Source organism: Vulpes vulpes, chromosome 3 (assembly GCF_048418805.1).
Source record: "Vulpes vulpes isolate BD-2025 chromosome 3, VulVul3, whole genome shotgun sequence".
NCBI classification, from domain to species: domain Eukaryota; kingdom Metazoa; phylum Chordata; class Mammalia; order Carnivora; family Canidae; genus Vulpes; species Vulpes vulpes.
In genome coordinates, this window is record NC_132782.1 from 68,199,072 (window position 1) to 68,257,971 (window position 58,900).

General features: G+C 40.5%; 1 pseudogene; it reads left to right on the forward strand.

Moving 5' to 3' along the window:
* The first annotated feature begins 9,599 nt into the window (after positions 1-9,599).
* Positions 9,600-29,457, forward strand: LOC112934272 (synaptosomal-associated protein 29-like; annotated as a pseudogene).
* The last annotated feature ends 29,443 nt before the right edge of the window (positions 29,458-58,900 follow it).

Consider the following 58,900-nt stretch of genomic DNA (forward strand, 5'->3'; position numbering starts at 1 on the left):
AAAAATATTAATTAATAAAAAGAAAAGGCAAAACTATAGGGAGGGTGAAAAAAACTAGTGTTTGCCAGGAGTGGGGGAGGGCTCAATGAACAGGCAAAACACTGAGGAGTTTCAAGGCAGGGAAACATATAATTATAATAATATAAATGTCACTGGCCATTATACATGTCCAAACACATAGAATGTACAGCCCCAAGAGTGATCCCTGATATGAACTATGAACTTTGAGTGACATGACAATTTAGATTCATAGATAATAAAGAATGCATCCCTTTTGTGGGGGATGTTGCTAGTGAGGGAGGCTGCATTTGTGTGGGAAGAAGCCATATGGGGACTCTCTGTATTCAGCTTTGCTGCTCTAAGAAATAAAATCTACTTTTTAAAAAAAAGTTAATTGCACAAGCTTATAAATGATAAGTTCAGTCCTCATAAAGTCTAGATCAGTCCCTGATTATTTTAGGAAAATACTAATGTAACATATGTTTCATAATTTACTAGGTGAGTAAATGCATGACAATGTTCTACTTTCTGTTGCGTTTCAAATGACTCCTTAGCTGCACACCCCAACTCCCAGGACTTCAGGTAGTTACCTTATGATCCTGTTGACACAAGCCCTTCTCACTCAGTGTCTCTCTAATAATGTGCTAACGTAGTGGTAATTAGTGGTTTGATGTAATCAATTTTGACTTTTACCCTTTCTGTTTTTAAATAGTTGTAATGACAGCATACATACAATTCTATCTTATTTTCCTCAATTAATGTTATGAGTATTTCTTCGTAATCATCATTCAATGGCATCAAAATAATCCATTGTGTGTCATTATCCTGTTATTATTGAAAACTCAAGTTGAGAACACTGGTTATTACTCAGCTCTGGCTTTAGAAACAACTTGGACATGAATATTAGGCCAGTTGATTGGTTTTGAGTCTACTCCAGATTCTGACTATAATGATAAATGTATTTTAATGATAAATAAATGTAAAATTTTATTTTAATGATAAATGTAAAGTGAAATCTCAGTTAATGCCAAGTCCCTTTAGCTCATATACACAACAGGTATTAAGGAAATTTTACTTATGCCATAATTTCACATTAAACTTTCAGCCCCAAGAAAGGAGGGTCAGAGCTGCCTCCTCCATCACCATACACCCAGGACCTGGCTCAGTGCTTGGCACATACTATGTTCAATAAATATGTGATGAATGAATTAACTAAAGAAAGGCCACAGTCTGTAGAGGCTAAACCAAAGCCAATGCAAACAAAAGCTCGACATTGAGATTTGGAAAACATGAAATTCATTTTGAAGGGAGAAGGTGTATTTTGTAACATGGATTCATGCCAAAATACCCTTCTGGGTCTTTATGTGTTCCACACTGAATGACTAATGATGTGTTGCTGGGGTGATGAAGGACTTTGTAAGGATCCTGCAATTTCTCTCCAAACATGGAAACATCAGTGTGTTTCTCCCATCAGGCAGATGCTGTCTTTAGAGAATATTTAATTAATAGAAGTGCCAACCTCTTAACTCCACCTTTTGAAACTTTGCCCTTTTAAGCAATAATTGCTCCGCAGTTACCTAATTTCCATACTAATTTTCTTAATGAGGTGTTAATCTTGTGGTCTAAATGACACTACCAGAGGCTAACTGGATTAATGGTGTCCAGATACCAGCTTACACAAATGCAGGAAAAGTAATTTGTTTCACGGTACCATTTTTTCCATACCAGATTTATAAAGGAAGATTCCAATTTCAGGACTCCCCCATTTTTTGGTTAAGGTTCTTCCCATTCCCTACTTTTCCTGTCTCCTCAGCCGGTTAATAAAATGAAAACAACACAACAAAAAATATCTAAGGTCCAAGGGTTTTCAATTTGTTTGATACTATCTTAAGTCACCACAGTTTTCAGGAAGTGGAGAGTTTCACCATCTCATAAGGATTTGGATGCTCTTTCCAGGTAAACAGTAAAATAACCGTGAGGGGAGCTGTCAGGGGTTCATTTATTTACGCCGTAAGTATTTACTGAGCCTCTCTTGCACTGGGCACCAGGCTGGAGGCTACATGGAACCAGAGAACAAACAAGCCTCAGCCTTGGGGAGTTCAGAAGTCCCCTGAGCTGAATGAACAAAGCTCAGACAGGAAGTGACTGGAAGTGACAGGAAGAACTCAGAATTCTAGTTAGTGCTTTACAAATTCTCCAGAGCCCATAAAATTCCCCTCAGCTTGGCCCTATTTTTTTAAAATTTAATTTTATTTAAATTCAATTAATAACATACAGTATATTATTATTTTCAGAGGTAGAGTTCAGTGGTTCATCAGTTGCATATAACACCCAGTGCTCATCCCATCATGTGCCCTCCTTCATACCCGTCACCCAGTTACCCCATACCCCCACCCTTGGTCATACTTCAGGCTGACTTCTTCCTAACTCTATGCCCCTGACTTCCCTTTTCTCAGACCATTTACTTAGAGAACTAAACTTTTTGAAAACTGGAAATTATTTCTCTGCCCCTTTGAGGTGTAAATCTTTTTAAAGTCTTTGTCACCTTGACAGCACAGAATTGTCTTTCTCAAGTACCTGAGAGACATCGCTGTGAAATGTAATCACCAAGGAAGATGGGGCCCTTGTCTCCCAGTCTCTGTTGAGGGGTGGGAGCTTACCTTCCATGGGTGCTTACCAGCAAATGCAGATGGCCTAGGCAAAAGAGAACAACATTGCAAACTCAGGGATAACTCAATGCATTGGACACATTCTGTTAATCAACAGATTCGTGAAGTTATTTTCCACTAGCTCATGTCAGCAGTTAAAAAAGCTCCACCATCTTCGTTCAGCACTGTTGAGTCCACATTCAGTTCTCTCTCTTATTGTGATAGCCTTAAATAAAGTCTACTTGCCTGTTGCTTATGTTGCTTGTCCAACAAGTTGGACAAGTTGCTTATGTTCTCCAATTCAGATTCCACATCTATAAGAGATTGACCCTAAAATCTGACCTGTTCATCCAGTTTATAAATTACAATGAGAAAACAGAAGAATAAATACATGTATGAGTATCTGAAGAACATTAAATACTATGTTGTGAAGGAGTTATTAGTGTCTATAGTTCAATAGTTAAGTGCCAAATTAATGAATGTAGTAGCTCATTTTATAAATCAGTGTGTATAACAATTATCCACTAAAATATAATTATAGGCTAATTAATATACATCATCCATCTAAAATGATTTAAAAACTAGAAAAGGTCTCCTATTGCTATTACCTCAAGCTTTCCCTTTCTTACAATTGAAGAGAGACAATGAGCCCTACATTGGAAGGCTTCAAGAATTTCTCACACAGAAAATAGCATCCTGTCTTATAGATATAAATAATTCAAGTTCTGGAGTCCTGCTTTTCTTCCTGGTGAAGGGAAATAGGAACACTGGGAGCTCTTTTCCTGAATTGTTTTCGTCCATGAAGCAGCTCATGAGACCCTAAGAGTTTTCCCTGTGCCTACTCTTGGCCATTTGATTCTGTGTCTTGTTTTTGAGATCAGCTTGCTTTCCCCCCTTCCTCTGACACAGACCTGAAACCACACACCTGCACCTTGATGGAAGGAGTTGTGTACAGGTTCAATCATCCTATTCTAGGGCTGCAGGATCATGTTTAAAATACTTGGAAAATGCAGACCCACTTTAGAATGATCAAAGGGGTAAAAAAAAAAAAAAAAAAAACCTCCTGCTCAGTGAGCTACAGAACAAAATGATACCACTCCTTCTGGTAAAGCATAATATAGAGGCTAATGGGAGAGAATATCAACTACCTGTCAGTAGACCTGAGTTCTGCTTGTCTTGGAAATAAGAAGTTCTTTCTTAGTGATCAACCATTCATACAAATTGAGAACACATGGCTCTTCTCCATTGGAATCAGGACACCTTTGACTAGAACACTTGCATGACTCTCCATTGCTGTCAGCTTCTCTAACATGCTCTCAGGTTTAGACCCCAGGTCCTTACCCTCTCTCCTCTCATCTCCCACCTTTCCCCAATTTTCTGTGCTTTACCTACACTTCACCATCTTCACCTCAGAGGACCCAAGTTCTTTACCCTTCTCAAATGCTGTGCCCTTTCTCTGCAATAATCCATAATCTTCACTACCTCACCCCATGTCTTCTTCAGCCAACTAGTTTTCTGTCTTTGTTACAGAGGTATAGTCTGGTTACTTTCATGAAAATCTCTTCTGAACCACTTATAGGTGCAACGTTATACATTGTGTGATTGACTAATTTCTCCTGAACCGACCATATGGTCTCCCAAGCTAGAGAATAAGTTCCCTAAGAGTACAAGACATTTGCATTTTTATTTATTGTTGCATTCCTGATGCCCAGCATAGGCCTAGACTCAGTGAGCATGTTCTCCATCGGTGCCATGGAGAATAGCTGCACTTGAGGTATCCCCAAACAATCTGTAGATATTAAATAGGTGTGTGCACAGCACAGAAATTCCAATAGTCAATCTCTGTGTGTGACAAAGAATGATGGCAGATGCTTATTTTCTTAACAAAGAAGGAACTGGCATTTATTAGTGAAAGCCAAGAATCATGGACCACTGCCAGTGGTTAGGTGGTGATTTAAGTGTTATACTTCCATAAACTCTTCCATCCTTACACAGCTCTGTGAGGTAAGTATTTATCCCAGTGTCATACATGACAAAACCAAGGCATCAAGAAGCTGCCATTGGCTGTAGAGCTTATTTAGCTCCTTATACCACTCTATGCAATACACACAGTGTGAGGTACGAAATGAGATAAAATGGAGGTTCAAAGACTACTGTAGCTTAACCACACTCACATAAAGTAGTGAATTAGTAAGGCTAGCAAAGGACACAGAAATAGTACAGGCTCGGGATGCCTGGGTGGCTTAGTGGTTGAGCATCTGCCTTCAGTTCAGCGCATGATCCTTGGTTCCTGGGATCGAGTCCTGCATCGGGATCTTCGCAGGGAACTTCCTTCTCCCTCTGCCTACGTCTCTGCCTCTCTCTGTGTGTCTCTCATGAATAAATAAATAAATCTTTGAAGAAAAAAAAAGAAATTGTACAGGCTCATCTGACCACATAGCCCACACCTGAGAATATCATTTTAAAAAAATACTGAAGTAATCCAAAATAAGATATACAAAGAGTAAACAGGGAGCTAAAAACAGGTTTGACAAATAGAAAACAAAATATAATATGGTGGGTTAAAACCAATCAATTTAGTAATCACATGAAACCATTAAAACAAATGGTTTAAATATATCAGTTGAAAAATCCTAAATTGCTAGGTTAGATTTAAAAGTAGATCCAAATATACTGTTTACAAGAAAACAAACAACAAAAACAAAATAAAAACCCTCTCACTTTAAATATGAAGGTACAGTTATGTTAAAATAAAATGATGGGAAATGATATACCAAGCTACACTAATCAAGACAGCTAAATGGCTTAATTAATACCAAAGTGTATTTCAAGGCAAGAATATTGCCATGGATTGAAAGAATCATTTCACTAATAGGACATAATAACACAAAACATGTATAAAACTAGTTACAGAATTTCAAAATTCATGAGCAAAAATGGAGCTACAAAAAGGCAGATACATTCACAACTGTAGTTGGATGTTTTCACACGCTCTCCCAACAGTGAACAGAACACTTATAAAAATATGTGACAAAATATCAATAAGGATATTGACAGATTTGAAAAGTGGTATCAACCTTATTTATCTAATGGAGTTATAAAATCCTCAGTCCTTCAACTACGTACTCACATTCTTTTCACAGGCATATGAAAATATGAAATCTTTACCAGGATAGAGTATAATCTAAGCAAAAAAAAAAAAAAAAGAAAGAAAGAAAGAAAAGAAAAGAAAAGAAAAGAAAAAAGAAAAGAAAAGAATAGAAAGAAAAATCCTATCAATAAACAAAAAATTTCAAACACAAAGATTGTGTTCTCTGAGTACAGGGAATTAAGAAGTCAACAGAAATGTGGAAAATCACCCAATATATGGAAACCAATACACTTCTCAGCAAACCACTGATCATATCATGTGTTGGCAAGGATGAAGAGCAATTGGAACTCTCATGGACTCCTAGTGGGAATTTCTCAAAAATGGTACACTCGCTTTGGAAAGCAGTATGGCAGTTTCTGAACATTTAAAGTTATTTGTACCATATGACACAGATGGTACACATCTAGGTACTTACCCAAGATAAATGGAAACATATGTTCATAGAAAAACTTCTACATAAATGTTCACAGCAGGTTTATTTGTTATAGGGCAAAAATGGAAATGACCCAAATGTCTATCAGCAGGTGAATGGATAAATAGATTGTAGTATATCCATACAATCAAATTATTCAGCAGTAAAAGGAATGAACCATTAGTAATGAAAAAATATAGATGGATATCAAAACACTGTTTGAGTGAAAGAAGCCAAAAAAGAAAAAGAGTACATATTGTGAGATTCCATTTATATATTAAATGAAAACTAAAGTGTCAGAAAGCTGATCAGTGGTTGCCTGGGCACAGGTGTGAAGGGATGAGAAATGGGAGAAGAGAAGGGAGGAAATAATTATAATTGAGGATTTCAAACAAGGAAACTTGTAGAGCAATACCTGTTCCCTGTCATGATTGTATTGGCGGTTTCATCGTGTGTGTCTATTCAAAATGTATCCAATTGTCCAAGTTAAATATATGCAATTTATTGCAATGGCTGTAATAACACAATAAAAATATTTTTTAAAAACCCTGTGGAAGGGATCCCTGGGTGGCGCAGCGGTTTGGCGCTTGCCTTTGGCCCAGGGCGTGATCCTGGAGACCCGGGATCGAATCCCACATCAGGCTCCCGGTGCATGGAGCCTGCTTCTCCCTCTGCCTGTGTCTCTGCCTCTCTCTTTCTCTCTGTATGACTATCATAAATAAATAAAATTAAAAAAAAAATTAAAAAAAAAACCCTGTGGAAATATTTAAAAAAACAACCTACAGTGTTTAGAGGTACACAGTTACCTAACAAACCTATGATGAAAAGTAAAGAAGTAACGATACTTGATTCATAATAATTCACTAAGTTACATGTCTGTTCAATGTGGTTTTCTGTATCTCTGTTATATTTTATAATAGAAAGTTTAAAATTTTAAAGACTATAACACCAAGTTACACCTAATCTTCCAATTCACTGTTTCTACCAAAGAACATGTGGTCAAGGGGCAAAAGCTTGAATTTAAAAAGTTATGATTATTTAATGTAGAATGTAATACATTATTAAACTATGTCTCAATAAAATAAGTAGGACTCCTCACTTATGTATTTAAGAATACTAGCCTAACTTTTTGTTTGTTTGTTTGTTTGTTTCAAATATTATTTTTTACTTTAAAGACTACTTTTTTAGAGCAGTCTTCAGTTTTTGGCAAAGTTGAAAAGAAAGTGAAGACATTTCTCATACGTGTCCTGCCCCGACACATGCACAGCCTCCCCCATCGGTATCCCCACCAGAGAGGTGCATTTATTGTCATTGTAACACACCACTCAAATGTAACACATCGAAATCACTGAAAACCCATGTCATACCTTAAGATTCACTCTTGGAGTTGCACAATCTATGGTTTTGGACAACTGTATAATGACAGGTATCCATCAGTATAGTATCATAGAGTGGTTTCACTGCCCTGAAAATCCTGTGTTCTGCCCATTTATCTCCACTCCCCAAACCTCTGACAACACTGATCTTTTTCCTCTCCTCATTTTGCCTCTTCCAAAATGTCATATAGCTGGAATCATACAGTATGTATCCTTTTCATATTGGCATATTTTGCTGAGTAATATGCATTTAAGTATCCTTCATGTCTTGGCACTACTTAATAGCTCATTTCTTTTTAGCACTGAATAATATTCCTTTGTCTGGATGGAAATTTATCCAGAGTTCATTTACCCATTCACCTACGATGTCACCTGAAGGACATCTTAGTTCCTTCCAAGTTTTGGTAACTATAAATAAACTTTTATAAACATCTGTGAGCAGGTTTTTTTATGTGTGTGGTCACAAGTTTTCAACTCTGGGTAAGTGCCAAGAAGCTCAATTGCTGGATCGTATGGTAAAAGTATGATGAGTTTTGTAAGAAATCACCAAGTTATCTTCAAAACTGTTTTTTAAAAAATAATCTGTACTTCTATGTTTATCATCATTTAACAAATTAATAAATCTCTAATGTTTTCATAAAGTATAATGCCTGTTTTTTAAGTCAAAAAGTATGGAAAAGTGCACTGAAGTAAACAAAAAATCACAATCACAAATAAAGTAATATTTCTAGAAATCAGAGGAAGGGATGATTGTCCAAAGAAACAAGGATACCACCCCTGGAACCACTAAAGGGCCTCATAGCATGTTTAGTTGTGATAATGGAACTCTCTTGGGCAAGAATCATCAGTTCATAATATTGATTTTTGCTTGTGACTAATGAAATCCCAGAAGCTCAGGAGCAAGTGGAGGTAGTGGGTAGAAAATTCGAAGGTAGATAGGGTTGCCATAATAACAGAGACAGTCATTTCAACCTCAATGATCTGAACCATCAGGAAAATGATCAAAGAAACAGGCAAAGGTCATAAATAAAAATGGCTTACAGAGGTACAGCTTGCATAGCATCACATGAAACAGTAATAAATTCAATTTTAAGTGACTGCTGGAGAAGAAATATTTGCACAAGACTTATCAAAAAATGGAGTGTAACTTGGAAAGGACATGAAGACAGTCCCCCAAAGAATTCCAGTCACAACGATTATGTGTAAAGCACCAAAACTTGCTCTCCCAACCTCCACCCCACAGGAAAATATGTGCATGTCCTACAGCAAATGAGTTACTAAGCCATGGGAAGAGTGACTGGGGGAAAAATGTATTTTCAGCAAGAAATAAAAGTTTTGGGTTTAAATGAAATGGTATTCTTGGAGCAGAGTAAAGTAGTAAGTAAAGCTGCTGGGACAAATTCCTAAAACATTTCACGGAAACAAGGTGACTTGCACGTGGGACCTGAGGATGCAGCAACGATGATTAAAATCCCCACAAAACCTTCGAGCGCTGATAACTGGAGGTGGAGACTGAGTTTCTCTAGACCAGCACAGTCCAATGGAGATAAATTACAATCTTCATAAGTAGTTTTGGGTTGTCTGGTAGCTACAATTAAAAAGTAAAAAAGTTTATTTTAATTATAAATTTTATTTGACCCAAGCTATATATAAAACATTAGGACTTACACATATAACCATTATAAAAGACTGAGTAATGACATAGTTTGCATTCATTTCTTTCATGCGATGTTTGAAATCTGATGCACCTTGGACTTAACAGAGCATCACAGTTCAGATGAGCCACATTCCCGGTGCCCAACAGATAGCCTTGTGGCCAGTGGCCACAGCTTTGGTCAACAAAGAGTCAGACCTTGGGAATCTATGGAGGTGTCCCCATTCCACCCTGGAGAACCAGGTACTCAAAACTAAAAAGTTGAGGGATTCACAACAACACAAGCTTCATTTGATTGCATTTCACATATTGAAATCTGCATAAAATTTCCTTTGAACAGAAGATTCCATCTCTAAAAATGTTTGAAAATCCCCTTACTAGACCTTCTATTGCAGGTAAGATAATCCAGGTTCCCAATGGGTAATTGATAGCTCATGGTTACCCAGCCAGTGAATGCAACGCTGGGTCTGAAGCTGGATCCCAACCCCCCTCCCTGGCCACTTGGCACCACCCATTGACAATGTGCCCACAGCAAGTGACAAGTGTCCTGTGAGAGAGATGAGAACATTTCAGAAGCTTATGGGTTGCCACAAAGCAACCATGAACATTAGAGAAGCTTCCTTCTAATTTTTGTTTGCTTTGTAAAGTTTCGTTTTAACTAGAGGTCAAGCTAGTCGTTATTTTTCTTTTGAAATATAGCTTCTGACTCACTTTTTCTGAAATGAAAAAAGAAATAAAATGATCCAGATCAACCTACCAACAGAAGAGTGAGGCCTGCTTGCTTTTGTTTATTTTGGAACATTTTTACTTTGAAGTAATTATAGATTTATAGAAGGTTGCAAAGAGAGTATTGGGAGGTCTCAAGAAGCCTTCACGTAGCTTCCCTCCAAGAGTTACGTGGTACATAATTATAGCACACTACCAAGACCAGGATATTGACATTGGTGCAATGTGTGTGTATAGTTCCATGTAATTACCATGATTTGTGTAGTTTTGTGTAACCACGACCATAGTCAAGACATGGACTCATTTTATCACCACAAAGATCTCCTTAGTGTCACATTCCACTCTTCCACCATCCCCAACTGATGGTAACCACTAATCTAGTTCTCATCTTTATAATTGATCACTTTGAGAATGTTGTATAAATAGAATCAGAGGTACAGATCCTTTTGAAGTTGACCTTTCTCACTCCATGTAATACCCTGGACATCCATCCATTCTGTTCCCTGTATCATTAGTTCATTCCTTTATATTGCTGAGTAATATCCCCTGGTATGGAGATTCCATGGTTTGCTCAAACATTCACCTATGAAGGGATATTTATTTTTGTTGTTTTTAGCTTCTGTCTATAAAGATGAAGTTGTTATGAGCAATAATGTGCATGTTTTATGTGGACATAAGCTTTCATTTCTTTTGGATACATGCCAAGGAGTGAAATAGCTGACTGATATGGCCGATGTATGTTCAGTTTTGCTAGAAATTGCCAAATTATTATCCACAGTGGCTACATCATTTTAGATTGCCATGTATGAGGGATTAACATTTTTTAACTTTTTTCTTTTTCATTTCTCCTCCTGTTTTTGTTATAGTTTAAGGGAACATTGATGCTTTCTGTGTACTGAATATTGTGAAGAAATTATACATGCCTATGAAATAAACAGCACCAAAGAAAGTGGCCATTTTTGGCAAGGCATAGAGATTCATTGCAGAAACCAAGACTGCTAACCCAGAATGCTAAACTACTTTATTTCAAATTGTGTAGGGTCTGGGTTGGCATTATATGTGTTTCCATTTGATTTCTCACCGCTCTATCAGAGAAATATTTTTAGTGTTTGTCTCATTGATCTAGAGATACAGCAGAGCGAAAGGAAACCTTTTGTATTTGCATCTGTTACTGTTCCAAGCATTATCAGTGAGGTAATGATGAAATGCCCTCTTCCACTCACTGGGCAGCATGTTGCCATAGCAATAGGAGCATTCTATACAGTCGATCAATTCAGCTGGTCATTATCCCAATGTAGCTGACCACTAACATATTTTGAAAGTTCTTGCTCTATGTTGTAATTGAACCAGTGAATTACATTGGCCTTGGCACTGGGAACTCAGCATAACATTTATATAGTAAAGGGGGATTAAAAGAAGAAAACAGATCTTGGCTAGCATTTACCTGAACAGGAAATTTTAATTAACTCAGTTTATCAGATTCAGCTCATGGCTAATTTCTTCCCAAAAAGAATATGTTAGCTTGCTTAAGTATGTTAGTCATAAGTTATATACAACATTCTTTTTATCCCAAAGTATTACTTTAAGCCTATTCCCACTTTCTTTCCCTTGGTAGAGAAGCTCCAGGGAGGCAGGTCTTGGGGGATGTAGCCTGGCTTGTTCACTGTGATCTCGTTGGCATCAGGAAGTGTCTGATACACAGTAGGTGCTCAAGCAAAGCACAGGGTTCAGAGGGTGGACTCTGGGACCACTGGCCCAGGTTAGACTCCTACTTACAGGCCATGTGGCCAAGAGCGGGCCAATCACACCTCTGTGTCTCTTCACCGTGGAGTGCAGTTCATAGGTCAGTGGCCATACGGTGAGGTTCTCTGTGCAGAGGGCCTGCCCATTGCCTGACACACAGGGCATGTCATGTAAGCACCCACTATTAGTATTTTCTTGCTACTTCTAGCTTACGGATTATAAGCCCTACTCAAGTTCTGTGTAGAAAGAGCAAGCTGCTGTCAGTCCTCGCCACGCCCGAAGCTGGAGGGGAGAGGCTACCTCTCTTCCAACAACTTCCACTGCCTTGCACAAAAACAAAACCAAACAAAATGCTCTTGTAAGCATGCAAAATCATAAGCTGATAGCTTAAAAGAAATTTGCCACTACATTTTCTGTGAATGGGAACCTAATTATATATAAAACAAGAGCACAGTTAGTCGAGTCCTCTGGGTGTCCTTTCTAAGCTCTCATCCAGTTCTACAGCTTAAATGTAACTCCAACTAGACTGAAGATTATTCCACTAAGGAGGCAATTCAAGGTTCTGAAAGGAGATTACTTGCCTTAGATTTATTGTATCTAAATTACCCAACAGCCACCCCGTTGGCAGAGTCGGCAGCCCTTCCCTGACAGTCACTGGGTGGGAACACAGAGTCTAAATCAGCCTCACACCCCAGTGGTGAAATTTCACTGCGTCTGGTCCCATCAGTGCGAGTTGGGATGGTTGAGAAAAATCTGTGCTAAGCACTTTTACAGTACATTAATTTAAAAGAAAAAAGGGAACTGTCTACTCGGTAGAATAAGAAAATCAAAATGTCATTTTCCTGAATTGCTACATTATGCTAATTATGAGCTCTCCAAGTTATCTGGGAGAGTTTCTCAATGCTTTCTTCAGGCATGATCTTATCCATTCCTGTGGCTCCAAACCTGGGCTGAGGTCACTATTACTGACCCAAACCTTTCTCTTTACCTTCAAAGAAAAATCCTCAACTGACTGTTAGACCAACCACAGGCAACTGGAACTCAGCATGTTCAAAACTCAGCTGTTTCCTCTCCATTGGCCCACATTTGTTCATACATCTGAAATCCTGAATTCGCTTGTTAGGATACAAATTTTAATCTGACACATCTTACCCTTTAGCTTCATCTCCTGTCTTTCCACCCACAACTGCAGCTAACTTCAATTTCTCGCCTTTTCCAGAATATCCCATGCCTCACTATGACTATGTCTGTGCACCGTCTGTGCCTTCATCCAGCAAGATCCCTCCAGACCTCCTCCACCAGACAGCCATCTCTTCATCTTCCAAGACCAGCTCTCATACTTCTCCTTTGGGAGGGGAATGTGTTTCTGACCCTCCTGTGGGATCCGTGTTCCCAAATCTCTGTGCTCATTGGAGGTTATTCTTACTTTACTTAACATGGTGCATTGAGTCAAACTGTAAGGAAAGTATCTCTTTTCTTGTATGGATATGATTTTCTATGAGGTCAAGTGCTAAGTCTTACTCTCATCCGTGGTATTTTTATTTTCCTAGCACATGGTAAGCTGTCAGTGAATGATTACATAAAGATTTCAACTGAATCTGTGCCTCAGAAGTCAATCATTAAGCTAAGGGTTGAACTTCTATCTTTCAATCTTCCTGGTTATTACCAAAAAACTAGCAGAAGAATGATCGTATTAAAAATTCTATCACTGGGCAGCCTGGGTGGCTCAGCGGTTTAGTGCCACCTTCTGCCCAGGATGTGATCCTGGGGTCCTGGAATCGAGTCCCATGTCAGGTTCCCTGCAGGGAGCCCACTTCTCCCTCTGCCTGTGTCTCTGCCTCTCTCTCTGTGTTTCTCATAATAAATAAATAAAATCTTTAAAAAAAATCCTATCACTTATTTTGATAACTTGAAGGGTCTGGAGTACACAGGTTGTCCCTAAATTTCTGGGCACCCCTCTTACTGTGCATTCAGCTGAGTTACTTGGCAGAGGAGAAGCAGAAATAAGATGGGGTCAGGAGCAGAAATTTGAAAAGACAGGCATGACAGGAGATCTATAGGCACAGCAGATTGGTTCTCAAATCTCAACCACCATAAAGGCCCCTCAGTAGAATTCCTCAAGGAGAAATTCCAGGCCCAACCCCTGAGAGGGGGGCTCAGGAGGTTTGCTATGGGGCTTGGGGTCTAATGCAATTAAAAAGAATTCTAGGTGAATCTAACACAAGTGACAGAGGATGTTTGTTTAACCAACAATGAGGGGCTGTTGGTTCTAGTCCATATCATCAAAGATGCTGACAGTAATGGTCAGTTGTAGACACACCTGGAGATTTGATGACTATCCATTAACTTCCCTAAGCCTTGTTAGCTACTACATGGAAAGTGCTTAGCACAGTGTCCAGACCCCAGGGAGCTCTAACTGCTTGAGCTCAAACTGGTGAGGAGGAGGAGGATGCCATGGCCACAAGCCCTCCTTCTACTCCAAAATCTCTTCCTTTCCTATGTTGAAGTAGCTCCTAATAGATCAGAAGTGGATATTATGGACCTTCTAACAGGCTACATGGTAGACTCACTTATGGGGCTATAAAATATTACAAATGCCTGTATCTTGCCTTCTTTTGCAGATACTTGATGTAACTGGTCCAGGTATCAGTATTTTCCCAAAAATGTCAAGGTGAGTGTAATGTGGAGCCACTGTTGAGAACTACTGACATGAGTAGCAGGGGAGAATAACAAGAGAATTATGGGTGATATACAATTAACGATTAGAGAATTAATCCAGTTTTCTTCATCATCTAATTTGGTCCCAAGTATTAAGCTATACACTTTAAAAGTTTGAAAGTCCTATACTTTTCTAGTATGTTTGGGAGACTCTACAAGGTCTACAATTCTTGGGGCAGACGTGGAGGTGTGTGAGGCAGGACTTCTACTCTTTGCCCAGCTTCAACCAGTATGGGCACCTGACAGCCTCCAGCTATTAACTCTTTCAGGGACTGTGTTAGCTTTCAAATGAGGCCAAAATGTTGTCAGGGAAGTCCTCGGCCTGAGAGAGACAGTGGTAACCATGGGCATGTTATTCTCAGGAATTCCCACATACAATGGCTGGGCAAGGCAGTGAGACAAGGTCCTCGCTGTTTCTGCTCAATTTCTCCAATAGAAAAATTTGCTTGAAGATCCACTGTGCTAGCAGAGCGCAGATCTGTGCCAGGGTCTGATGCTCCCCTTGCCCAATCCTGCTTCCTTCCTTTTTCTTCCCACAGGTGTGACTCCCCACAAAACCACTGATGACCCAGGTCCATGTCAGTGTCTACATCTGGGAGAACCCAAACTGCAGTATGAACAGAGCCAGAGCAACACAGTAGTGAAGCCATATACGTGTACAAATCCCAACAAAGCCAATGGGTAAGTGATGGAAGATGTTTGAACTTAAACTCGTAGGTAATAGACTTTCTATGTGCATCTCCTCTTATTCTCATTTAAAATGTCACAGAATAGTTATTGTGATTACTATTTGACAGATACTGAAACTAAGACTTACAAAGATCTGGAAACTTACTAATGTCACATGGTTTATAATAGGTGGAGGAAGGATATGATCTCAATTTTTTTCTGAAACTAAAGCTTATCTTTTTTCCGCAGCACTCCATATTCTTTCCAGTTCCTCCATCTCATAACAAGTTCCTCTTGGTCTTAACTCCTAATACACTAACTGTCATCTAAAGACTTACATTTAACACAAATTTGCACCATTCCAAAATGGCCAGATATAATCACCCTCAATACCATAACTTCAAACACCGTGAAGTTAGGAACCATTATCTATGTTTCTTGTATATCTTGAACTTAACTTAGTAAATATGGGTCCTCTATCCATGCTTGCTTGTTAACTATGTATATAACCCATATATAATGGGGTTGGCCACGTTCAGGGAACTGGATGACATCCAAGACATGTAAACATGTTGACTATGCTGGGTGGCATCTGACAGATTAGCATATGTTTGAGGGATTCTCTCTTCAGAAGCCAGGCTGTGTAATGTGCATGTGATCGGAACTTTACACAGGACTTGTCAGGCTTGCTCACCTGTCATCATTCTCCTATCGTTTCCCATCTGTTACTCCACAAATGAAAACTTTGTGTGTCAGATGGTCTCCCCTTCCCCAGTCGGGCAGCTGGAGTCTAAAATGTAGCTGAGCAGCTTTGGCATGGCCTCTGATCAGGACTAGAACCCTTCTAGTTTCCTCACACTCAAAGGGCACAGCTCCATTATGACAACAGGGGACCACAGGTTGCTCAGGTCTACAGGTAGACTGCTCAGGAGATACTGTCCTTCTATTACCTCCTAGCTGAGAAATGCCAACCATTTGCTCTCTGACACAAATACTAATTAGTCATTCATTTATTCATTTAGGGAATATTTGTTGAACACTTACTTTAGGCTATGTTTTGGTTTAGCTGCTTTTGCTACTAATATGTCAAACTTGGGAGATTCTCAAATATTTGGATCTGGGCATAGTGCCCACCAATTTACTCTGGTTGGAACGAATGAGTTACTGGAAGGACCTTCTCTTGATCTGGATATGTGAGCTATGGTGAATTATGTCCACTCAGTTACAAGTTCTGAAGTTCAGCTGCCATGCTCTTCCAGTCTAAGTATGAACTTTCCAGGGGGATCTGGCTAGCTCAATATCCTGATCTCCTCCTCCCACTCCCAACCTGGCCCCTAGCCTGGCAGGAAGGAGGGAAGGATCACATAGGACACTATGCACCATTAGGAAAGTAGAGTGGAGACAGTGCTTCTGAGGCCTGGAAATGCATAATCAGTATTTGAAGGAAGAATGAAGAAGAGAAAGCCTATCCTTTTAAACAAGACCTTGAAGGATGAAGAGCCATTTTCCAGACAGAGAAAGGAAATTAGGAAATGTAAGGGAGGGAGCCTTGACCAATGTCTGGAAGACTGGGGCCTTGTCTTGTGGACATGGAGGGCTCAGTGTTACTTAGAAGGGCAGTGCACACTGAGTAGGAGCTAAGGAATCATCCTATCTGTCCCGTCCTGCCTCTTCAAAGTCATAGAAACATCCATCTTATGTGTATTTTCATGGTATAACTGATTGGATAAAGTATAATGAAGATCACGAGGTTTGCAAAAAGACTTGGACAATAATTTCGAGTATTGTAACAGAGCTGAATAGTCCATACATGATGTACCAGCAGCTCCATCCCCAGAGTTCAGGTCCTCAACCCTTGGGCTGGGAGAAGGCAGCAAGTACACCAGGATATTGATCCCTTCCACTCTTGGACAAGGTTTCCATTCTTGTGACCATCACAGGTGGCTTTATTTGTTTCCCACTGTCTCGTATGGATAGTGCCAATTTCTATGATTGCCATGACTGAAAAGCCTTGACTGGGAGAAGCATCTGGCCCAGAAGATGCAGACAGAGACAGTCATAATTGCAAAAGTAAAATGAAATAGACAATCTAAATAAGTCAGTGCAATAATATAAAATTCAGGAATGCAAAGGAGCATTCTGCAGTGATGAAGATGAAGAGGCACGCCTGGGTGGCTCAGTGGTTGAGCACCTGCCTTCAGCGCAGGGTATGTTCCTGGAGTCCCAGGATTGAGTTCCACATTGGGCTCCCTGCTTGGAGCCTGCTTCTCTCTCTGCCTGTGTCTCTGCCTCTCTCACTCTCTCATGAATAAATAAATAAAATATTTTAAAAGAAGATGAAGAGAAATCTTAGTTACCTGCACAAACATGATATACGTCTCAGAAATAATGTGAGTGAACAAAAGCAAGTCATAGAACAATACCATGTCTTTCCATTTATGTTCTAGGTCAAACCACATGCAATGGAGAGTTGCAAAGTGATAAAAGAAAGCTTGGGAATAACAAAAATCACAGGAGACTGGGAAACAGGCTCCCACTGTAACACTTCTGAGATAATAGGCCCCACACTGATGGGCAAATCCAGAGTCCTTCGGCCTGCTGGCTTGCTTGCTGACTTTCCAGTGTGGCTCTCTGAATCTTGGGTGGGTTTAGTTTGTGGTCTATGTGGCATCTGAGCCAACTTTCATTCATGGAGTAGGCAAATTATGAGTATTTACAAAATTCACTGTCTTTCCATAAGTAGGATCCGAATATTTGAGAGACAGCCTGAACCTAACACCAATGATACATCATTCAACCATGAAGGCCATGGTGAAGGTTCCAATCACAGTAGGAGACTGAGGACTGGGGACAGGGTCGGGGTTGTTGGGGGAGGAGGCAACAGGTTGGTGTTTGGAGATGGAGCAGGACCCATCACAGGGCACATATGCAGTCCCTGATTCCTGGGAGGTGTATGTGTCAGAGGAGGCAGGACAAAACTCAGACACTGGAGGAAAGACTGTAACATCACTCAGGAGAGATGTTGAAGGCTTTGTCACTAAAACTAGGCAAGAGGCCAGAGAGCAGCCAGGGCGAGATGAGCTGGCACTGAGCCTATGCCATCCTGCTCCCTGCATGCCTTGCGCCCAAGGCCAGGAAGGGATCTGAGGAACCCACAGGTGCAGGTTAAGGACCCACCTTTGAAGTTAGACATTCCTAAAGACAAGCTGCCAAGTGAATGACCACAGGTCAGCAATTCAATAAAGACCGAGTCAACTGGTTCTTATCCAGTCTATTCAGAAATACATGAATGCTGCCTGCAAGTATTTTTTTTAAAAGTCAACATTGTATAATCAATAAATTTCTAAATGAAATTTAAAAAATTATAGTTCAACTCAAAGTGCAGTAGCTCATTATGAAGATTGCCTTTAAAGACTCAACTTACCAAAGATAAGAAGGTTGCTGTGGTTGACACTATTTCTCTCTCCCTTTGAGTCACTGTTCTTTTTCTTTTCTTTTTTCTTTTTTTTTTTTTATGATAGGCACACAGTGAGAGAGAGAGAGAGGCAGAGACACAGGCAGAGGGAGAAGCAGGCTCCATGCACCGGGAGCCCGACGTGGGATTCAATCCCAGGTCTCCAGGATCGCGCCCTGGGCTAAAGGCAGGCGCTAAACCGCTGCCACCCAGGGATCCCCACTGTTCTTTTTCTATAGTCAAGGTCAGATTTAAAAAATTAATTAAATGTTTATGTCAATGAGTCTTAAAATGAAGCTCTAAATCCCAGTAATAAAACTTAGAGAATACTTAGAATACTCAGGGTCAGGATTTTTCTACAAAATTCCAGAAAGATAGTGAGGCATTCACATAATTAACTAGTAAAAGTTTTAACATTGGCAAAATTATATGAAAAATATTGTCCATAAAAGCCTTTAAACTAATTTGTGACAATTTAAACCAATTTCTACTAGACTTAGGCCAGTATTACTCTAAGTGCATCTTACTAAGTAGGCAATGCTCAGTACTTTATCATAATGTAGTAACATTTACACATATGTACTAGTTTAGGAAAGAAATCTTCTTTCTTATGCAAATTTTCTATTCCTCTCTCTCAACTCAATTTTAATTCTGAAAAGGTTGCATATTTCATTGGTCTTTTTTTTTTTTTTAATTTTTTATTTATTTATTTATGATAGGCACACAGTGAGAGAGAGAGAGAGAGAGGCAGAGACACAGGCAGAGGGAGAAGCAGGCTCCATGCACCGGGAGCCTGATGTGGGATTCGATCCCGGGTCTCCAGGATCGCGCCCTGGGCCAAAGGCAGGCGCTAAACCGCTGCGCCACCCAGGGATCCCTATTTCATTGGTCTTATTTTGTTCTTCTATGGCTCAGGATTTGGACTAAAATTGGGTAATTAGAACTACAATCTGAATATTGCTTAAATCTCAAAGTTGTCTCCAAATGTCAAACAGATTTTAGGTTTTTCAGGCTTCAGAAATCTAAAGTGTACACTGAATGCACTTAAATATTATTTTTAATAGTTTGGGTTAGTTAAAATAATGCCAGTGAGGATGAGAGTGATGGATGGTAGATGGGTTAACAATTAGCTTCTTTCTCTCCATCTCGACCATCCAGCTATTATTTAGTACTAATTAGAGTTGGCCAACATAGGAAATCGAAAAATACTTTTTTCTTTATATTGACTTTTATTTGGTCTCCAAGGATAAGTTCCTTCATAATTATAATTTCAGGTATTCTTGTCTTCAGGTAGTTGGCTAAGTAAAGGCTGCATTGATTGCTCATAAATGTCTCATTAGCAAAGTTCATGCTCAGCTTCTCTGAGGAGGTACTTATTATATCTAAAGGTAAATCTGAGAGAATCACATAAAAACAATGCCTCTCATTGCTCAGCTACTCTCAGGGACATAAGTTCTATCCATCCTAAGCATTGTAATAATCTGTTATTAATATTAATGACCATTGTGAGGTTATCTAAAATGATCCTCAGTAAAGCCCATTAGAAAGGAGAACTCCATTTAAAAATGACAAGATATAAATTGTATAAAATACATTTTGGTTAAGAGTCATGTTTACAAAAAAAGGATGAAAATATTATAAACCAACATAAAAATGGTCATTGTGGGATTATCCTGCAGCTATTTTTGAACTAATCAAGAAGGAAGAAAATGAAAAAAAGAAGAGAAAGAAAATTTCATTTAGTTAATTAATTAATTAGAATTGTTCTATAACACTGGCAATTATATCTTTTATTAGGAAAGAGGAAGGAAGGAAATGAAGATAGAGGGAAGAAGAGGAGAAAGAAGGAGAAAAAAGAAAAGATATGACTTTTACAATGATATATATTCAAGTGAAAAATATCATTTTCCACATCCCAGGAAAAGTTTATTTTAACAGTGAGCCACGGTTAATCACTGCACAACTATAAAGCTGTTTTTCCAAGTTGCAGCTCACTGCAGGTCTGCTTGTGGACAGGATTCTGCAAATGTACTGAGTAACCCATCATGATTTGGAGAAAGCCCATTTACACTAATGGGTTCTGAGTAGGAACAATGATATTAAGAGTTACACATCACTCTTTTACTCCTAGGCCTGTCAAATCTCTTTCATCTATTATTTACATGAATCTTCAACTCAAAATTTCCCTGATGAAGTTTTATTTAAAAAAGAAGACATGGCTCTGGGGTATCTGGATGGCTCAGTTGGTTAAACATTGGACTCTTGATTTTGGCTGAGGTCACGATTTCAGAATCTTGAGATGGAGCCCACATGGGACTCTGTGCTCAGTACGGAGTCTGCTTGAGATTGTCTTGCTCCTCTCTGGCCCCACCTTCATGCTCTCTCTCTCTCTTTCAAAATAAGCAAATAAATCTTAAAATTTAAAAAAAAAAACAGAAAAAAGAGATGGCTTATACTCAAACCAGACAAAGATATCTGAAGAAAACTACAGACAAATACCTCTTATGAATATAGACACAAAACTCCTCAACAAAATGCTGGAAAACCAAGTACAGCAACATATAAAAAGCATTAAACACCACAACCAAACCTAATTTACCCAAGGAATGCAAGGTAGGTATAACATATAGAGATTAATTAATGTAGTATGCTACATGAATAGAATTAAGGACAAAGGAAACATGATCATATCCATTGATGCCAAAAGTTATTTTATATTATTCATAGCCTTTCGTGATAAAAAAAAACATTCAACAAACTAAAAATGGAAGGGAACCTACTCAATCTGATAAAGAGAATCTATGAAAAAATAGATTGGTATCAGACTTACTCGTGAAAGATGTGTTCCTCCCCCATAATCAGGAACAAGACAAGGACATTCACACTCATTTCTTCTATTCAGCACCCTGTTAGGGATCTAGCAGGACAATTAGACAAGAAAATTAAATAAATTAATTTTATTTTTTAATCCAAATTAAAAAGGTAAAAGAAAAACTATCTCTATATTTCCATATACAAGATACAAGATCTTGTATGTGGAAAAGTCTAAGAAATTTATTAAAAAATCTTATACATGATTAAATCTTATAATGATTAAAAAATCATTAAAACTAACAAAAGAGTTATTTTACAAGCTGAAAATTGTATTTCCAAATATTTGCAAGGGATAAAAATTAAATTGAGAAAAATTCCATTTATAATATCATCAAACAGAATAAAATTCTTAGAAACAAAATTAACAGGTGCAAAGCTTATACTCTTCAGACTAGAAAATATTCTTGAAATAAAACAAAGAAGACTTTAATAAATGGAAAGACATCTCATGTTCATGGATCAAAAAATTTAATAATGTTAAGATGGTAGTACCACCCTAATTGATCTACAGATTCAGTGCAATCCTTTATCAAAATTCCTGATGGCATTTCTGCAGAAATTGACAAACTGGTCTTAAAATCCATACAGAAATGCAAATTGGGGTGGGCAGCTGGGGGGCTCAGCAGTTTAGTGCCACCTTCAGCCCAGAGCATGATCCTGGGAACCCAGGGTCGGGCTCCCTGCATGGAGCCTGCTTCTCCCTCTGCCTGTGTTTCTGCCTTTCTCTCTCTGTGTGTGTCTCTCATGAATAAATAAATAAAAATTTTTTTAAAAAATGCAAATTGCCTTGATTGAAAACCAAACAATCTTGAAAAGGAAAACAAAGTTGGAGGACTCATGCTTTCCAGTTTAAATACTTATTATAAAGCTATACTATCAAGACAATATGGTATAAGAGCAGACACATAGATCATTGGATAGAATTGAGAGTCTAGAAATATAGTTTCACATTTACAGTCAGTTGATTTTGTTTCTTTCTTTTTTTTTAAAGATTTACTTAGAGAGAAAGAGAGAGAGCAAGAACATGGGATTTGAGGAAAGAGGCGCAGAGTGAGAGGGAGAGAGAGAAAATCTCAAACTTACTCCTCGCTGAGCATGGAGCCCGACACTGGACTTGATCTGATGACTCTGAGATTACAACCTGAGCCAAAACCAAGAGCTGGATAATCAACTGACTGCACTACCCAGATGCCCTAGTCAATTGATTTTCAATAAAAGTGCCAAGACAATTCAAGAAGGAAAGCATAATTTTTCCAACAAATGGTACTAGTACTACTGGACATCCACATGCAAAAGAATGAAGTTGGATCACTACTGTACATAATATTCAATAATTAACTCAAAATGGATCATCCACCTAAATGTGAGAATGAAAACTACAAAATCCCTAGAAGAAAACAGGTATCATTTTTTTTTTTTTGATATCACACCCAAGCACAAGAAACCAAAACAAAAATATATACAAGTTTCCCCACTATCCAAAAGTCCAATTTGTGCTGCTTTTCTTTTACAAAAGGCCCACGTTAGTATCTGCTTTTGCTAACAACAACAACAAAAAAATCCAAAAAGGATTTTTGTTTTTACAAAATGGTGGTTACTTCTTTGTGTCATTTCAGCTTACAGAAGGTTTCAAAGGAGCACCTTACTTTCAGAGAGCAGGGGAAGCCTACATATTGGCTGTCATCAATATTAAAATATTTGCTCTTCAAAGGGACCATTGAGAAAGTGAAAAGACAACCCATAAATGGAAGAAAATATTTGCAAATCATATATCTGATAAAGAATTTGTTTGATTTCCTTTATGAGAAGTGTCTACAAGGGGCAAATCCATAGAAACAAAAAGTAGATTAGCAGTTGCCTGGGGCTAGGGATGAGGGACTGGGGGAAAATACAGGCATTTGCTAAAGGCTGTGGGGCTTTTTTCTGAGACCATTAAATGTTCTAAAATTGAACATGTTGATGGTTGCTTAACTGTAAACATACCTAAAAAATGAATGGTACACTTCCAGTGAATGAATTTTATTTTATATAAACTATTTTTCAATAAAGCTACTTTAAAAATGATAGGGTTTTTTTTTCCTTTTTCACTGATTTTTGATGTGTACCATCCTCTAGAATAAAGTCATATTTAATGTAGCTATTGTCCTTTATCTAAAATATTTTAGCACATCAGAGTCACCAAGGAGATAGTAATTAGTATTCCAGAAGAAATGAAGATAGATTGCCCTCTTGGTCTTTAAAGTCGCCATTGCTACTGATGATAACTGTCAAATACCTCAAGTATGTTGTTTGGGAGCTGGACAATGGTTCAGTACAAATTGATGCTTAAATTCAAACTTTAAAATCAGCTAATACTAATTCTAATTTAGTAGCTCTGTGTGTGTGTGTGTGTGTGTGTGTGTGTGTGGTGCTCACTCTATGTCATATAGACACAGTTACACTTTTTACCTCTTTTTCCACATCCTAACCAATACTTGTTCTTTCTTGTCTTTTTGATAATAGCCATTTTAACACATGTGAGGTGAGATCTCATTGTGGTCTTGATTTGTGTCTCTCTTATGATTAATGATGCTGAGCAGTTTTCATGTACCTGTTGGCCATCTGTATGTCTTCTTTGGAAAATTGTCATTCAGACCTTCTGCCTGGTTTTTTTTTTTAAGATCTTATTTATTCATGAGAAACACAGAGAGAGAGGCAGAGACATAGGCTGAGGGAGAAGCAGGCTCCCTACAGGGAGCCCAATGCAGGATTCGATCTAGGGACCCTGGGACCATGCCCCATGCTGAAGGCAGATGCTCAACTACTGAGCCACCCATGTGCCCCCTTCTGCCCATTTTTATTTTTATTTTGTTTTGTTTGCTATTGAGCTGTTTGAAATTCTTTATATATTTTGGATATTAATCCTTTATCGGATAAATGATTTCCAAATATTTTCTCCCATTCAGTAGGGATGACTTTTCATTTTGTGGATAGTTTCCTTTGCCATGCAGAAGCTTTTAAGTTTGATGTCATCCCACTTGTTTGCTAGTGTTATATTAATTCACAAAATTCCTCCATTGCCTCTATGCAGTAGATGTAGATACTATTATTACTAACTTCCATCTTATAGATGAGAAAACTGAGTCAGAGAGCTTATATAATTTGCCCAAGATAAAGATCTGATAAGAAGTAGGGCACAGACTAAGTGTAGCCCTTGCAATTTTTAAAATATCAAGGCTAAGCAGTGAGTAGTTGGTGTGTTAAGGTGGTAGCCTTTTACAGAGTTGCTCGATCTAGAGATATAATAGTAATAATAATAATAATGATGATGATGATAATGATGTTATTGCTATTTCTCTTTTTGAAGTTGCCAGCCCTGCTCTTTAGCCATTCCTTCCAACATTTGAGGAATAATCTGTGAGAATAGGATCTCTCTTACTCCAAGCACCGAGCCCATTATTTTTTAATGCAATGTCTCTGATGACACTTGCTGCTCAGGGCCATGCTCCCCAGCTACAGGCCATAATGACAGTCACAGTCAGGTCCTGCTTACTGGGCCATTTCATGGGTAAGTCTTCACTCCACACTAGCTGAATTGTTTAGAGGATGGAACATTTCTGTGCCTATACATTCCAGCTAAAAAAGCAGCAAGAAGTTGTTGGGTTTTTTTTTTACACATAAATAATTGCTTTTATTTTTCTTTCACTTACTCATTTTAACTGGGGAGCAGCTGACTTGCCCCACTATAGGTGCATTGATATGTTAGCGACGATTTGATTTAAATGCCTACACATAGAGACAAAACAGAACAGAAGATGCATGCCCACTACAGTGCTGTCCAGACCTTGTGTGGCCTGCAGTGTTGGGCATGGAAATGCTCTGGGAGAGGTGAATGATTTGTAGGGAAGAAAGCAGTGATGAGGAGCTGGTGTGTCTCACTAGCAAAACACGGAGACTCAGATTCCCACATGCGTTACTTCTAGACTTGTTTTCATCCTACTACCCTTCTCAGAAAATGTTCATCAGAGCTCCAAAGTATATGTACACTGGCATATGTATAATTATGTTATTTATTCAATAAAGTTGGGGGCGGGAGTACTTACAACATCTGAAAAGAAATCACATGTGAAAAGAAATGTTGCCTAACGAGAATCAAGCAATGGTCAGGCAAATGTATGTATCAAATGTTATACCATTCATGAGCAATTTTTACATCTTCAGAAGCACCTTGATAATGTCCTCTAGATCCCAAAAATAATGTTGAGATCACTTTTTTCCAGGATCAAATAGAAGATACTTGCCGAAAATGAGATCTAGCAGGAGTTTGGAAAAAAACAAAAAGAGAAGTTAATCTTCTTTCTTAGATGTCACAGATACTTTGTACAGTACAGAAAATAACATAAAATGATTTAACATGATTCAGGAGATAAGGATAAGCAGCAATTCTTTCTCCCACTCAATTTCCCCTCATCAGCTATTTCTGAGGGTGGAAGAGTGGAGAGAGAACTGTAAAAAACATGATAGGAACTTGGCATTTTACACACTGTTGAGTTGGAGGTCATGAAAGTAAAGGTGGCAAAAGAGCCTCTGCACATTTCCGCATCACCCCGCTCTTTCGCACTAACGCACAGATAGTCTCCCCTCATTTACTCTCCATGGTAACACAGAAGCATCATGAACACAGGTGGGAGATGAAGCCCTCGGACACTGGACAGTGAAAGGTGGGCGCTTGTAGCTACTGCTAACAGGCATCCATCACACAAGGCTGTCTGCGTTGGTGGCACCTCTGCTGGCTGCCATGGCAGCTCACAGTGTGGGACAATGAATCACAGTGGCTGGGTGCTGGAGCTGTGCCATCCCACTGCCTAGCATAGAGGCTCGGCTCTGCCACTGATGAGCTGGCAGGTGTTTGCAGGTCACTAATGCTTTCTCAGCATCCTTACTTGTGCAGCTCTTCACACATTACAATCACTCAACATTACAAATCCCTCAAAATGTCAACCAACATTGAATTGTCCTTTTTGTCACACTTATCTACTAATTGTACATCCTTAAGTAGTTTTGCTTTTAAATTCTTTTTTAAAAGATTTTATTTATTTATTCACGAGAAACACAGAGAGAGAGGCAGAGACACAGGCAGAGGGAGAAGCAGGCTCCATGCAGGGAGCCTGATGTGGGACTCAATCCCAGGACTCCGGGGTCACAACCCGAATCAAAGGCAGACACTCAGCTGCTGAGCCACTCAGGAATCCCCATTCTTGAGTAGTTTTAAAATACAAACCACAATCACCATTTTAAAAATATTACACAACCTACAAATTATACTGCCTACCTCGAGCACAGAATTTCTTTCTCAGTAATCGAGGACCTCGACAGCCTGTTTCCTACAGTGCCTACAACTCTGTCCCAGGGATATGTTAACACTTCCCTTGATGTGATAAGTAACAGATGTGAGCAATCTTTTAAAAAATAATAGCATGGGAATTTGCAAAATTGTTCATCATATATGTGTAAGCTAGTTTTTTTATTTTAAGAAAAAAAGTTTTCCTTTGTGGTGTCTAGGTCTGGGATCTCCAAGACCATCCCCAGTTTCAGTGATTTGCCAAAAGAACTCACATGACTCAGCATGTACCTGAACTCATAACTGAGATTTATTACAGTGAAGGAAACAAAGGACAATCAGCAAAGGGAGAGGATACACCGGGAAGAGGTCTGGTGGAAACCAGGCACAAAATTCCAAGGGTTCTCTCCCAGGGGAGTCACATGGGATGAGGTTAATTCCTCCAGCGATGAGTTATGACAAGCTGAGTACAGTGCCCTCTAGAGGCAAGCTACTTAGACACTCTTGACCAGAGGTTTTTGGGGGGCAGGGCTTATGAAGGCACCCTCTACTATCTTGTACCAACGTTGTAGTCTCCCAGAAAGAAGGCAGGTGTTCAGCATGAACTACATTGTTTATACAAACAGCATAGGCATAGCGTGAACATAGGCACATCATCTAGGGAGAATTTTGTATCGATACCAGCCAAGGTCCCAAACTCCTGCCAGGTGTGAACTAGCAAGCAGGGCTTTCAAAGGAGGGTGGTCTCCAGCCTGCTGATAAGCCTCCCTGTATAATGCTGTTAGCATTTCCAGACATTTATTTAGCCCTTTTGCTGTATTTATGTATTCTTTAAGATCTGTATATAGCTTTTCTAAACATACTGAATAAAATTGATACTTGATATTATTTAAATATTAACTTACATTCTGATTTTAAAATAGCTTAGATTTAAAAACGGAGAAGATTAATTTAGGAAAATATACCCGAACAATTAAGAAAAAAAATCTTATTTCTATTTAGACAGCAATTTAACTTTTTGGCCAGATTTTTCTTTCTCTGTCCCCAATTTAATGCACTATCATTCTCAATTTTAGTACTTAGAAACTATTTTTAAAAATTCTACCCAGTAAAAAAAAAAAAAAAAAATTCTACCCAGTGGAAAAGTAAATTTTATTTTAATCTCTACTTGGTGGGAAGTGGATCACCAAATATTTTATATCATGCTTGAGGGTTACTTACTATGCTCATAACTGACTTGATTATACTTTCATTCTAAATACGTTTTTTCCTCTATTATTCATTTATTTTAAGGAACAATCCTCAAACTATAGTTAATAACACTGCATTATACATTTGAAAGTTGCTAGGAGAGTAGACCTTAAAAGAAGGAGGTGATTCTTTCTAGATCCCAAGGGAACTTTTTAAAAATTATTCAATGTAAATGAAAGCAGAAGACAAAAATGCCCTATGGCATTAAAACATTTATCACTTAAGATCCCATATCTTAATTTAAGGAAGTACAGCTGCATTTTATTTATTTGTTTGTTTGTTTATGATTATTATTATTATTTTAATTTGCATTTAGGTTAGTTTTAATAGTCATCAAGAGGACTGAGGTATGAGCAAACAGCTTAATAAAATAGTGAGGTAACTTAGGGTAACATATTAACTATATAAGTTAATATATAAGTTAATCAGGGCCCAGTATGTTTGTTTAAGTTCCTGGGGAGTCAGGGGAGTCAGCAGGCATGAATACTGCTCTCAGCTCCAGCGCACCTTTGGCTGTGATGTGTATCACGTGTGTCCTAGGATCTATGTGGGTGAAATTCAGCCCCACGGAACTGAAGGATCTTACTAAAGTCAAATGAATTCATACTCTGAAAACTCTGAAGGTCCGTGCAAGTGTATTATGCTTTCTCACCTTTGTTTCAAAAGCTCTCACTCTTACATTTACTGTGATGGGGCTCCCTGAGGGGCCGGGAGGGCCGTTCCCCGCCTCGGCCGCGCACCTCCTGCTCCCGCCCAGGCCCAGACGAGCGCCGGCACGTGTCCGCCTACCCCCGGGCTACAACCCGTTAACCCGTTGGACGACGACGCGGAGGACGAGGGCGCCGGCTGGCCCTGCTGTGATGCGCGTGGCCCAGGCCGCAGCCGCGCCGAGGTCCCTGCCCTGTCCCTCCTGTACGAGCCCGCAAGGTCGGCGTCGCGCCTTCCGAGGAGCGCGTGGGTCAGCGGTGTCTTAGAACGCGCGGAGAAGGTGCTGGACAAGGTGTCAGGACTCGAAGACCAGCCGGAAGCACATTGACAGCATAAGCGCACGTCAATCTCTTCCAATCCAAAGCGGCAGAGGCGCCACCCGAACAGAATGGCCCCCTGCCCCCCAACCCCTGCCCCCCAGCCTAACCGCAGATGGAAAGAAGCCGTAAGGACCGGTAAAGCACAGGAGCCACCCAAGCCTCAGGAAGCTGAATGACTCAGACTTTGCCTGGAGGCACCGGCTCTGCCGCGAGCACCGAGGCTTACCCGAAGAAGCCCCCTTCGAGCCCAGCACCAGGAGGGGGACAGTAATCTAGAGGAGCTGCTGTGGGACTAGGCCGGCTGAAGCACATGGCCCTGGGGATGCAGACGGAAATTGAGGAGCAAGATGACATTCTTGACCGCCTCACAACCAAAGTGGACAAGTCAGACGTCAATATAAAAAGCACAGAAAGAAAAGTTAGGCGACTTTAAACACCGAGGAGGCTCTCCACCCCATTGTGATGAAACGAGCCAAAAGATCTCCTGTTGAACTTCCCAAAATTTAATTTCTGTTGTTTTAGTGTGTAACGTAATATGTGTTTGCAAATGTTATAATTTATAAAGAGCGAGTTGAGTTCTAAAAAAAAAAAAAAAAAAAAAGACCTGGCCAAGGTGCAGCGCAGCGGGCGGTCTGCATGCTGAGCAACACCACCGCCGTCGCGGAGGCCTGGGCCCGCCTCGACCGCAAGTTTGACCTGATGTACGCCAAGCGGGCGTTTGTGCACTGGTACGTGGGCCAGGGCATGGAGGAAGGAGAGTTCTTAGAGGCCCGAGAGGACCTGGCTGCCCTGGAGAAGGATTATGAAGAAGTGGGAACGGAGTCAGCGGACGGCGAGGACGAGAGCGAGGAGTTCTAGGGCTCCTGGCGCCTGCCCGCGGTCGGGCTCCCTGTTCAGTTTCCCTAAGCCCCACAAATACAGTCAGTGTCTGGGTGGAAAAAAAAATGAATGTTGCAGCAGATACTTAATACAAGATTATTCAAAGCACATATGGACTAAAAATAAATATTTTAGAATGGGAAGAGGTGTTTTAGGTTTGTATTTGTGTGTCTTTATTATGTTGAAAAGCTGTCTTTCAAAACCTGATTTGAGAAATTCATATACAATTTCTTTGATGTCTGCTGCAAATTTAAAAACTGTTCCCAAGCCTACATGTTATTGTATTCAGCTTTCCTGGTAACTACTGCTCAATTACCTTTTCATAGAAATAAAATCTTGTTATAACAAAAAAAAAAATTTTTGTGTGTGTGTGTGTGTGTGTGTGTGGACATTATCATACGGTAGCTTTATTAAATTCCTTTACCTTCTACAACGCGATTACAAAAAGGAATACTTCATTTAAGTGTAATACTGTCTTTATGGACGTACCGTGGTCGGAAAGTGGAGCTAAAGGTCACAAACAAATACACGTAAGAACAGGGACAAAGGCGGGACGTCCCTGGAGCCTAGTCTAGCACAGCGAGCCCAGTGGGTAGGGGAAGGGAAGCAGGGATGAATAGAGACTTATTTGGGGGGCGGTGGTGGTATTGTCAATGAGCTGCTTCTAGGAGCTTAAACCCAAGGGCCGGCTCGGGGGCCAGACACACAGGCGTACAGCTTTGGTACCACATCTCAACGCTGCCCAAAGTCCTGGCCTTGTGTCACACACAGCAGTTGTCCCCAGTCAGCTTTGGTTTTGTTTTCTCTCCAATTTACATACACATACACACACACGCGCGCATGCACACACAATCGAGGGTGTCTTCTTTGACCGTCCAAGCTCTTCTGTCTCAGGTACCTCCCTGCTGTCAAAATCAAAGCACGCCAGACTCCATCAAGCCAAGAAACCCCTTCTTTCCTAGGAGAGAAGCCAGCACTTCGCTTTCCTGAATGAACATGAGCACTCAGGGCTCACTCTGTCCAGCTGCGGTTTGGCTCCAACCCTGGCAGCTGAGCTGAGAACCGGACAAGAGGGGACAGGACGCTGATTAGCTGGGGATCTGACTCCCTGTCTGTCACAAGGCACTTCTCAAGGCTCCGAGCCCATCCCCCCCACCCCCCCCTTTTTTTCTTGTTCACCAAAGGAAGGAACTGGAAAGAAAACTCTGTTAAGATTCTGGGGACAGAAGAGGCCATGAAGGAAACTGTGTGTGTCTGGTGAGCCTGATTTTTTTTTCAATTGTATATCATCATTTAATTCTTAGAAAGTAGCGTGAACAGGAAAGTAGCACAAAAATATAGTGTTTGCCAAGGGAGGCTGGTGCCTGCCACTGAGAGGCTGAAGCCAAAAGAGATTGTAAATTTGTAGAATGAGTATTCTTTAAAGGACAGAGAGAGTAGCCTGGGAGGCAGAGAACTGGGAGGGCCATTCATCCTAGGCCCCTAATATAGGGCTCTTTAGAATGACTGGTGCCACAGCCCCAACACCAGCATGAGGGGTGAGGCAGTGCATCAGTCCAGGGAGAGGGAGCCCAGGATGGCCCATTCGTACGTGAAGTAACCCCTGGACAGCACCCCAGGGCTCGTTCCTGCTTACCACCCTGGACTGGAGTCCTGGTTTCTGCCAATATGCTGTACCTTCCTGCTGCCAACCCAATGTGGCTGGTGCCTTTGGGCCCCACTATATGACACTCTCTCCCAGGACCTGATCCAGTAGTTCAGCTACAAAAAACTCTCAGCCACAACCCCCTCCTCTGGTCAATGGGCTTCTCCCTTTCCTCCTGACAAATGTCTTCAGGGTGATTCATTTCCTCCTGTTACTGATGCTCTTCAGCTCCTCCAATTCCTTCTCCTAAAGGTCTCCTAAAGGTCACCAATTATACAGCTCTTGGGTCATTTCTATTCCAAGTTGTGTCAGCTATTTGCATGTGTTTAGAAAGCAGGAGTGGCTGCCTATAATTTTAAATCTGTAAAAAAAAAATAATGTGGGTGTATTTTTATCAATATAAATACCTTCAATGTGCCAAAGTCATGGTGAAAAGGTTGGCATACATTACAATGAAAAGGGTCTAATTTGATCTTTACTTAAGAGGCAGTACATTCATTTTCCCAATTCTTTTCATAGATTTCCCCATCTGGGCAGGATCTGGGAAGACTAAAGCCTCTTTAGTTCAGGCACTGCAAAGTTCTGACAGCAGTGAGTAGTGAAATGCAAAATGATAAGGAAAGACTGTTGGTATTTCCAAGACCTTCTAGACCTTCTTAGAATCAGAATTTGGTGGCCACTGATCAACATACAATCCCACAAAGGCATTTTGCTTAAGCTCTGAGTATATACCGCTCCTGCCCCCCATTTTGTGGTTCTTTTTTATTTTGTTTCCTATATGGTATAATTAGCCCCCTGAACCATATTATTTTGAAATAACATCATGGAGCCCATCTCCTGATAGTCAACATAAAACCTTTGAACTTAAGGGATATCCAGAGCTTCCAACTACAACACAGTTTTGTTTTAAATATTTATTGAATGTATAAAGTATGCTACACAATGCAAGGATATGTATGCAGAGTCACTGTATAACTGTGACCTTTTTCACTTTATTAATTAATAAACTCCATGTCTGGCACTCAAGGCAGCTACATCTCAGACTTAACTCTACTACAAAGTAAAAAATATTAGAGCAAAGTGTCCTCAGTAGTCAAAGTACAGAATGAGGATACTGAGGTGCTTTATTCTGTTAAATTTTAAGATGCAGAACTTCATGTGTCAAAGTAAAATAACACTGCATCAGTATGTGTTATAGCTTTCACACGAGGCAAAGTCTACTATAATTCATATCCTTTTGGATTGAATGTAATGAGCTCAAATAAAAAAAGGCTGTCCCTGCTCTTAAGCCACCTATCCCAGTGCAACAACATAATTACACTTTTATCCTAATAGCTATTAATGTGAACAAAATGACAACAAATGGTGCATAAGAACAAAAAGCAATTTGGAGTCTCTCCCTGTTACCTGGTTGGTCAAAGAAGCCGAGGAGGTGTTCCTGGATTCCAGACTGTATTCTTCTTCACTGACCTGGCACCCTCCCTATGACTCATGAAAACCTGTCTGTGGCCATGGCCCTAAGAAACAGCCACAGGTGAGGAACAAGGATGCAGATGAGATGAGACAAGCAAAAGTATAGTCACAGAGCTGAGAGGAGAGAAGAATCAAGTAAGAAAGCAATTTTGCAGACACACAAATGGTCAGCACACCTGTAATCCTAAGAGTGTAAAGAGAAACTGAGCAGCTGTCTGGATATGACTCGGTCATTTAGAGAACTCCACTCATCAACATTCCAACATTACCATTTACTATTTTGCCTCCTGCTCTGAGAACACCTTCAAAGAAGTTGCAAAAATACCAACACAGATAGGGCCCGAAAACTGTGCCTAACTCTGGCTGGATTTCCAACAGCAGAGAGACATGAGTGCAGCAAGAAAATGGACCCAGAAGTATCTAGGAAGGGCTGTTGGACTCAGCAGCAGGGAAATGCCACATGAACTTCAAGACGCCCCGTCAACAGCACTAGGGGCAGGTCTAGTTCACTCCCATTGTTGCGTAACACTGACAAATAAAACAAGTCAGCTTTTAAAATGGCCATTGGCAAGTTTTCTCCAATGTGTGTCTGTTCAAGTAAAACCAAAGTGTGAGTGAATAAATTTATCTCCAAACCTGTTTTCTTTTTCAAGAGTCCAAACCCAAAATTTCAGATTCTTGCAAAAGATGACATTTTTTTTTTCAAAATGCAACATTAACTATGCTGCAAGTGTTCAAACGAAAAGATCCAGAAGTTAGCTGAGACATAAAACTTGTAATTTATGGAGAGGGGGACAAAGTTCACTTATAAAGATAATGAAGAATTGTCAGGCTAGTCTAAACAAACTTAAATGCAACCTGGGAGTCCAGCTTCTAGTAGAACTTCTTATGCGGCTGTCCTGTGTCACTGTGTGTGGTTTAGAAAAGGGATCGCCTTAAGACCCCATATACCCATAATTTTGTCCTGCAAGAAGGTGCCCGGTCTCACTGTAAATAAATAGTTCTTCTCCTTGAATTTAACAACCTTGCTGGCAAGAAATAGAGCAGAAGAGTTCTGTATATTTATGAGCATCTTGGTGGAAAATCCTAACCTCTGATTGGAATTAGCAACATCTTGATTACATATGCCACATAATTTCAATTTGTAAATAGCCATGAATTAAAAACAAACAAAAAAACCCAAGACTGTGGTAAAGTCCACTGCAGCCCCAGAACATGATCGACAGCCTGGGATCTCACTGTTGCTGAGGCCTAAGCTGATTCCCCTCACTATGGTGTCCAGGAGGAGGACTGGTCCAGGCATGAGAGTATGCCAAGCAGACTCGGCATTCAAGTTTCTAGATGGTTGAAAAGTATTCAGTGCTGGAGCACCTGGGTGACTCAGTGGCTGAGCATCTGCCTTCAGCTCAGGGCGTGATCCTGCAGTCCCGGGATCGAGTCCTGCATTAGGCTCCTTGTAGGGAGCCTATGTGTCCCTCTGCCTGTGTCTCTGCCTCTCTGTGTGTCTCTCATGAATAAATAAATAAATAAATAAATAAATAAATAAATAAATAAAATATTTTTTTTTAAAAAAAGAAAAGTAACGAATGTTGTTAATGATTTCATTTAGGAGTCATAATTTAGGCACATTTTTCTCTTTGACTAGATTTAGATTTTGTTCAAACATATTATGTAGAATAAAAATCTTCATATGGGTATTACCATCCCTGAAGACATGTTTTAAACAGTGATTGAACAAGCTGACTCTTCAAGAACTTAAGTGCAAACCAAATTTCATTAGAAGTCACCAGAAGCTTCTAAAACCCTGTCCTTATAAGCACAATGAAAACAAACATCACAGTCAAATGGTCCATGTGCCGGAAAGAGATTGTGGCTGGTTCATTAACTACTGCCTCCATTCGAATGTAAGCTCCCAGAGAGAAGGAAGCTACCAGAAAGTTCACCATCAGACTCATCAGGGCTCAACTGAACCACAAAATAGTAAAAATCCTGTAAGTTTTAGTGACTCAGTGAACAAAATAAAGAAAGTAATAAATGAGTGATTATAGAATGAGGGGTGCAAATTATACTGGGACCTGAAGAATAAGTAAATTATTTGCCGAACAGAGAAATGGTATAAATGGGGAGGGAGTGTGTATAATTCCAATGCAGGAGGACCAAATGTGGGGAAATGCTGGGCAAACTTGCTGAACTGGGAGGAGGTCCCTGAAACTGGCCTCCAGGACCTCAGGCTGCATGTACAATTAACAGAGACACAGAACATTCCTGGACTTCTTACTGCACTACTGCCTTATAGTACTTTGGAAATGGAACAGTCTACCTGTCAGACCTAATGAGGATTTACCCCAAGATCTTTTATAAGATGCTCTGTTCCTTATCCTAAGGGAATGGTTCCAAGAATGCTTCCACATACTATCCTACAACAAAAATATTTTGCTATATTATCTTTTGGCCAAAAGGAAATTACCATGACAGACACAGCATTATGCTTCACTTAAAAACATCATCTGACCTAATGCTCAGTTGTCTTCAATCACCCAAATTAAAACAGTCTTGTCAAGAAATGACTTATCTTATGAAAAGTGAAGAAGCAATAGCGAGGTACTAAGTATTGTTTTTCCAATTACAACAAAGTTTGAGAGAAAAAGAGAGAGAGAGAGAAATTTTCCCACCACTAGCGCAGAGGATGACAAAGATACAGGAGTGGGGTAGATTTGCTTGACATTGAAATTGCATGTTCTCAGAGCGAACCACAAATTCAGAAGACGGTAGGAAACATCTCAGTGGACGTGCCAACTCCTACCTGTGGCCAGATAGATGACGTAGATGAGCGTGTCTCTACCCTGCACCACATCGATGACCATGTGGGAGAAGCGGCTGTTGTCTTCCATGAAGGAGGGGACCGAGGTCACCGGCTACACCACCTCGTACATCGGAATGAACTTCTGAGCTTCCTGCAGGTTCCTCTCCGTCAGGTCAACATACAGGCCCTGCTCCACCGTGCCACACTGCAAGGGAAGGCAGGCCGTGACTGGGACCCCCACGGGCCAGCTGGACCCCCACAGCTGCTCCCCCCCATTCTGGCCGGAGGGCACCCCGGAAACTGGGTCATTGCCTGGTGCAAATGTGCCTGCTTCTCTGTTTGGCCCCAAGTCCCCATCTTCAGTGTCCCCTCCCATTCTAGATTTGAACTCTCATCACATTCGGGGAGTCTGTCGACTCCATTATAAAAACAAATGGCCAGGAGTGAAAAAATGTCACGTGGAAGTTATTGCTGACTGTAATTTGAACAGCATATGCATAAAAACTCCTCAGCATATTTTAAGTCACTTGGGAGCTGTCTGTCTAAATGTGTATTATTATATCTGTCTGATAAATCAGGTGCCCAAATTGAAAATGCAGCAATCAAGAACATCATTTAGATTTATTACTTTCTCTATTGGAGCCTATAAGGGCCTATAAGGCCATGAAGAGAGAATTATTCTAGTTTCATGTGGAGAGGATGTAATGTTGTTGCAACGTCATTCACACCCGCCGTAAAAATCCATACTTCCCTTATTGTCTTATATTGTTATTCAGAGTTATAAGAAATAATAAAGTCACTAGAAATCTGAGAAACGTGCCAAATTTTGCAAAGCAGGAAGAAACTGGGCAGGAGAGAAGAGGAAAGAGAAGGAAAGAGGAAAAAAGATAAAGAAAGAGAGAGACATTTTGAAGGAGAGGAAAAATACAAGTAGGGAAGTGGAACCTCAAAGGGGACAGTATGATCTGGAAATTGCTGGGAATTTCATTCCTAGTTGTGTTGTAGAGAAGCTGGGAGTGTATCACATGTGATAAATTCTAGCAAGAAGGAACTAAAAAGGCATAGGAAAGAAGGTAAAGCTTTCCTGGAGCAGAGGACTTTCAGGACTACCCAAGACTTTAAAATTCATTTATAAGCTCTAAATCCTGTAAAATGATGACTGATACTCATCGGAATTTTCCATAGGCTGGTTGGATAGGAATGAAGTTCCTTGTGTGTAACAGTATGAAGCTGCCATTTATAACAGACCAATCTCATCCTGGCTTTCTTATTTATTTATTTATTTATTTATTTATTTATTTATTTATTTTAAAAAACTAATTTTTTATTGGTGTTCAATTTACCAACATACAGAATAACACTCAGTGCTCATCCTGTCAAGTGTCCCCTTCAGTGCCCGTCACCCATTCACCCCCACCCCGCCCCCCCCCCGCCGTCCTCCCCTTCCACCACCCCTAGTTCCTTTCCCAGAGTTAGGAGTCTTTATGTTCTGTCTCCCTTTCTGATATTTCCCACACACTTCTTCTCCCTTCCCTTCTATTCCCTTTCACTATTATTCATATTCCCCAAATGAATGAGAACATACACTGTTTGTCCTTCTCTGATTGACTTATTTCACTCAGCATAACACTCTCCAGTTCCATCCACGTTGAAGCAAATGGTGGGTATTTGTCGTTTCTAATGGCTGAGTAATATTCCATTGTATACATAAACCACATCTTCTTTATCCATTCATCTTTCGATGGACACCGAGGCTCCTTCCACAGTTTGGCTATTGTGGACATTGCTGCTAGAAACATCAGGGTGCAGGTGTCCCGGCATTTTCATTGCATCTGAATCTTTGGGGTAAATCCCCAACAGTGCAATTGCTGGGTCGTAGGGCAGGTCTATTTTTAACTCTTTGAGGAACCTCCACACAGTTTTCCAGAGTGGCTGCACCAGTTCACTTTCCCACCATCAGTGCAGGAGGGTCCCCCTTTCTCCGCATCCTCTCCAACATTTGTGGTTTCCTGCTTTTCCCCATTCTCACTGGTGTGAGGTGGTATCTCATTGTGGTTTTGATTTGTATTTCCCTGATGGCCAGTGATGCGGAGCATTTTCTCATGTGCATGTTGGCCATGTCCATGTCTTCCTCTGTGAGATTTCAGTTCATGTCTTTTGCCCATTTCATGATTGGATTGTTTGTTTCTTTGGTGTTGAGTTTAATAAGTTCTTTATAGATCTTGGAAACTAGCCCTTTATCTGATACGTCATTTGCAAATATCTGCTCCCATTCTGTAGGTTGTCTTTTAGTTTTGTTGACTGTATCCTTTGCTGTGCAAAAGCTTCTTATCTTGATGAAGTCCCAATAGTTCATTTTTGCTTTTGTTTCTCTTGCCTTTGTGGATGTATCTTGCAAGAAGTTACTGTGGCCGAGTTCAAAAAGGGTGTTGCCTGTGTTCTCCTCTAGGATTTTGAGGGAATCTTGTGTCACATTTAGATCTTTCATCCATTTTGAGTTTATCTTTGTGTCTGGTGCAAAAGAGTGGTCCAGTTTCCTTCTTCTGCATGTGGATGTCCAATTTTCCCAGCACCATTTATTGAAGAGACTGTCTTTTTTCCAGTGCATAGTCTTTCCTCCTTTATCGAATATTAGTTGACCATAAAGTTGAGGGTCCACTTCTGGGTTCTCTATTCTGTTCCATTGATCTATGTGTCTGTTTTTGTGCCAGTACCACACTGTCTTGATGACCACAGCTTTGTAGTACAACCTGAAATTTGGCATTGTGATGCCCCCAGCTATGGTTTTCTTTTTTAAAATTCCCCTGGCCATTCGGGGTCTTTTCTGATTCCACACAAATCTTAAAATAATTTGTTCCAATTCTCTGAAGAAAGTCCATAGTATTTTGATAGGGATTGCATGAAACGTGTAAATTGCCCTGGGTAACATTGACATTTTCACAATATTAATTCTGCCAATCCATGAGCATGGAATATTTTTCCATCTCTTTGTGTCTTCCTCAATTTCTTTCAGAAGTGTTCTATAGTTTTTAGGGTATAGATCCTTTACCTCTTTGGTTAGGTTTATTCCTAGGTATCTTATGCTTTTGGGTGCAATTGTAAATGGGATTGACTCCTTAATTTCTCTTTCTTCAGTCTCATTGTTAGTGTATAGAAATGCCATTGATTTCTGGGCATTGATTTTGTATCATCCTGGCTTTCTTTCTTTTTTTTTTTTTTAATTTTGTTTATTTATGATAGGCATACAGTGAGAGAGAGAGAAGCAGAGACATAGGCAGAGGGAGAAGCAGGCTCCATGCACCAGGAGCCGGACGTGGGATTCGATCCCGGGTCTCCAGGATCGCGCCCCAGGCCAAAGGCAGGCGCCAAACCGCTGCGCCACCCAGGGATCCCCATCCTGGCTTTCAATAATAGATTAGAGGTACAAGACATACAATGTGTTTTAAAAGTAGAAATACATGTGAAGTACTTGATACAATGTTCTGCATGCTGCCAGATGGGGGGAAAACTGAGGAATTCTACAATAATTTCCTGCAGATCCATGTTGCTGGGTGTATCAGCTGTCCGTGCCTCTGTTTTGCCAAGTTGTATTCATGGGATAAATGCCCAACGTGCAATTGTCGGTTTGTATGACGGTTACACATTTAGCTTTATATGAATCTGCCAAGCTGTTTTTCAGAGTGGCTACACCCTTTTACATTCCCACTGGCAATGCATGTACGGTTTCCCTTGCATCTTTTTGAACATTTTATATTGCCACTCTTTTCATTTTCACCATTCTAATAGGTGTACAGTATTATCTCATTGTGGTTTCAATTTGTGCTTCTCCAATAGTGAAAGGTTAATTGCCATTGGTATATCCTCTATGGCAAGATATCTCTTCATGTATGTGGACATTTGCAAATTGAATTGGTTTTTGCTTTTGTGTTCTTTCTTTTTTGCTGTTGCATATTTAAATTTTCTAATACATTCTAGTCCTTTATGGATGCATGGTTCATAACTATTTTCTCCCAGAATATAGTTTGGTCTTTTTTTTTTTCATTCTCTTAACAGGGTCTTTTGAAAGTAACTGTTTTTAATTTTGATGGTGTACAAATTTGTTGATTTTTCCTTTTATGAATTGTTTTTAACATCAAGTCTAAGAACTTTTTTTTAAGTCTAATAACTTTTTGCCTAGCCTTAGATCATGAAATTTTTCTCTTATGTTATTTTTCTAAATAAGGGTTTTACAGTTTAAGATATGAAGTTAAGATCAAAAGGGTTTTTTTGATTGTTTGTTTTGTTGTTTTTGCCTATGATTGTAAAATCACTTCAGCAGCATTTGATGAAAAAATGTACCCTTTGTCTATAGAATTGCTATTATACCTTTGTCAAAATTCAGTTGGGCAAATCAGGGCTTTTCACCTAGACAAGCTAGGAGGGGCCCATTTCTCCCTGCTCCTCACTGAGCACAACTATAAACCCTTGGAAAATGCAAGAGGCATCCAAAGGAGAATGCTGAAAGATGGCACAAGGATGACCTGACTTGGGGTGCCAGGATGTCTTACAACCCTGTATCCAACGGAAGAAAGCAACTCAGGCCTGACACGTGCTGACTTCTGACCTAGCAAAAGAAGGTCTTCTTCTCCAGTTGAATAGGAGTAGGAGCACTATTACAGTGGGGTGATAAGGACCCTCCCTAACAGTAAGCAACCAGGGGAAACTCTGTTTTCCAGCAAGTGCGATTTCTCTCCTCTGTTGAGAAATACTTAGATGGACATGCAGAACCAGGGAGAGGGGCCTGGCCACAATAGGCAGCCTGGCCCAGGAAGACTCTTTGACTCTATTGAACTGAGACTCAACTCCCCCACCTGGAGACACTAGGACAATCACAGTGCACCAGTAAGGGCGTCCCACAACAATATTCATCCAACTTGGGAAATCCTCTCCATTCCCCAGAGGTTGGTGGGGGAGGAAATCTTTCCATAGCAAGTGCCCACCCAGGGAAATCTCTTGGTCCTGCAGGTCTGAGACTCTTCTCCCCACCAGAAAGATACCCTATATCTGGTCTGGGGAAACACTTTTTGCTCCATCACGCAGTACCATCAGGGATTTGGGCGTGGGGGTAAAAGGCTCAGTAGCAGCATATGCACCAAACAGATCAAAATGACACCATTATTGCAATAAAGAGCAAACTACCCTTGGAATCACAGCCCTCAAAGCAGTTCAGGACCTGCATGCTAAACCTGAACAGAATGACTACATACTGAAATTAAAAATCTAAATAAGGATGCCTGAGGGGCTCCTGACTCTTGATCTTGGCTCAGGTCTTGATCTCAGGGTCATGAGTTCCAGCCCTGTGTTGGGCTCCATGTGGGGTATGGAGCCTACTTAAAAAAATTTCTTTTAAATCTAAGTAATACCAGAATCTCCTAATGTAATAGGCAAAATGTCTAAGGTATAATCAAAATTCACCTATCCTACCAGAACCAAGAAAATTGCAACTAGAACTGAAAAAAAAATCAATCAGCTCACAATAACACTGAGATAAGTCACATGTTGGATTTATCTGACAAGCATCTTAAAGTGGCTGTCATGATAATACTTCCACAATCCATTACATGCTCTCTGGGAACAAATGAAAAGATAGAAAATCTCATCAATAAAATAAAAGTCACAAAAAGGACCAAATGAAAATTATAAAACTGAAAAATGCAATAATGGAAAATTTCTTGAAAAATTAGTGGGTGGGATCAATAGCAAAATGGAGATGACAGAGGATGAACTTGAAGCCAGATCGACAGAATTCGTCCAATCTGAGCAGCAGAGAAAAAGAGACTGAAAAAATAAATAAACAGAAGGGAACAGAGCCTCGGGGACCTGTGGGATGAAAACAAATGACCCAGCACGTTTGTTCTCAGAGACTCAGGAGGGGAAAGAGAGTAAGGCTACAAGAGTATTTAAAGTAATAATGGCTGGGGCAGCCCGGTGGCTCAGCAGTTTAGCACCGCCTTCAGCCCAGGGCCTGAATCCTGGAGACCCGGGATCGAGTCCCCTGTCAGGCTCCCAGCATGGAGCCTGCTTCTCCCTCTGCCTGTGTCTCTGCCTCTCTCTCTCCTCTCTGTGTCTCTCATGAATAAATAAGTAAAATATTAAAAAATAATAAAGTAATAATGGCTGAACACTTCTCCCATATGGCAAAAGATAGACAATCACAGATTCAAGAAGTTGAGATATTCCAAGTAGGAAAAATGCAAAGAAATCTATACCAAGACATATCATAGTGATTTGGAAACCAAAGACAAAGGAAAGCATTTGAAAGCAGCCAGAAGCTTCTCCCCAACAAGGAAGGAGACAGAGCTGACAAAACTGTGCAAAGCTTTGAGCAAACTCAAGGGAAAATTGGGAATTATAGACATTCCAATTAAATTTTATTTTTAACATTTAAATAAAGCAGAAGAGTGCCAGGAGAAAACCTGTAGTTAGGTCAGCTGGGTTTGTTGCTTGTTGGGTCAAGGGTGAACCCATACCATGGAGAGTGGTGAGTGTCTCGGGGAGAAAGGGTTAAAATGAAGCTATTGATATACTTGGCATCTTCCACATTAGGGGCATAAATATGCCAACTGTGGAAGGAGCCTCGGTGTCCATCGACAGATGAATGGATAAAGAAGATGTGGTCTATTTATACACTGGAATACTCCTCAGCCATAAGAAAGGATGGATACCCACCATTTGCTTCAATGTGGATGGAACTGGAGGCTATTAGGCTGAGTGAAATAAGTCAATCGGAGAAGGACAAACATTATATGGTCTCATTCATTTGGGGAATATAAAAAATAGTGAAAGGGAATAAACGAGAAAGGAGAGAAAATGAGTGGGAAATATCAGGGAGACAGAACATGAGACTCCTAACTCTGGGAAACGAACAAGGTGTGGTGGAAGGGAAGGTGTGGGGGGCTGGTGACTGGGTGACAGGCACTGAGGGGGACACTTGATGGGATGAGCACTGAGGGTTATGCTATATGTTGACAAATCGAACTCCAATAAAAAATATACAAAAAATAAAATGAAGCTATTATAGTATTTGGATTTTAGTTATGTAGTTCAGGGTAGGGTCTAAGGCAGTGTAAACTGGGTGGCACAGGAAGCTGGGGTGACTCTAGCATTAATTAGATAAAGAAAGAACAGTCACTCCTTTAGCAGGAGGAGGAGTCTGTGATACTCTGTGTGTGTCCTGGTGACTGTCTGGGCCATTTCTGGATGCTGTAACAGAATATCCAAGACTGGGTGGCTTACAAACAATGGAACTCATTTCTCTTAGTTCTGGAGGCTGGGAAGGCCAGGATCATGGTGCCGGGGTGGTCAGGATCTGGTAAGACAGCCGACTTCTCCTTGTGTCCTCACATGGTGGGAAGCGTTTGAAAGAGGGTCTAGGGGTCTTTTCCAGGGCACTAATCTCATTCATGAGGACTCTACTCTCACAACCTAATTGCCTCCCAAAGACCCATTTCCTTGTATGGTCACACTGGGGGCTGGGCTAGGATTTCAACATATGAACTTGGGAGAGACACAAACCTTGATTCCGTAGAGTGACTTTGCTTTTGTCTATGCTTAAATGAAAATTATCTAGAGGCTTTGTTTTGTTTCATTTTCCCACAATGTCAGAATCAACCAGTTTTATATGAGATTGTTTACATACAATAGGAGAATAACATGGCCCAGCTGTGAACACCAGGGCAGCTTCCAGATGTTCAGAGCTGCCTCTCTCTCTCTCTCTCTCTCTCTTTTTTCCTTTTCTCAAATGTTATTTGCATAACATTCTGTTGTATATGCACTGGACCCATTGATGCCTTTACAAACACAGTTGTCCCTTAGATTTATTTTTTAAAACTCTAACAACTAGATTTGATTCTTACGTTTTTTTTTCTAAGACATTCCGACTAATAAGCAAGTGAATGAATTTTACCATGTAATTAGGATAATTATACCAAAACAAGCTTTAGTATTCAGAATCACTAGAAAGGTACAGATAACAACTATATCTCTTAGAACACATTTTCAGGGATAATTAGGTATCTTCTGGGGTAATTGAATTGCTTGTATGCTCTGGTAGGTTAAACTGAATTGTACCAATTGACATATAATTAATAGAGTGATTGAAACACATCGGAGAGCAAGAAGAGCTGGTAATGTCAGAGTGAGACAGTTACAGTCTCTCCTAAAGACTGAATGTAGAAACTACGCCATCTGACCTGGAGCTCCTGTATCCAGAATATGCACACACACACACACACACACACACACACACACAGCATGGTAACCAAAGAGGACATCAATTGTGTTACCAGTGTTCAAGAACACCAAATTGGCAACTCTTGTATAATCCCTGGATTACAGTGGTGTGGCGGGGACTGGCTGGAGAACAGATGGCAGAGAGAAAAAAGTGTCCAGGTGGAACCGAATCTCAGTGCTCCAAGAGCTCTCAGGAATACACAGAAAAAGTGAGAGGAAATGGCAATAACTCAGAATCTTGATTAAGAAGAGTGTCGTTGGAGAGCATGTGACCTGGCTCTGGACACACCGTTTCAAATAACGCCCTTGTGACTCCAGTGTGCTGAGCACTGTGACTTCATGTGTCTGTCATGTGTTTAGGGTCCACCGTACCAAACCACTTCCTGCCCAGATTCTCATGGAGGTTTGTCCCACGTCATGAGATCCTCTTCCAATGGCTACAAAGCTCCCCCCACCACCTTGCCTATCTCCAGAAAATCCTTTTATGATGTTATAAAAGAAATGCTCAAATGTCAACCTACTAACTAAGCAAGAAAAGACCATGTTGTAGTATATAGAGGCCCCTTTAGTCAAGGAGCCAGATGATATTTGGGAATGCTTGGGCTGCCCCATACAGTTGGCCTGGCAGGACAAGGACCAGACTCAGTGTGTCCTACTGTTGGAATGGAAAAGTTACATTTCTTAGAAAGCAGAGCTTCCTGAAATTAAGCCAACAGTGTCTTATCCTTTTTCAAAGACATGAAAGAAAAGGAATAATATTTAAGCCCACCATGGCATCATGGAGCCATCAGATGGCAGCTGTCTGCAGTGGCCGCCAGTCACCAATACAATCTGTTTGGGGACCGACGTGAGGAGCCTTAAAATCTCACCACAAAGGATGAGAGGATACAAACTGTTTTCCCTCCTTACTTAAATATTTAAAGTCTGTTTCTTGCTAAAAGGCAATTTGCTGCAAATCTAATTTGTGTCACTTCTGACTTAATCAAAGAAATCATAAAGCAGGCATTCCCTAATTTACAATGAATGTAAGTGAAAGAGAGCTGAAAGGACTTTGTGCAGAATAGATGTGCTAACTAAGCAAGGCTGGAAATAGGCACAAGAATATGTCAGCCTGCGTAATGACGTCATGTGCTGTGTGTGTCTGGATAAACGTCTGGAGATGCAGCTTTTGTCACATGTGCTTGGGTAGTTTCCTGTAGAACTTCATGTGCAGAAAAGGAATTAACGCATAATTTAAGGATTTTGTTTTACTACTTAGTTTCCCAAATGGTCGTATAAAACAAGGTCTCTGAGATTACTCAGACAAGATCCAAAATTGACAGAAGCACTGGGCATTGAGAGAATGAACCACTGCAAAGAGAGTGGGAAAGAGTCCAGCATGATCAGTTGGCTACCTGGTGACATACCTGTTTCTTCACATCACGCTTCTGTGAATATTTTACAGAAATATTCTAGTTAGTATGGCTTATGTTTCCTGATTTTATTTTCAAAATTACAAATGACTACTGTCGGATGCCTGGGTGGCTCAATGGTTGAGCGTCTGCCTTCAGCTCAGGGCATGATCTTGGGGTCCTGGGATCGAGTCCCACATCGGGCTCCCCACAGGGAGCCTGCTTCTCCTTCTGCCCATGTCTCTGCCTCTCTCTGTATGTCTCTCATGAATAAATAAATAAAATCTTACAAAAAAAAAAAGTGACTACTGTTGTTTATAATTCAACTTGCAGGATCAGAAACAGCAGCTCTCAGAAGTGCAGAAAAGTGCAGAAACGTATTAAACGTTTAATAGTCAAAGATCAAGAAAAATAATTTTGAAAATATTAATTTGAATTCAAAGATTCTGGAAGCGTTTTATACATATTGATAAGACTAAAAGGTCTAAAGCTTTTGAAAAAATAAAGTTTAATGGAAAGAAATATCAGATAGCAATATCATCTGGTTCCTATCAAATGCCATCTCCAGCATTCAACTAGAGAAGCATCCATTTCATTGTTTGGGCCTTGATTCCAAACTCTTGGAGGAAAACTGGTTTTGAGAAACTATGGAGTTTTCATGAGCCGAGAGAAAAAGAAGGTAGAAGCACCCTGAGATAATTTCCCAAAATTAAATGTTTACTGTTGCTTTATAATGTTCACTAGAAAAAAACATAGAGAGAGATATATAGATATAGATATTATTTGGAGAAAATTTACTAAAACATGTAAGCCTGAACATTTTATATGTAGGGTGACCATATAATAAATGATCCAAACTAGAACAACTCTGAGAGGGAAACACGATGCTGTGATAATTCAAGGACAATGAAATGTGTAAACCAGGACTTACTCTTCTCCAAATTAATCTTCAGACAATCCACATTTAACCTTCTTGCTGAGCTGGTATGACGATAGTATATTTCCGTGAAATACGCCGAGGTTTTGTGTGTCGAGGCTTATCTTCTTTGTGTGGGTTCCATGTCTTATGCTGTAGATTTCCCTGTGATCAACTGTACACAAGCCTGCCCCTTTGCCCTCGTGGTATTTTGCTGACAGCACGAAGGCAGCTAATAAAAAGGAGGGGTGTGTGAAACCATTCTAACTTGAATATGTGAGTTGAAACTCCAATGTTTTGAGTGACTTACTCTCATAAGGACAGAGCTTGCATTGAAAGTCTGGAAGGGGGATCCCTGGGTGGCGCAGCGGTTTGGCGCCTGCCTTTGACCCAGGGCGCGATCCTGGAGACCCGGGATCGAATCCCACGTCGGGCTCCTGGTGCATAGAGCCTGTTTCTCCCTCTGCCTGTGTCTCTGCCTCTCTCTCTCTCTCTCTCTGTGACTATCATAAATAAATTAAAAAAAAAAAAATTAAAAAAAAAAAAAATGAAAGTCTGGAAGGGATTTCATGGTTCCTCAACTTTCAGGCAGTTAGTGCTTGATGAATGAGCCAAAGAGACAGACTATTACAGTATTTTTTTAAAGCACCAAAGAAATGGATCCCTGCGTGTCTTTTATCACATGTATGTACACATAAAGAACTTTATTAAATTGACACAGAGTCTTTGGTTTGGGGTTTAAAAATCCTGGTTCATTCATCTTTTGGGCAAGCCTTTAGCAACCAAAGAAAGGCTGAATTTTTTCCAGTTTTCACACGTCCGTTTTCAATGGCAAAATGTGGCCTGGGTTAGCCTTGTAACACTAACCCGATGTGTTTTGGAAAACTCCAACTTGGGGAGAGAGACTAGGGAAGGTGGTGATGTTGGTGTCTGTTAAAATATTTTAATCAAACCCGGGGAGGCCAGGAGCAAGCAGAGAGGGAAGAATAGGAGAAGCTCTGCAGTTCAATCCACGTTGAAACCCGAGCACATCCTGGGGGCCAGGTGCATGTCTCTTTCCCCAAGCCTGAGCCTGCTCATCTGTAAAATGAGGACAAGCCTGGAGAATTGTGTGGAGGACTGTAGATGAGGTGTAAAGGAAGTTTCCCTATACCTGGCACATTATGGTTTGTTTTTAAGATTTTATCCATTCATTCATGAGAGATACAGGGAGAAGGGGCAAGAGACATAGGCAGAGGGACAAGCAGGCTTCCTGCAGGGGCCCGATGTGGGACTCGATCCCAGGACCTGGGGTCACTCCCTGAGCCAAAGGCAGAGGCTCAAGCCCTGAGCCACCCACGTCCCCCTAGCTGGCACATTGTAAGTAAGGGAGGCACTTTCATTAAAGTAAACTCTGAAGCTATGACACCAAACATGACTTGCAACAAAATTTCTGAAATGTGTCTGTCCTACCCAATATAGAAAATCTGCCTGATGACTCCTGATGAAGCCAAATGAGGCCCAAAATGTAGGAAAGAGAGTTTCACACATCACAATTCTTGCCCCAATATGCACTGTGTCCACATCGTTAGCCTAGCCGGCTTAAACTTTGGGCACCAGAAATCAGGCTTCGGCTTCTGCTTGTGGAATTTGAAAAAAAAAAAAAAAAAACCCTGTTCACAAAGACACCCCTTTTAAAGCATTTCTGCAAAGATCAAATACATGCCCAGCCAGCTGGTACCCAGTCTTTCCTCATCTCTGTGTTGAATTCTGAGACTTTTCTTCACAAATATCCTTCATTCCCAAATCCCATTTATCTTTGCTTTGTTTTTCCTCCATTTTCTCTTACCACTTATAAATTTCCAGGGTTAGCAAATGTCACAGGTCCAGGAAGAACCTAGGACAGGCCAAGTTCATATCTTCGAGTACTGAGTTGTGTGGAGTCTGCCAAAGGGGCTCTCATTGGCCCTAGGACAGAGCCCCAGAAAGCCACCCCAGCCTGGCCACCATGGCTGGATGGATGGCTGCAAGGTGTGTCGGCTCCCAGGGAGAGGTGCCAGGCTCCACCAAGCACCTGTCTTCACAAAAATCAGAAACGATTTCTTGAGTGAAGCACAGATGGGATTTTCTTCCTACAACTAAATTACCTTTAATTACTAGAAAGTTAATGATCGTTATTTTTAAACCATAGAGAGTCTACTTCATGCTTAGCTCACATCTTCAAAACATTTCAAACCAGGGCAATTAAGTATGCTTAAGAGTCTTCTTTATTACAAATAATAGATCATAAAATGACTTTGTTAAACTAAGAAGGGTTGTAGATAAGAAATAAGTAAGTGAATTTCATATACGATCATTTAATATGCAGTCATGACCCTGAGAAGGAAGGAAGCAGTGGAGTTCATTGTGACTACTATGGACAGAATAATAACGTTTTTTCCACAAATGGAAGAAAAATTAGGAATCCTCTGGTGTAGGCCAAATGAAGATCCATGTTGAGACAGTAAAGTTGTGAGACAGATTTCCTAAATTCCTACCGACTTTTCAATCCACTGACAGGCAGGTAGCTCACTTGGATCTCAGGAGCTCAATCTTAAATTCTAGTTTTAAAGAACCATTCTTGCTTCTCTTTACTTGGAGGCATCTCTACCTTGGGTATTATTCATTAAGCGTTTACTTCTTTTTAGTAATCCTGCCTTACAGAATCATGTAAAGAGGCTTATTAACTGATTAAGATTACAAGGCATTAGATTAGTTTAGGCATGTCCCTTAGCACATACATTTGATTTTTTTCTTTTTTATCTTATTTTATTTAAATTCAATTAGTTAACATATAATGCATCATTAGTTTCAGAGGTAGAGTTCAGTGATTCATCAGTTGTGTATAACACCCGGTGCTCACCACATCAGGTTCCCTCCTTAATGCCCATCATATATTTGATTTTAACAGTGATTTTGGCAAAAAGAACGGATCTGATTTTGAGACTCTGATTTATCATCAAACACATCACTTATGTTCCTGGTTCCTTTAGTGATATATCCAGATGATTCCACTGCCCAAATAGATGATTGAAAAAGCAGTTGAAAATAGGGATAGATGAAAGATGGAAAAAGTAAGATTTGTCCCTTCTTGCCCTCTTGCTTCCCAATTTGTTTAAAAAAGATCAATGTATTGTTTTCTTCTTGGTCATAAGTAACAGAGAATTTTTCCCCTTCTTGTTTAGCCTTTTTAATATTTCTGCTATATCTCAAGATGGTTTGTTTCTCTCTTATTTATCCAGAAGTTATTGATTGAGTCTGGACTATGTTCTAGGCTATGAGTAAGATGCTGGGTGCTCGAATGAATAGGATGTCACTCTGACCTCAAGAAGTTTATAAAACCATAGTTAATTCATTCTTCATCAAAAAAATAGTGTTTCTAAGCACTTGGGGTCCATTGTGAACAAAAAATAGACATATACCTACTTTGCGGGACTTGCACTCTAATGATGGGAGAAAAACAATAACAATAATCATAAAAAGGAATACTTTTGTGGGTACATTAGAAAGTGGTAAGAGCTATGGAAACAAATGGAGGAAGATAAGAGGGGTCAGAACTAAGCGAGTGCTAAGCTGGATGTTAGAACATCAGACACCTAGTCAAGAGTTCTGGGCCCATGGAAGTAAGACCACACTTAGGGAGGTGATTATGGGTGAGAGAGAACTGAATGAATCAAAAATACTGCTAACTCCACAGAGCATTGAAGGAGGAGTGGAAGGGACCCAAGAGGAAGAAAGGAAGGGATGAAAATCAGAATTGACACCAACTATGAGGGAGCTAAAGTAAGGAAGAGTACATTGCCTTCAGGAAACAGCCTAGTGCTCCTCAAAGGAAAACAAGGGGTATGTGTTGCGGGGTGGGGGGGGCCTAAGAGCTGAGGTTAAGGAAGCAGGCTGCCCCTAGAGTAGTAAAGGCCAGCCAAGAGGAAGAAGAAAATAGAGCTGAAGAATTTAGGGTGGCCACTGACTGGGTCTCACATGCTCATGCCCTTGTCCTTGAGGGTAGCAGACAGATCTTCCAGGTGTTACAGGAGGAATCATCACATGTGCTGGTCATGTGTGCTGCCAGTACAGTGACACAAGACCAGTGGCCGAGGCAGTAAGGCAGCATTGGTGCCATAGGAAGGTGTAGTATGTGAATCTCAACCCTTGTATCCAAAGGACCAGCTTCCCAAAGGGATATTTCTGTAACTGTGAAAAATACTCATGCTAGAGTTTCCAAACAATGTGATGGGGGTCAAAGAACCTTAGCAAACCCTTACTCAAGACTTCCTGCAGTTGGGCAGAGCCTCATGCTGGTAGGGCAAAATAACGCCCCTGCCAGTCTAGGACATTTGCCATGAGGAACAAGGGTCCCTGAAGGGCCTGACATCACCGAATTTCCCCCAGACTAAAGTGACCTATGAATGTCTCCTGAAGACACAGTCTTTCCCCCTATGGCTGTCACTGTAACTTCTCCAAGACAATGGCATCAGAGTGCCTTTTTTGCCATTCTTTCAACTCAGTATTTTGAGGGAATAATTCAGAATACTATCCTCACAAGGGAGCAAAAAGTGATTTAAGACCAGACCAAATAGAGTGAGGGACATCCCTTCCTCTAAAGCTATGGGGCAAGAAGAGAGGGGCACGTAAACGTAAGCAATGTTTTCAGTGGCTTGTGTGGTAGATTGATTACACTAATGACCTAAATCCTCCTTTGTCCGTATGTCCATAGCCTTTGCCGTCTTACTCTGCAGTGTCTTCCTATAGCAAGGCTGGCTGTGGAATTTGCTCTGGTCAATAGGATGTCAGCAGACAACACAAGTAAAGGCTTAAAAATGTGCTTATTTTTACTTCCTCTCCAATGTATCTATCTTCACCAAAGAGCATAACCAACTAGCTGCATGGGACAGAGCAGAGCCTTCCCTGTCATCCCAACAAAGTCCATCCTCATTCAGCCCATCTGGGCTGGCCCTGGATGCATGATTAAAGCCAACCTGGCTCAGCTCTAGATTAGATGAACATCATAAACCCACAATAAGGAATGTCTGTTGAAGACCACTGAAATTTTTGATTGTCTGCTATGTGGCATTGTATGGTACTAGGGAACTGATATTTTCAATTGAGAAGAGTAATTTGAATTTTTCTGTATTTAAGGTTAACATATAATTTGTGGTCCAAACCAGGATACATTGGAGAATGGAGGAATAATTTTAATAAAGTTAATAATTATGCATAATGAGACTCTTGCCTGGCAAAGCAGGATGTATATAGTAACCTTGAATTTATCTAAGAATCTTCATTTATTGTTGGGAAAATGAAATTATATGTAATGAATATAAGCATAATAAGGCTAAGACAGAAAGCCTAAAAATTTGACAACTGCAGCTCAAGAAAATGTCAAGTTTTGGTCAGAAAGTAAGACATTATGGTTTAAGGTTTTGGCAAGAACTAATATCTCAAGAATTGAGAAGGAAAGTCTTGCTGGTGTGGACCTGGATGGATGGTTGGATGGATGATGCATGATGGAAGAGTGAATGGCTGGGTAGGAAAAATGCCAGGCATGTTGCTGGCATAGGCAGACTCATTAAATGTTAGTAATTGAGGAACTAAGAACCGAGAGATATCCCATTATTTGGTAAATTGTTCTACAGTTAATTTAATCTCAAGCAGTGACCATAAAAGGAAGGTTTTCATTTTGTTTGTTTTGTCTGTATTTTTTCCCCATAGTTAATGGGCTCAATCAAGTTCTCCTGATGTTTGAGACAATTTTCTTTCTATAATCTGAAAGGGTAAAATGGACTTAATGTACACCATGGCTCTCATAACGGAGTACCATATACTAGGTGCCTTGAACAACAGAAAGTTATTTGCTCTCAATTTTGGAGGCTAGAATTTTGAGACCAAAGTATCAGCAGGGTTGGTTCCTTCTGAGGTCTTTCTCTCTGGCTTCTACATGGCCATTTTTTTATCTGTGTCTTCACGATCTCTCAGCCCTGCGTATCGGTGTCCTAATTTCCTCTTCTTATAAGGACACCATATTAGTTTAGGACTCACCCTAATGACTTCATTTTTACCTTAATTATCTCTAAATGCCCTGTCTCCAAATATAGTTACATCCTGAGGTGCTTTGGTAATAGGATTTCAACAGATGATTTTGGGGGAACAAAGTTAGCCCATAACACTGTATGATGCCCAAGGCAAGGATTCTGATCCTCACAATTTAGGAGCAGCTATTATGATGATGAGTGGTAGCTTCCTAGGGGCTCTGAAGTCGGCTAAAGTCTAGATAAGGGCAAACAGTGATGGGAATTGTGTGAAATGTGCTTTGCGGGGACCTGGGTACAGGTAACAACAGGCCAAGAAGGGCAGGAGAGCTCAGGACCCACAGCTGGTTGGCCAGAGCAGCAGCAAATCACACAGCAGAGACAGAGCATGACAACATGGAAAGAGGAGGCTTTAAGTGTTGAGATTCAGCCACTCAACTAATGCTTATTAACTGCCAATGACATGTCGGAAATTGCATCAGACATTGGGCAGTTAATAATCTCTCTTATTCACTGAGTACCTAATGTGTGCCAGGCACTGCATATACATTCTCTTCATTTTCCTCGCCAATGTAAGCAGGAGGAAACTGAGCCTCAGGAGGAAATCCACTCATCCAAGTGGCTTGTGATTAAACTCTAGGCTCTGTTGTTTAGCTCTAACCTGCGTGCCCCCAAGAGAACTCAACCTCTGGCATATGGTGGTCCACAACATACGAGGGATAGAGTGCTGGCATAAATGCTAAAGACAGACAGGGACAGGGCACTTGGAATCCCTGAGAAGAAAAGATCCCCTGAAGAGGTTCAGGAAGCTTTATCCAAGGGTTCCATTTGCATTTTGTAGGCAGTGAAGGAATGCAAGGACAGACAAAGGAGATTGTGGACAGCTGCAGAGTGGAAGAGGCTGCACAACAAAGACATGGGCAGAGAGTTGAGACTTCATCCCAAATGCCAGACTGGCAGCCTGCAACTGGATTCAGCCTGCAGAAATATTTTATTTCATCTCTACAGTATTAGCCTCAAGATGTTAGAGAAATTATGTTCCAATATTTCAGAAAGAGTTCACCAAAAAGATAGCAAGTTTTTTACCCATTTAGTAAAATCCAGATAACTAGGCAAGGCTGGTCCTGCATTCCCCACAGCAACAAAGGCTAAGCTTTCCTGGCAATCAGGTTTGCCACTGCCCTCACCACTCCTTGGACTGGTCCACTTATGCCGCTTTCCTAACTGGCTCCTGGAGATGTTTGAGTTTGTCATGTCTGTGTTGATGATAAAGGGCTTTAGGAAAATTTTATAAAGAGAATTATGATCAAATTTGCACTTTAAAAAAAGGTGGCTGCACACAGAGAAAAGAAGTTCCCTACAATAGAGATCCCATTCATTCATTCATTCATTCATTTTTAGTTACACATTCATTTATTCTCTCATTCTCAAGGCATTTACTGGGTATCTACAGGCACTTTGGATGTAATGTTAAGCAAGACAGAAAATACTCCTTAATGAATTTAATTTCTAGCAAGAGAGACAGCCAATTAATCACCAAACAAGTCATAATTGCCATGATCACGAGTAGGGATTCCTGCTAGGAAGCAAACAGAAGGTTGATGGGACGGGGATCCCAGGAGGCTCCTTGGGCAGGGTGACCAGGGAAGGCTTCTCCAAGGACAACCTGGAACAGGTCCTTGCAGACTGAGAAGGGAGCTCCTTGGGTAAGAATGTCTCAGTGGAGTAGACAGCCTGGGCGACTGTCCAGAGTAGGAGAGGATCCGGGTCATGGGCCGAAGATGGGGAGCGGCTGGATAAAGGAGGAATGGGTGGGCAGAATGGATGCACATGCGGTCCATGAGCAAGCCACTGGTGCCTCCAAGGAAGGGAGTGGGCATATTTTTCTTACAGAAAAGCAAGCATGGAAATGTTTTTAGGCCTGGCACTAACATGATTTGGTTTACTTTTCTTTCTTTTTCTTCCTTCCTTCCTTTCTTCCTTCTTCCTTTCCTTCCTTTCTTTCACAGTCAGAACCCAGATTTGGCTTTCTGTGTGTTTGCTCTTTATAAGTTGGGTCAAGAAATCCTAATATTGGGATCCCTGGGTGGCACAGTGGTTTAGCGCCTGCCTTTGGCCCAGGGCCCGATCCTGGAGACCTGGGATCGAGTCCCACATCAGGCTCCCGGTGCATGGAGCCTGCTTCTCCCTCTGCCTGTGTCTCTGCCTCTCTCTCTCTCTCTCTCTCTCTGTGTGACTATCATAAAAAAAAAAAAGAAATCCTAATATTACATAAACAGGATTTGCCTTTATCATAGGTAACTTTTCAATACTTTTTGATAGTTTTTTCGTAAAGTGTTTTTTACAGTGACAAAATATATATTACATAATATTTTCTACTTAGCCATTTTCAGTCCTAAAATTCAGCAGCATTCATTATATTCATAATGTTGTACAAGCAGATCCACTATCCATTTGCAAAATGGTCTAAGTTTTTGAAAGCTCATCCTGGCTGCTTTGCAGAGAGTGGGTTAGAGAGAGCCTAGTGCATGGCTTCAGGCAACAGATGGAACAACCTGACCAAGGACAGCATGGGGAAAAAAAAAGAAAAAACAACACACATCTGAGAGGCATGTTAAAGACATGCTAGCCACGAGTCGGTTGTAGAATGAGTATGGACACTCAATTCTTGAGCAGCAGTGATGTGATATGCTGCCTTGGGTTCTGGTTCCAGGGATGGGAGAATCACAGAGCCTCTGTCTTACATAAGAAGGTGAAGAGGGAGGTGTGTGGTTTGAACTTGCTGAGCTTGTAGTACCATTAGGACTTTAATTAATTTAGTTGGAAATAAACATGCAGATCTGGAGCTACATCTGGGAGATGAGGGGCGGGAGTAGAGGCCAAGCTACAGCGAGTAAATGAGGAGCCCAAGAAAAACATGCAAAGTGAGGGGGAGCAGGCCAGGCAGGTAGGGGAGGAAATTTCAGGGAACAAATGTTGTGTTTCAGGTCTGGAAAAAGAGAGTCCAAACCTGAAGAAGTGCCAGAATGGAGGGACTGAATCATTTATGACCAGTACAGTGAAGTTTTCTGAGAAACTTCAAGGCAAAAAGAGCCATCAATGTTGTCAAAGACATCCAAGAAGCCAATTATGGTAAGGGCTTAAATAAATAAATAAATAAATAAATAAATAAATAAATACCATTCCTTAATTTTAGCAATTTGACATTATTGGTATAGGGAGACTTCTAGAGGTCAGAAGCCAAATCAGTGGGATGGGCAGCAACTGGGATGTTAAGAAGTTGTTAAAAATACTAAATTAAGATTAATCACATTCAAGAAACTTGGCTGTGAACAGCAGACGAGTGATGGAGGAAAGTATCATTCCGTTCTCCTGAGGTTTTTACAGAAAAGAGAAAATATTTATTCTCTCACCAGGAGGAAACACAAGTAAAATCTGAAGGTCCTACCATTTCTCACAGCACCCCATGAACCATCCGTCTCCAAGCAACTCCACCAGCAAGCAAAACTAACTTGATCTTCATCTGTCAGACTCTCGGGTCTTGGTTGAAATTGGTCTGGATTTTGGTCAGAACTGGTTAAAAACTGGGATGCCTGGGTGGCTCCATGGTTGAGCATCTGCCTTTGGCTCAATGCATGATCCTGGAATGCCGAGATTGAGCCCGCATTGTGCTCCCTGCAGGGATACCGCTTCTCCCTCTGCCTGTGTCTCTGCCTCTCTCTCTGTCTCTCATGAATAAATAAATGAAATCTTTAAAAAAAACTGGTTAAAAATTAATTCATAAAGAGAATGGGTTTTTATTTACTGGCTTCACAAAAGCAAGAAACAGGCGAGTTGTTCTCAGCTTGTTGAGCTTTGTTTGCTGTATTGCTAAGGGATAAAGAGGTCTGAGCGTGTTTTTAAATGAGTTGACAGGCAGTAGCCCTCAGTGAGGAAGTAGTTCTAGCTGAAGCAGCAAGAGCTGACCAAAGCTCCATGACGCTTGAGTAGGAGAGGACGCAGAGAAAAGACTGACTATGGGCCGAGGACATTTCTTGGTCTGTCCTGGGAGAAACACCTGCCTTCGTCTGTGGGCTGGTGTTTCTGTTGGCTAGCAGGAGCCTGGAAGGCCCAAAGGTCTCGAAGGAAGTACCAGGCAAGAAGAGGCAGCTGGAAAGCAAAGAGGCTGAGGATGGAGGAGGGGGATCTAATTATCACCTCCCCAATGTTCTGAAATTCCCTACATGTAGGGAGCAAGTCGCTACATACCAGAGCCTGGAAGCCACAATCATCCATAGCCTATTCAAAATGCCTATCCCATTTTTCCTGTGGGGTAGATCAATCTCTGATTTTTAAGATATCTACCCCTCCATCACATGGCTCTGGGGTGAATTCAGGTTTAAGTGAAAAAACGAAGATCTCCTTCCTTTGACAGAGACCTGTTTAAGGATGGGCTTGTGATGCTTGTGGCCAAGGAGATGTATGGCATGGTCCGCTGGGTGGGGCTGCTGGGAAAGGTTTCTTCATGAAAAAAAAGAGACCTGCAGAAGTAAGAGTTCCTCTGGATTTTACATATGTGATACCCAGATTATATAACCGTGTTGCATCTGCCCAGGTAACTAGTCCAAGGACCAAGCTGAGGATGGCAGAGTGGAAAATGGGAAGGATGTGGGGTTCTTTCCTCTTGAGGCAGTAAATGAAATGACATTGTAAACTTCCAGATATGTGGAATAATATTATGCCCTTACTGTTTAAGCAATTTCGAGCCAAAAGCACTTTAACTGATATGCCAGTAGCTGCAAATTTCATTAGAAGTGTTGCTTATTTTACTTCCCTGAGATCTAATAAAGAACAAAAAAAGGGATATAAACTGATGATAGAAATCCTTGACACAGGCAGCCCGGGTGGCTCAGCGGTTTAGTGTTGCCTTCAGTGCAGAACGTGATCCTGGAGACCCAGGATCAAGTCCCATGTCAGGTTCCCTGCATAGAGCCTGCTTCTCCCTCGGCCTGTGTCTCTGCCTCTCTCTTTCTCTCTGTGTCTCTCATGAATAAATAAATAAAATCTTAAAAAAAAAAAGAAATCCTTGACATGACATTAAATTTCATACTTCTAAGTATACTACTTATGCTTACTACTATATGTAGTATACATGGATATATAAGAGTATGTGTAGTATATATGTAGTGCATATATATAGTATATATGTAGTATATCAGAGATTAAAAGATGAAACTTGTACAGAAAAAAATAATACTTAAATTTATGACTAATTAACCCATTATAATTTCCCATGTCTTTTGTGATGTTGGAAAGGGAGTTTGTATTCCTTATACAAAAGAGCCATGTGGTACCCTTCCATATTAACTTCTCAATATTAAATATGTAACATTTTAATTTCTTTAGTTTTTTTTTTTTCCTTTAGAAATTTTAAAATTTGGGGCACCTGGGTGGCTCAGTGGTTGAACATCTGCCTTTGGTTCAGGTTGTGATCCCAGGGTCCTGTGACTGAGTTCCGGATCGGGCTCCCCAAAGGGAGCCTGCTTCTCCCTCTGCTTATGTCTCTGCTTCTCTCTCTCTCTCTCTGGGTCTCTTATGAATAAATAAATAAAATCTTAAAAAAAAAGAAATTTGAAAATCTGCCTCTAAACACTAAGGAATGGGCACCATAGAAAACTAAGATGGGTAACTGGAAATGCCTTAACATTGAGCCATTGGGAGTTGCACTGCACAGAGCAGAAAGGGGATAAGGTATCCAGACTTTGGGAAACAGTAGGAGCATGTCCTGAGAAATGCATGGAGTTCCCTGCCTAACATGAGAAGAGCCACGGACTAGTGGGGGGCATCTCATTCAAGTTACTCAACTGCAGAGTAGAAGGAAAGACCAAAAGTTATTTCTCCATGGAAAATCCTTTCACAATGCCAACAGTTTACATCTACCAGCATCTTAGTGGAAGTATTTACAACAAGCTTTCCAGGGATCATGAAATAAATGAAAGACATTTTATACTCTGACTTTGGCAAAAGTTAACAGTGTGTAGTCCTGGATAGACAATGAGCCCTTGTGTGTGTGTGTGTGTGTCTTTTTGCAGTCACTGGAATCCATGCCATTAAACCACACAGCATTTACAAAATGTAAAGTTAATACCATTTACATGAATAAGATTATTATATATTTTTATTACAAATGCATAAATGATCTTTATAGGTTTTTCTTCTTAAATAAGCTGACTTAAATATTAACAGAAATAAAGACCAAAATAAAGGATTAGTATAGATTCTTTTCTCTTCAAATAAATTTCAAATATAGTAAATATCCCCAAATGATGTGTGTCGTGTGATGGGACTTAAATATTTCAGGAAGACATCCTGATATTATGTAGATATTTGTTGTGAATTCATCATTCCAAATGCAGTTAACCTTGGAAAACTCTTTTTATGGGGCAGGAAAATCTTTATTACTTATGTCACCAAT